Source organism: Lissotriton helveticus, chromosome 2_1 (assembly GCF_964261635.1).
Source record: "Lissotriton helveticus chromosome 2_1, aLisHel1.1, whole genome shotgun sequence".
NCBI classification, from domain to species: domain Eukaryota; kingdom Metazoa; phylum Chordata; class Amphibia; order Caudata; family Salamandridae; genus Lissotriton; species Lissotriton helveticus.
In genome coordinates, this window is record NC_136059.1 from 742,114,340 (window position 1) to 742,186,428 (window position 72,089).

Genomic DNA, 72,089 nt, shown 5'->3' on the forward strand with positions numbered 1-72,089 from the left:
CACTGCAGAGTGATCTTAATTTCATCCACATCTTTCTCGTTGTTTCTGGAAAAGGAATAATAAAGTGACACTATATTACATGATACCAGTTTTTACTATTGTACTATGCTTTATGTATGATAAAAGTTCTTTGACCTTGAGCACCATTTCTTATTGCCTTTTATGGGGAAGATGCACTAAATATCTTTATCTTTTATACACGGTGTGCAGGTAAAGATTAGACCAGGATGGTGTGAAATTAAATCAGAGGACAAGACGCAACAAACAAACCGATGTTCCACCCCATAAATATGGAAGAATGTCTTGGTCAAGTATTCACCTTTTCACTGGGCAAGTTGAATCATGATTTAGAGCCAAATTGAGAGCTTGTCAACCAGGGTATTCCATGGTAAATGTGGAGCAGCATAATTTTGGTTCCATCCTTTTTTTGATTGACCATACAATATATATGTACACATGGTCTTATGTATTTGTGTGATTTAATACCATTAACATAAAGTGGTGCACGTAAGCAGATACAGAAGTTGGATTTACTGTATAATCTAGACATTTATGAATGTGAATAGTAATGTTTTCCTTAGAGTGTTTCCAAATTTAAGTTCCGATGTATATATCTGCATTTGTGTGGTTTGAGTAGTATTGCTGATTCTTGTACAATCATATATTCATTCAAGTCGTACTCTGCATGTATATTATAACTGTACATGCATCCATAACCATGCATTTAAATGTGTATTGATTGTTTACTGTATTAGGTTGACCAAACAAAGGCCTTAAGCATGTGGATTTTAATGTTTCTCCTTCAACATGAAAGTTTGCTCGGGTTGCAATATTTTCTGCTTCTTTGAAAGTGTGTTCATATGGTCTCATAGTTAGAGAAAGGCACATTGTATATGAGAGATAGTGAGGCACAGGAGGAGTACTTTTGGCGAGGACGAGAGGCTATTGCGAGAACGCTTCTCGTATACCAGTACATAACTGTTAGACCTGGCATCCTTGGTGTGGTGTTCCCTGACTTGTTGCCTCTACCTCCAGTGTTTTTGATGCGATGCTGGATTTCGTTTTGCTGGCTTAGATGCTTTAGGTACTTAGCCATTGCTGATCAGTGTGAAAGTGCAAGTGCTCCCTGTGTAAATTATGAATATGATTGGTTCTCCCTGATTGGCATTTTCGATTAATAGTAGGTCCCTAGTAAAGTGCACTAAGTGTGCCAGGGTTGGTAAATCAAATGCTACTAGTGAACTTGCAGTACTGATTGTGCCACCCACATGAGTAGCCCTAAAAAGAGGTCTCAAGCCTGCCACCTCAGTGCCTGCGCGCAGTTTTCTAACTGCCATGTCGCCCTGACAAGTGTACCCACTTGCCAGGCCACACCCATCCCTTTCTGTGCACATAGGACACATCTATAGCAGGCCCAAGGTACCCCCCTGGGCATGGTGCAGTGGATGTGAAAGGTAGGACTTGTACTGATGTGTGTACCATGTGCTGATAATGAATACTGCCAATTTCGTTTTTCACAATTGAAAGGCGCGCCAAAGGCAAGCCCGCCTGCGCCCGTCCGCGCCAGGACCGCGCCCAGCGCCAGACCCCCTGGCCCTTACAGATGCCATCCCATCCACCAGACGTACGACGACGCCACCCTCAGCGCACTCAATACCAGACGCCTCCCCGGCTGCCACCAAGCCATCCCAGGACGCACCCACGGACCCTTCACCTGCCACTCCTGCAGGTTCGCCTGCATCCGGACCTGCAACCCACCCACACCCGCCAAGCCAAGCACCAACAGCAACCACCTGAAGTGCATCCTGCTCAACACCCGATCCGTCCACAGACACGCCGTGGAACTATGGAACCTGCTCGACACCACATCTCCGGACGTTGCCTTCCTCATGGAGACCTGGATGAACGCCTCCTCAGCACCCGACATCGCCATAGCCATCCCGGACGGATACAAGATCACCCGGAGAGACCGCGTCAACCAGACTGGAGGAGGCATCACCATCGTCCAGAAGAACACCATCCGCATCACGACCAACTTCGAAGACACCCACACAGCCGCCGAACATCTCCACTTCCAGATACACACCGACCCCAAGACAACACTCAGAGGAACCCTCATCTACAGACCCCCAGGACCCCGCACACAATTCAGCGAAGACATCGCAGACTTCATCAGCCCACACGCCCTCCCCTCCGCTGACTACATCTTCCTAGGGGACCTCAACTTCCACCTGGAGAACAACAACGACAATAACACCACCACCCTTCTGGACAACCTCGCCAACCTCGGACTCAAGCAACTGGTAAACACCCCCACCCACTACGCCGGACACACGCTTGACCCAATCTTCTCCTCCAGCAAGCACATCTCCTTCAGCCATTCCACCGGACTCCACTGGACAGACCACAGCTGCGTACACTTCAGCTTCAGAAAGACCACTACCCACCACATCCCGCAACAGGCCCCCGCAGGAACTGGAACAAGATCACCACCGACCAGCTCACCACATCACTGAATCAGAACCCTCCCGCCAGATCAACGAACCCCAACCAAGCAGCCCTCAACCTCGCACAGTGGATCACCAACTGCGCCGACGACCTCGCACCCCTGAAAACCCCTCCCAGGAGGCCCAGAAGCAAGAAAGCCCCGTGGTTCAACGAGGACCTCAAGAACTCCAAGAAGAACTGCCGTACACTCGAGAATGCCTGGCTAAAGAACCCGACCACAGACAACATGGCCGCCCTCAAGCACGCCACCCGCAAACACCACCAGCTGATCCACACCACCAAGAAGACAGCATTCAAGGAACGACTAGACAACAATGCACACAACAGCAAGGAGCTCTACAGCATCGTCAAAGAGCTTTCCAACCCCAGCGCCGGAAACAACGACATCACTCCCACACAAGACCTCTGCGACTCACTCGCCACGTTCTTCCACAGCAAGATCGCAGACATACACAACAGCTTCGGCGAACAGACCGCGCACCCCACCACAGAACCGACGCCCCCCACCACCACCCTTCGCGACTGGACCCCGGCCAGCACTGAAGACACCATCCGCACGATGAACACCATCCACTCCGGATCACCGACCGACCCATGCCCCCACCACATCTTCAACAAGGTCGCCTCCGTCATCGCGCCTCAACTCCGGGACATCATCAACTGCTCCTTCAACACCGCCACCTTCCCGGAGAGCTGGAAACACGCCGAATTCAGCGCCCTCCTGAAGAAACCATCAGCAGACCCCACCGACCTCAAGAACTACCGCCCCATCTCGCTCCTTCCGTTTACTGCCTAAGTCATCGAGAAGACCGTCAACAGACAGCTGGCCGCCTTCCTAGAGACGAACGGATCCCTCGACCACTCACAGTCCGGCTTCAGAGCCAATCACAGCACCGAGACTGCCCTCATCGCAGCCATCGATGACATCAGAACCCTACTCGACAACGGGGAAACAGCGGCCCTCATCCTCCTGGACCTCTCTGCAGCGTTCGATACTGTTTGCCACCGCACCCTAGCACAACGCCTCAGCAACGTCGGAATCCAAGAGAAGGCACTGGAGTGGATCACTCCGTTCCTCGCCGGAAGGACCCAGAGAGTCCGCCTCCCCCGTTCAGATCAGAGGCCACCGAAGTCATCTGCGGCATACCACAAGGATCATCACTCAGCCCCACCCTCTTCAACGTGTACATGAGCCCGCTCGCAGCCACCGCACGCCAACACAACCTCAACATCATCTCCTACGCCGACGAAACCCAGCTGATCCTCTCCCTCACCAACGACCCCGCCACCGCCAGAACCAACCTGCACGAAGGAATGAAAGAAGTAGCCGAGTGGATGAAGAACAGCCGTTTGAAACTGAACTCAGACAAGACGGAAGTCCTCATTCTTGGACCATCACCATCTGCCTGGGACAACTCCTGGTGGCCCCCGACTCTAGGCAGCGCACTCAAACCAACGGACCACGCACGCAACCTAGGCTTCATCCTGGACTCCTCCCTGTCGATGACCAGACAAGTCAACGCCGTCTCGTCTTCATGTTTCAACATCCTACGCATGCTCCGAAAGATCTTCCGTTGGATCCCCACCGAAACCAGGAAGATGGTCACCCAGGCACTTGTCACCAGCCGACTGGACTACGGAAACACCCTCTACACCGGAACCACATCCAAACTGCAGAAAAGACTCCAACGCCGTCAGCAAAAGAATCACGTTCCGCCTCCTCACCCACGCACACAAAGCCCTCCACGACCTAGGCCCCAGGTACCTCAACAACCGCCTGACCTTCTACACTCCCACCCGCCAACTTCGATCGACCAGCCATGCCCTCGCCGTCATACCACGCATCCGAAGAGCCACCATGGGAGGAAGATCCTTCTCCTACCTGGCAGCCAAGACCTGGAACTCCCTCCCCATCCACCTCCGTCTTACCCAAGACCAGAGTTCCTTCAGGAAGCAACTCAAGACCTGGCTGTTCGAGCAGTAGTGGACCCCCCCCCCCCCAAAGCGTCTTGAGACCCTCCGGGTGAGTAGCGCGCTATGCAAATTTCTTGATTGATTGATTGATTGAAAGGCTATCTTGCCCATAGCACAGAAAGGAGAATGCTGTGTAACATGTTTACCCGCATATCTTCCCATATGAGTGAGATAGAACATTGCAGTCTGGTATCCTTGAACTCAGAATATAATAACACATCTTTTCGTAAAGATGCTTTTTAAAATCTGTGTTTGAAAATATCACTTTTAGAAAGTGGCTATTTTCTTGCTCAACCTTTCTGTGTGCCTCTGCCTGTTTCTGGATTGACTGTCTGACTTGAGAGTTGCAGTAACTGGAGTGGCTCCAGGAGTCTGGGTGAGTCATCACTAGGATGAGTAGACCTATCTGCATTTGGAGTGGTGGGAGGATTAGCACCTGGGCCTGTATAGGGCTGTGCCTCCCTTTTGCACAATGCTGGCCCCACCTCCTGCGGCACGGCTGAAGACCCTAGTCCACATTCACAAAGGAAGGAGTTGTGCACTGGCAGAGTTCACCCAGAACTGGTTTGAATGGGATCCAGGACCCCTAACACATAGAGAAAAAAGGCTTTTGGGGTATAAAATTAAGAGCTGAAACCCCTGTAAAATTAGACTACTTCATGGTCAAGAGGAACCTCTGCCAAGGAAGATCAGCTGAAGAAACTGAGGAGGAGAACTGCCCTTGCTGTGTGTCTGGGGCTGGCCTACAGTTTGCTGTTGCTACTAAGGAGAGTGAAAAAGTAAACAACGTCCCTAATACCTAGTATTTGGAATATTCATAAGTGAGGGGCACACAATCACTTGTGAATATTCCAAATACTAGGTATTAGGGACGTTGTTTACTTTTTCACTTGACTTACCCTGTCCCTATTGTCATAATAGTAGGGTTCCTCCCTCTTTGTTTAATATATGCTACTAATGAGAGGACAAGGGACTTTGCTGTGTGCTGTGTCCCCCCAAGGGCCTGAGGAGAGCTGGCCTCCTTTTGCTGAAACACAGGGATGTAAATAGTTTCCAGAGAAACGTCATCAAGCCACTGTGTGCATGTGTCTGCACCCAGCCTATGGCAGTCGTGAAGTTATCCGTGCTTACAAGTGGTTCAAATCCCCAGTTTGCCCTGGGACGCTGTGTGCGTGTGCCTGCACCCAGCTGTGAGATTCTCCGTGCCCCGTCACCACCGATGGCTCGAGTCATCAGCGAGATCTCTATTGGAGGAAGAGAAAGTGGTGCAGTGATCGGTGGTTGCAGGACGTTGCCTGCCAACCAGGAGGCATCCACTAGGCAATTCTGCTGTGAAGGGAGCCCCCAGCGGGACGTCATCCCTGAGCCGGAGAAGCAAAGCTGTGTCCAAACCAAGGAGGGTTGTCCCGATCCTCCCTGGCCGCGTCATCAAGAGGAGAACCCCGTCCGAGGACTGCAACGAGGAAGTCGCCCTTGCAGGTAAGGCTCGGATCGATGATCGGAGCCTGCGAACGAGACCACTGCTGGTTGTATTGCTCTAGTTGGGGTGTGGGCCTGTAGGGAGCTGTCAAGCAGAAAGCCGCCAGCGACGCTTCCTTCCCGGGGGTTCACCACTTGTACTACTTGCCTGGGTGAGCTCCACAATACCAGCAGACTGTTCCGAGCAATCTTTTTGGTCCCAAGGGGACCTGGGGGCAAGTGTAAGCAAAAGTAAGAACTGCGATTAAGCAAAGTAATGAAGGATCATAAACATAAGAAAAAAAGTTATTGTGCAAAATTTGGCCCACCCAATAATCAGTATCTACACAAGATTGCAACCACATAATATAAGCTAAGCATAGACCTACTAATGGGACAAAGGTACTTGCCAGCTATACCTGTATACATGAGAAAGCCAGCAGTATAGTCCTGTAAGTAGAATGCTCACCATTGTAACATGGCGATAGGCAATCATGGGTTTGAATCCCGGCAAGAATGACTCGGGGGTATATTCGCAAGAACGTGTGCTAAGCTTCACGCAAAAATGCGAACGCACTTTTACACATCGCAGCCTATCGTGGGAAAATAACCCTGTGTCAACGTGGAATTCACAACAAGGCGGTAGCATGTGATAGTCTGCCGAAAACTGCGGCCAATGTCCGCGATACAACCACCACGATGGAGATAAAAACACAAACCACAACACAAAAAAAGTGCAAAGAGCCCATTTGCGATGACGTAAGGAGGGATAAGTCCCGCCAGGCCTGTGACACACACGGCAGGCGGGAATAAGCACAACAAAAGCCTTAAAAAAAGTTACAATCTAACAGCCAAGCACAAGGGAGCCAGCATACAACCCCACAAGCCCCAATGGCAACAAAGCATTGTACATGGCAGGCCATCTCGGACAAGGTGAATGCATCCTGAGAGCAGAGGTGGACAATGGAAGAAAACCAGAACATCCGGAATGATGTGAAAAGCACAAACAATCAGAAACATGCCAACAACAAGAAGGCAGCAATGCACACCGGAAGTGGGAGGGCAGCTCCACACCAGGAGCTGGATGACATGGTGTCGACCACATCAGTCTGGAGACGGTGGTAGGACCGGGGACTGGAAACTGAGCAAAACAGAGACAACAGCAACACGGAGAGGAACCAGCAGGGACCTGGGGGAGATGGGCCCAATGGCACATGCACACAATTAACCTCAGCACCACTGCAGACAGACCATGCAGAAGAGGGACACCACCAACCAAGAGCACAAGTCAAACAGCCAAGCAATAGCACACCACAGAACAAGCACAGAAGTGGAAACCACACTGCCTGAAGGGGTGAAGGGTGAGCAAAATAAGAGCTGAGGGGACATCTCACACACAATGCAGCACAAGCACATAGGAAGCAGAGCACCACAACCTCAAACACAATGTGGCACAAACACCAACATTTGCACAACCGAACACAGGACACAAATGCACCCGCCTGGTGCCAGTAAACGGCCACATGCATCTGGCGAAGCACGACACACGGATATGACAATGCACAAGTACAAACCCACAGTCCTGATGGGGTAACAATGCATGCATGGCAGCGAGCCAGAGAGTCAGTGACACACACATTGGAGACAAGTGAATGTGCGGAAACTTTATCACCAAGTGCATGTCAGTACCGCCAAGAGAAGTGCCACAATATGCAGACCAATGCAGCAGCATATCTGAATGAGGAATGTAGGACAGTGCGCATGTCCACCATGGGGGAGTCCATCCCCAACACAAGTTCATGCCAACCTGCATCGGTTGTCCGCGTATGGACCATGATTCCAGGCAAAAGCAGCCATCTCCACTGTCGTCTTGGGACATGTGACCCGATTCCCAACATGGAACCAGTTGTCGGGACATGTGCAATGGGTCACATTCAGTTGTGGCTGCGGGTACCTTGTCACTCATCCATGAATGTGACTGCCGCTGCGTAAGCCAACATCTCCAATGAGCGCTCGTCGTCCACCACATCCGACATGTTGTCGACGTATTCCATCAGCTGACCCTGACAGATGTGCTGAGCAATACCACTGGCCCCAATGTGCACCAAAGCTCAATCGGGTAGTGGCACAATGTGCTCACTGCACACAAGGCCTCATGCAATCTCCCAGGCCATGTCCAGCCTGCATGCCAAATATCCATGCATGCCACAAACGGGCCTTACAGTGACACTCCTGGTCATGGACCAACAGGGGGCTCACACACACGTTGTAATCTAGGTCAGCTACCATTACGTTGTAGAGGCAGACATCCATGAACCACTCGAATATGCACGAGCGACAATGCAATACAGGCTGAACGCATGTGACGCCCGCTAGGCGGAAGCTGAGACAGTAACTGATCCACAAGATGGCCAACGGGAGTGCCCCCAGTACATGCAGCAGACGTGCATGGTACAGGTCCACGTGACTGGATCCGGGCTTGTGTTCGGGATGGTCTGCCATGGCATCAATGGCTCAACTAGAAGCGGCACTAGCTTGCCCCATGCCAGTCCTGTGTATGAAATGGCACAGCGTGGTGCAATGAGCAGTGTCTGTGTGCAATGGGTGCAGGCCTGGGGTGGGGTGGGATTACGTGTGAAGGTGTTGTAAACGTATCTAGGACCCTATTTAAATATTCCCGATTCATGCCCTTTTGTGGTTATAACAAAACATATCCTTATAAAGGCATAAGAATCATATCCATATTTAGTCATAGCCAATGCAGTCCAAATACGGCAAGGCTACTCCCATAGACTCCTAGAAAGCACAACGCATTCTTTAAACAAACCAAGCCTCCAGCAGCCCGGGAAATCCCCCTGCTTTTGTTTTGAATTGAACAAGAACTCCTGGAGTCCAGAATGAACTGTAAGTTCTTAGTGACGTCTTATGTCCAACCTTACAAACTCGGCATCTTCCAGGTAGAAATATACGAACATTGCCTTAAGCAAAGACACGGTGGTTTGGAGCAGAGCGGCTATCTACTTGCCCGAAGCCCAGCTGATGCGAGTGCCGAAGGAAGCCGACCCTCCCATTGACGCACTGAGAAAGACGCTGTCTTTTCTCCTGCCGAGAAATCCAGCTCCAGTGTTTCCAGTCACCCTTGCGGGTTTCTGGGAGATCGAGTCCTGAGAACGAGATACAATACCTCCTTCATTCTATAACCAAGGTATGGAGCTGATTAGATCCTTAGAGAATTCTTGATTCAGATTCTTGGCAAAAACTAACTTAACTTAAACTGCAGCTCACTTACTCCTTCCCACGTACTAGGCTTAGGTTAGGTACACCGGGGTAGGCGTATCTTAGAAGCACCAGTTGAGTACGTTTAGTCAATGATTTTATGTATGTATATATTTTATCCATTTTTTCAGTATCATATGGCTCAGAAACCATATAAATGCTTTTACAGTATTATTTCATAATACTCCTTTTTCTGTACGCACTTTACTTTATGACAAGTATTGCAATTGTGGCAATTCACTTCTCTTGCACGAGAAAGAGGAATGCTCAATAAATAACAACTTTTATTGAAAACGCCCGTCTCTCTATTTCTCTGCACTCTGGTGAAACTAAGCATGCACGATTGACTGAGTGAAATAGCTGTCTATTGTTTTCAAACGACTCTGGAGATATACTCCTTATTCTGGAGGGATGCGGTTGTCAGAAGCTAATCCCTTCTTGTCTATTCAGGGAAGTTAACTCCTTCCTGTTTCCTCGAGAAAGTTTCTAGTGATCTCTCAGCTAGCTGGCATTCATAATTAAGTCTAACATATTCAATAGAGACCTAGTCGACCTCAGTCCTACGTCTAAACTATTGTTTATGTTATTCCAATGCGCAGAGCCTATTGGGAATATAGGAACTACACTACATGGCGCCCAGCGTTTGGTAAGGCGATAATCTAAATCAAGATACTAGAGTAACTCAGTCGTGCTTTTCACACAGACCCCTTTTTCCTGAAAAAACTCCAATAGACGTTTGGAGTGAGTAAAAGGTTAATATCCGCCAGAACTTAGTAGGATGAGAATCCTATGTATTAGTTTTTGGTTTAGTCAACGTTGAAGGATAAAGTGATCCAAAATATTGTGCACCTAATCTTGGTTTCCTTGATACTTGCTCTGCAAACAAAAACTTTCTGTCAGAAAAATGGGGGAAAGTGAGGATAAAAGAGGTAGAGCTAGAATAGCAGCTCAACTTTTAGCGGATGACACAAGTCTCCACAATGAAGACCCGAATGCTATAATCATTCCGGTAAATGTAAGAAGAACTATAACTCTTAAACTTATAGAAAATGGACTATCACCAAGAGGTGATACAGTCATATTTGTGGTAGAGGCCCATGAATATCGGCACACAGAGGTATTCTATTCATTGATACATTTTCCAGCAGCACACGCTGTGACACAAGATTTCCACTATTACAAAATAGGGGAATCTCCAGAGGAATACGCTCCTTTCGAGGACGTTGAAATTCCACTAACATACCAAGAGCACCTGCTCTGGTATAATGGCACCCTAAAACATCAAAATCACATCACCAAGCTCGGTCCACTAGGTAGACCAGGAGCTACATGACCGGTTCTAGCCAGCTATACACTACATCCTGACATTGAAAAAATGTCCAGCGAAGAACTTTTTGTTAAACTAAAAGAATTAACAAAAGCACACAGAGAATTAGTTCAATTAACACTTGACGGTATTACCTGCTGCCAAAAATTGAAAGAAACAGATATAGCAGAACAACCTTTTGAACTTTCTAGAATCATAGAAAAATCCTATGACGAATTAGGTAGAGATAGTTTGAGTGGGAAACAACTAAAACTCCAACTAACTGAAAATCCTGTAAAAACATTTATCAAAAATAATCTCAATACTTCAAAAAAGAAGTAGGAGGGTAATAAACAAACCACTTCCCGAGAAAAACAATTAAAGTCCAGAGGAAGGTCTCCTCACCGGAGAGATAGATCTCCAGAACGAGGAAGCAAGTCTCCCCACAGGGAGCACTCCGAAAAAAGATACAACCTTAGAGATAGGGATAAATTAAGAAAACCTGATAGATATCAATATATTGATACACGTCCCTCTCGATCTTTTCAGACTTCCTCACAGAAATCGGAAAGAAGAGGACGGTCAGAACACAAGGAAGAGCACGTCAAGTCCAAAAGACAAGGAACCTGCTCATCAAAGTAAAAAATTACAAATTCCAAAAAAGAAGGTAGCTACTAGTATTAAAATAAAACATGCAGAGGATTTTGAGGACACAACTGAAAAACGGAGAGTGGGCCCAGACAGTGCTAGACAGCGCAGCAGAAGTGACCATAGCTCGCAAGATCCTGATGAATCTTCTGGAGACAGTAGACACTAATGAATACATTCAAGTGGAAACTGCAGACACCAGAGTTAGCGTACCCCATAAATTATATGAAATAACATTACGTATAGAGGGGGACAAAACTAGGAAAATAAAGGGTCTCTTTTGGGATAACCTTTGAAAAGGCTATGATATCCTTCTAGCAGAGAAAGACTGGCCACCAGAGTTTGTCAGGGAGTGCCCACATGGCGAAGAAATGATAATGCCTGCCTTCTCAAATCACATTCCAATTCATAAGAAATACACATTTTCAAGAAAATGGGCAGTTGCCCAAGCCCCTGCATTATATAAAAATCATGTAGGATGGGATGAGGATTCTCCTCACCATAAAATTCTATTAAAAAATCAACCTACTGCACAGAGGCAGTATCCTGTTAAGCAAGAAGCTAAAAAACAAGTCAGGGAGATCCTAGATCAACTTGAATATCAGGGGGTGATTGAAACACGCACCTCACAAATGAACAATCCTTTGTTTCCTGTCTCCAAGCCAGACGATTCATATTGTCTAGTTTTGGACTACTGACACCTAAACTCATGCTGCAAAACATTTGCAGTACAAAACTCACACAGTGCAGCACTAATGAATAACATCGTGCGCAAAAAATATAAAACAACATTAGATATCTCAAATGGTTTCTTTTGTCAAAACATTGCACCTGAAAGCAGGTATTTGACCGCTTTCTCAACAATGGGAGCGCAAAAACAATTTTGCCGTCTCCCACAGGGATTCAAGAATAGCCCAGGATTATTCTCAGCTAGTGTAACAGAGTTACTACAAATGTATGATGATGAGGCATTATCCTATGTCGATAACATCTATCTTACAGACGACGACCTGGAGACACACTTGAAAAGAGTGAACACCATCATACTTGGGTTCGCATCTGAAGGGTATAAATTCAACTTTAAAAAGTCACAAATTGCCCATCTAACTGTCCTGTTTTTAGGATATGAATTATCAAGTGAAGGCAAAAGCCTAGCAGACAATTTCTTAGAGAAATGTGCAGTACTCCAAGCTCCAAAAACGCTGAAGAACTTACAATCAAATCTAGGTTTCCTGAATTTCGGAAGGACATACATTCTAAATTATGCAGAGAGGGTAAAACCTCTCAACGAATTAATAAAACCTGATTTCAAACCAATTAATTGGACCCGGAAACACACAGAAATTTTACGAACATTACAAACAGACATGTTAACTAACTACACACAAGCTGAAATGAAATTCAGTTCAACTGAAAAAATTCTGACTGTGGTCCAAACTGCTGTAGCAAAAGAAAGAGCCCTCGCACAAGGTAATTGTATAATGATCGTTACACCTGTACCTGCCCTAGAAGCGGTATCAAGAGCAAGCATTCCGAATGCTAAAGCTTTACATCCGAGATGGATACAATGGGTTAATTCTCTTGCTGCATCAGACGTAGTATACGAATTCGATCCTAACTTAAAAACACAGGAATTCCTCCAATACGAATATGAATGTCCTCTGCCGACCGAAATCCTGCCTCTCAAACATTACGGCTGTATAATATATACAGACGGTTCAGCACAACCCGCAGTTGGGGGTAAACAAGCATATAGTGCTGTGTGCGTGATCGTTAAAGGTCGGTGGCACGAAGGAAAATTTAGACCCTTGGTCACTAAAACTCAAACACTCGGAGACTGTACAGCTCAGCGAGCTGAACTACAGGCTTTCAAGATGGCGCTTGAAAATACCGATCGCGAATTCCCCACACTGATAGTGTGCGATTCGTATTATTGCGTCCAGTCTTACAACGAATACTTGCAGAACTGGGTTCAAAACGGTTTCAAAGATGCAAAAGGTGGCACAATCAAGCATAAAATGCTTTGGGAACAAGTAGTTCTTTTACAGAAAGAACTACAAAAGGCTCACGTGATAAATACACTGAGTCATCAACGTGATGGCGTTCACGTTGCAGGGAATTCATTGGCTGATGAGGCCGCGAAGGCAGCTGTGCAAATGGCTTCTGTAGCTGCCATCACCCGGTCAAAAACAAAAATAGACAGCGAAATAATGCAGGCTGTCAGTTCGTCAGTAAAAGACAGTGGTAAGACACTCCCGAAAGGCTTTCCAGTAAAGTACTCATACAAAACTGATGCAAATAATGTTCCTTTTGCTGTAATCCCTGGAGTGGGGGATAGAGCAATTCCAAACATGGATCACAGGTTAGGACTAATTTTAGCGGCACATGAAGGGCTAGCCTCTGCACATGCAGGAGTTTCTGCCACAGTATCGTTATTAAAACAGAGATATTGGTGGCCACGCATGAGGAAACAAACTAGAAACTATGTTCTAGAATGTGAAATATGCCAAAGAATGAAAGTATCAACAGTGAAACGACCTGCACAGATGCCCCTTCTAATCTCAGATAAACCATTAGCGTGTGTTTACCTGGACCACTGTGGTGCCTTACAAAGGGATGGCAACTATAAATATATCATGGTCACAGTGGATTCCTGTATGAGATTTATTTGGATGTGGCCCCAGCGCTCGGCTGACGCCAGAACTGTTATATAGGATTTGCGAGTCTTTATCGGCACATACGCAATTGGCATGCTACATTCTGACCAGGGTCCTGCGTTTAGCTCTCGGGCTTACAAGGAGGCCATGGCCAGCATGGGCATTGCATTGCGGTACTCTAGTCCATTCCATCCCGAGGGAAACACGGTAGTGGAAAGAAAAAACCGGGACATAAAGCAATCTATAACAGCGAGGGTATTAGGTTCGGGTGATGGGTGGGTCAAACATCTAACAAGTGTCCAACGTAGTCCTAATAATCTGCCAAGAAATTCTCTAGGAGGTATCACTCCATACGAACTTTTGTTTGGTACCAGAATGATCATTCATGACCTTGATCGTCACACTTCAGTGGTGGAACAAAAAACATTTGATATCAAAGATCGTTTGGCTGTTTTACAGGACTTAAATGAAACAAAAAGAAGTCTAAGTAACACAAAGCTAAAGCCAAAAGCCACTGAAAAAAAACCACCTGTCCCAGCAAGACCTGTCTGGATTCCAAAGATTGTGGATCTAGTCAGAGAGAAGATCGCGGTGAAGAAGGAATTTGGGCCTTCTTACAGAAGAGCAGTACCTGTCTTAGCTATCAGTGGAACAAGATCAGTAGTACTACCGCCGCTTGCTGGTAAAAAGGAGAACAGAGTTGTATCAATCGACCTGGTAAAACCACAATAATGTGGCCAATAATAAGTAGTAGGTCCAGTTAACTCCCAAGAAGTAGCAGAAGACCAAACCTTGCTACAATCCAAGAGGTTCAAACTGAGAGACTAAACACTTTTGATAAACCTGCAGTGAACAAAAAAGGACTATGCAACAAAGCCATGGAACTTGTGCCTCTTGAACCCCAAATTACAACAGTTTGTCAAGAAACACCTGTCTACAATGATGTAGCATCTGAACATACATATCCAAAGATAAATGGAAATCCAGAAGCAATTCCTACAATTGACAGAACTGCCTCTAGCTACTTCATCAATTTCGATGACTTTTCTGATGATCCAAGTGAACATGAAGAAACGCCAGCAACAAAAACTTTTAAACAAAAAATAACTGAACTATTTCATCAACTCAAAGAAACATATATGATTTCACCATGGATTGAATTATGGATTGTGTTAGGTGTACTTTTCCTCCTACTTTGGCTCATCATGATTTTATGTTTGGGTTGATTTATTGATGGAAAATATAGTACAATGGACACAGCAAGTCAGAACATCAACTTGGCCCTAAAGCCTCACAGATCTTCTCACATTGAAAAAAGAGAACTGTCAACAGTGAACATCACAGCCAATCCTATACCTGGGGGTGTAGCATGGGACAAAACGGATTACGAAATCTATGGCCCGATTGAGCTCTTGAAATATCCACACCAGTTCGAGGTTCCTTAAGTGACTTTGTGACACCAAATACTTTCTCTGATGATTTGGACTTTGAAAATATTAATAATATTAATAATATGATGTCAGATTTAGAAATGTCAGCAAAATTCACAGAACATGACTATATGCAGGGTTCATCGAACTATGAAGAAATGTACTGTTTTAACCACTTTGGTCATCACTATTTGCATAAATCTGCTAATCCTAGAAATGTTTTTACTTATAACCAATGGGAACATTGTCCCACACCGCCAAAAGGCAGTTCAAAAACATTTTATGAGAAATTCCCATACTTCACAGGGTTTAATAACACTGATCCAGAAACATTTTATTTCAAAATGGTAAATAAGACAGGAATGAAAAACATGTTGACAAATACTAAATTGATTTATTCCGAACAATTTTATGATGAAATGTCTACAATTGGTTTTGAATTTTGGAAAAACAACATTGAAACAAAAACCAGCTGGGGTACAAAAGACTGGCAGGTACAAGGTATAGAATCCTTATTTAGAGCCTGCATGATCCCAGAACAGATAATATTCCTGAATGACACCATTCAGCAAACAACATGTCTTGGCCTGGCCAAGATAAAAGACTTAAACAAACCATTTATTCCAAAACCCATACCTGATAGTAATAGCACTACAGATGTGGAGATAGATGTATCCCACATTTTACACCAAAACAGAACAAATCCTGATTGGAAAAAATGGTTGATCTGGCCCACAGACACTAATAACTGTCAAGATAGATTCCTGAATAAAAGACAGGGGTTCAAACAGAACAGGCCAGACCCAAGATATTCCCAGAGACAACATCCAGGGATAGTTACAACATACAGTGTAGGAAAGCTATGCCTCGAATGGCTACAGAGATCCACACCTCGCAAACAGCGTCAAAAACGTTTCATATACGCCGCTATAAACGCAGCTTACAACGAGGCTTGGAAAGTAATGCAAATTGAAACTGCTGAAAAAATACGAGAAATTGATCGTATTAATTTGGAAAAATCACTGTCTGTAGTGGACAATGGGTTAACGACTCTGTCCTCCAGAATTTATTCACTGGACAGCATTGTATCATCTGCTATTGATATAATAGAGCAGGACTTGCTAATGTTACAACATGGCCAGTCCCAATTACGTTCTATTGTACAGCTAGGCTGGACGTTCCAAAATCTGCGTCAGGACACGTGCCATGGCATCTAATCAACATAACGTAATTATTTTCTATCTTTAACCTTACAGATAAACAAATCAGTTTGGCACAAAAAGAAGCAGATTATATGATTCTGAGCATTGAAAAACTTGAGAGATTACCATTGACAATGTCAGAGAGACCTGTCATTGAATGGATATTACATGGTACAATCACAATTCTGATAACGACTTTTGAGTTTCAGTATTGCCAGAAGTATATACCAGCAGGCCTGTTTGAAAAGTTGGGTAAAGGATACATCAAGTCAACCTGGAAATTACCTTACACACATAGATGTTATAGTGAAGGGAAAAAAGAGGTATTTCTTAGTGGTAACAACTGTAAAAATACACTAAGCGGTACACTTCTGTGTCAAGGTATTAACTTGCATGGATCCTGCGAAGGTTCATCAAATAACCTTTCATGTCACCTGCATGGCACTCCTGCAACACAGATAGAGCATTTTTTGGACAACTTTCCAACGGCAGCTACGTTGTAATAAATGACCACAGCTGTTGTGGCATGGTGCCAGGATTAGCCTATCTCGTGAGTGTTACTTCCAGGGTCATTTGCTGTATGCAAGTATTGTATCCAAACAGCAAACCAGACATGGAGGCAGCAATATGGCCTTCTCTGAATATCTCTTCTTTTCGAATTGATTCTTTAAGCAGAATGAAGTCTATACTTTTACAGACAACTGTGCCTTTAACCTCGCCCAACGAGACGTATGGTCTGCAAGTTGCAAGGACAGCAGCAGAGATACATACCCTATTATCGACAAATTGCCCCGTGCATTTCGTAGAAATGTTAGGTCAAATTTTAAACATGTCTGATACCAGTGGCATTGCACATGTATTTAAGACCATTTTTTCGGGACTGTTAGAACCCTTTGAAACAGTTCTGGGCATCTTCCCAAATTTTGTGCATTCTGTATTTGGCGGACTGCTTTTTCTTTTGGGACTCGTTCCAGGAATTTTATTTTTGTTCCTTCTGCTCCGATATGGCAAGTCAAGCCAAAGACAAAACTCAGGCTACAATGGAAGAAACGATCGTGGCTCTACGATACCGAGAACGGATCACTAAAGTCCTCGGCTTTGCCCGGCTAAGAGATCTGAGTACTACCTGGTTTCTTTCGTTCAGACCAATCTGGCAAGATTGCATCTTACCTGTGCTTCGATGTCTGCTATGCGGAGAAGAGTGCGTGTTGGATGTCTGTCTTACACTACCATCAGCAGTACCTATGGATATCGATACTTTGCTTGGTTTGGTAACGGCTCATGCAACGTGTTGTCCCCAGCGGCTACCTATTCTGATGACGGCATTCGTTGAGACTTCACCATTACGATTAGGTGGCGGTGAAGTACGAGATGAAAGCAGCACCACACAGGTACAACCTTCTGTGAGCATTGCTGATCCAGACATCGATGATAGCAATGATTCTCACATATGCACTATTTCAGCTTTTTCAAACTTGGTTGAACTTTCACCTACTGTTGTAGACCAATTTTTCGCAAGCCTGTCTGATTTGATGTTCTCTCCTAACAACGAGAATAACTTTTAAAACAACGAGCACACAGCATTCCCTGAACTCTGAATTCAGCCTTTAGTTTTGATAAACAAGACTACTGAAAACAATTGGAACTATTTTTTTCCCCTGAAAGCGAAATTATTTTTCCATTCCCAAAAATATTTACCTTTTTTCTGGCACATGGCACTCTGCTTAAAGTAGAACTATTCTTAGAGAACAGAACTTCTATCTTTGGAAACTCTAGAGACAATATTTTGATTGTGCCTCTAGCACATGTACAGTATTGTATAAATATGTGATGAAATGGTCCCGACCTTCTTTTTTGTATTAAGAACCATTTCATAAATGTAATTTTCGCAATCCATTCAGCCAATATTTATGTATGCATTATCTGAATGATACCACTGCTTGAAAACCGTACATTACAAATACTCATTTTCGTGTATATACCATATACCATTTCAAATGCAATTTATGTATTTTGGGGTGGGTTGGAAAACACATGCATCGTTATATGTTTAGTATTGCTTAGTATTTTAGTAATGATTGACATAATACGTGGAGTGATTGTTGTAAACGTATCTAGGACCCTATTTAAATATTCCCGATTCATGCTCTTATGTGGTTATAACAAAACATATCGTTATAAAGGCATAAGAATCATATCCATATTTAGTCATAGCCAATGCAGTCCAAATACGGCAAGGCTACTCCCATAGACTCCTAGAAAGCACAACGCGTTCTTTAAACAAACCAAGCCTCTAGCAGCCCGGGAAACCCCCCTGCTTTTGTTTTGATTTGAACAAGAACTCCTGGAGTCCAGAATGAACTGTAAGTTCTTAGTGACGTCTTATGTCCAACCTTACGTCAAACTCGGCATCTTCCAGGTAGAAATTTACGAACGTTGCCTTAAGCAAAGACACGGTGGTTTGGAGCAGAGCGGCTATCTACTTGCCCGAAGCCCAGCTGATGCGAGTGCCGAAGGAAGCCGACCCTCCCATTGACGCACTGAGAGAGACGCTGTCTTTTCTCCTGCCGAGAAATCCAGCTCCAGTGTTTCCAGTCACCCTTGCGGGTTTCTGGGAGATCGAGTCCTGAGAACGAGATACAATACCTCCTTCATTCTATAACCAAGGTATGGAGCTGATTAGATCCTTAGAGAATTCTTGATTCAGATTCTTGGCAAAAACTAACTTAACTTAAACTGCAGCTCACTTACTCCTTCCCACATAATAGGCTTAGGTTAGGTACACCGGGGTAGGCGTATCTTAGAAGCATCAGTTGAGTACGTTTAGTCAATGATTTTATGTATGTATATATTTTATCCATTTTAAGTATCATATGGCTCAGAAACCATATACATGCTTTTACAGTATTATTTCATAATATTCCTTTTACTGTACGCACTTTACTTTATGACAAGTATTGCAATTGTGGCAATTCACTTCTCTTGCACGAGAAAGAGAAATGCTCAATAAATAACAACTATTATTGAAAACGCCCGTCTCTCTATTTCTCTGCACTCTGGTGAACCTAAGCATGCACGATTGACTGAGTGAAATAGCTGTCTATTGTTTTCACACGACTCTGGAGATATACTCCTTATTCTGGAGGGAGAAAATTTGTCATGTTTATGCGGCTGTCAGAAGCTAATCCCTTCTTGTCTATTCAGGGAAGTTAACTCCTTCCTGTTTACTCGAGAAAGTTTCTAGTGACCTCTGAGCTAGCTGGCATTCATAATTAAGTCTAACATATTCAATAGAGACCTAGTTGACCTCAGTCCTACGTCTAAACTATCGTTTATGTTAATCCAATGCGCAGAGCCTATTGGGAATATAGGAACTACACTACAAAGGTCATTTCACACATGCAAACTGCGACCAAGGACTACTTTGTGTGGGATGTGTACACGTTGGTCTCACTTCGGGCAGTGCATAGTGTGGGAGTCGCAAAAAAATGGCATTGTATTTGTCAGGGAGTGCTAGCCACATGTCAGTTCCTGCTCGCAGCTGCAGACGTGCTACCGCCTGATAGTTCACACAAAGGACCTTTCAACTGTACAGTTACTTCACCATCTGCATGTATACTGGAGATGCACAGGGCCTGGCGTGGCTGTGGTGGTATGTCTAAGACCCTGGGAACACCGTGATGCTGGCCTTTGAAAGTGTGGGGCCACATGAGTATAGGCCAATGGACCAGACAGGAAGGACACAGGTGTACAGCCCATGGCTGGCTGGGATCGCACTGCAACTGAGCCCAGGCAAATGACTCATGCTTCTGCAGGGATGATACACCAGACACTTGGCATGCATGTGCCAATACTCGTGTGATTTAATGCACCTACATGTCCATGTATTTGCAGACCCACCCTCCTGGTGCATGCTACATTGCAACATTGACTACTGTGGCCCTCGTGGTGACTACATCCCAACACAGAGACACACTTACCGCACTTCCTGCCCAAGGCCAGGTCCGAGCTACTCCCTGCCGATTCTGCACACCGCTGCTTGTGCATGCAGGGGGGTGTGTGCAAAGCTACATGTCCAGGGTCACTGCCAACGCTGATGTGACATGGTAACGTCTGCTGAAGACAGTACACTTTGATGGTGCAGGGCCAGTGCCCATCATGCTGACACAATGACCACACGGACACACTTGCTCAGATGGTGTGAATGACTACTTGCATGCCACATTTATTAGCAGGCACACATACTGAGTGACACGTTTGTTGAATGTGTGTGTCATGTGTGCACACCAGCAGGCAAGGGGTGCATGGTGGAGTCGAAAATTGACAACAGTGTACATCGCAAAGGACACAACCATTTAACCATAAAGGCCCCATGACTTCTGCCGCACTGAGTTAGAGGCCACGGATGCACAGCGGCCTGCATGGGCCAATCGCCACGGGACGCTGACTTGCAGGCCACTGTGGCAGGGTCATGAGTGCAGAACAGGTTCTCGTAGATGTAAAAGGAGCTTGCAACGTTGTGTCTTGGTGGACAGCGGAAGGTGTACCCCCTGGGCAAGATGCAGAGTCCAGGACCATGCTGTAACAGTCACAATGGTGGAGACGTATGGAATAGACACATGTCGGACACCAAGTCAAGTCCAGCTTGTGGAATATACAGGAAACCACCAGGCCATGAACTCAGACGCCACCAAGGTACAACAAAAAGTGCCCATGACTGATTGTGGACAGAGTTACTGGCACCAGTGCTGTTGGGGATGCCGGCTGAAATGAGGCATGTCCAATGGTGTGGACTCCTCCATGTGTGACCTACTAGACCTCAGTGTAGTCCTGAGGCAGCGGTCAGCGCAGGGCCACAGACACATGCCGTTGATGACCCCAAGACCACCATCACAGAGGTCATCCAATATATCTGAAGAAGGGTCCTGGACGTGACCAGCACAGAGTCAGTAGCCCCAGATTCACTGCGGCTGGAACAGGCACACCGCCACGGGACGGTGACTTGCGGTGAACAGGGCTGATGGCACCAAGTCAGTCGTTGTAAGTGTTCGAACACCTCCGTGCAGCTGATCCGGCTTTCGTCCTGACTGAGCCGCATCTTCCTCTTACACCTCTCCATGCATTCACTGGTGGGGACTCTGCCATTCATGAGTCGCGACTAGTGCTGGATGTGGGACCAACTGATCCACAGGGTAGGCCTGGGCCCTCATCCACATGTGGCCGGCTGGTGTTGAACAGGGTTAGTGGCACCTCGTGTGGCGGGCTGGCATTGCACAGGGTTAGTGGCACCTTGTGTGGCCGGCTGACATTGCACAGGGTTAGTGACACCTTGTGTGGCCGCCTGGCGTTGCACAGGGTTAGTAGCACCTTGTGTGGCCGGCTAGCAATGAACAGGTTTAGTGGCACCTCGTTTCGCCGGCTGGCATTGCACAGGGTTAGTGGCACCTCGTGTGGATGGCTGCCATTGCACAGGGTTAGTGGCTCCTCGTGTGGCTGGCTGGCGTTTAACAGGGTCAGTGACACCATGTATGACCGGCTTGCCATATGGAATTATGCCTCACTGATGGAAGGGGATCTGCTGCTGTGGCCGCTGCCACTGATTTGGGGTCACTGCCATTCAGGACTCAGGTGTAGGCAGGTGAGTGGACCCTCCTTGGTGCGCTGGGGCAGGCATGGAGGGTCTGGGGACCGGTGGCCCGGGGTGCAGCAGGTGCTCAGGGCTGCAGGTCCTGCCGCACTCCACGCAGGACTCGTGGCGGGCTGAGAGGCACTGCCCTGGCTGACGCGTGGTCCATTCCGAATGAGAACCAAGTCCAGGGCGATGGGCTTTTTGTTCACACCACTACACAAGCCTGGCGTACACAGGTCCAACCCACTACGCACGCGCATTCAGGATGGGACGTAACATGCGACAGTTCCACGTTCTGCCCCACAGGCTGTAGGGACATGGTAGTGTCCACTGGCCACTACACTCCATACACCAGCAGTTGATCTGTACATGGCCATTTCCGTGGTTTGTACTCTGTGGTCTGTCCGGCACCTCCACGCCACACCTTGCATTGGGTAGGTTCACATTCCTCTTTCACTCGCCACTATCGCACATACCTGCTCCATGCCACTCCTCACATCCTGCTATTGTGTGTCTGTGGTGCCATGCCATGGCTGGGTTTGGGCATGGCAAGGCCTGATTCACTATGGAGTAGTGTTGTCATGTCCGGTCAGTTGGCATGTTGTGTGTCATGTTAGATGTAGTTGTGCTGCGTGCCAATTGGCAGTGTTGTGAGTTGCATGACTGTGGGCGGCAGATGTGTTTCAGGTGGGCCCGCTGTCTTTTGTACGCTGCCTCTGTGGTGTACTGGGGGGGGCGGGATGGTTCCTGGGGGTGGTAGCGGGCCTGGGGTGGTTGCGGTGGTTGTTGTGGCCCTCATGGGTATGCGTGTTGTATGATCATTGTCTCCATGGCATCTGTGGGTCTTCCGTTTTGGCTCTTGGCTGGGCTCCCTTTCACGCTTCAGGTAGTCGTCCTTCTTAACACCAGCAATAAACAGGTGTTAATTCTCTGCTGCTACCGTGGCTTATCGCTTGTTTTTGTTTAGCATTGCGGATCTTGCATTTTATTGTGGAAGTGGTGTTGTGGATTTTTTGCGTGTTTTTGCACGGGAACGCCTACTCTGCATCTCATTAACGTTAGTTGGTGGTGTCCACCGTTGAGATACATTTTGGGGCAGTTATCGCGGGAATCCGGGCGATGTCTGCAGTTTGCACCAGCTTGTGAATAGGGTGTTAATTTTATCTCCACATTTGTTGCGTTAGGGTGGGGATAAATCGGAGTTGAGTCCTTGTGAATATCCCCCTCAGTCCTATATTCTTTTGAGTTCAGTAAAATAAGTACCATTAATCTTTGTGGTAACACTTACTATTTACAGCCAGCAGGAACATCATACTACATAATAAACAAGTGTTTATTATTATAACATGGAACTGTAGAAGTCTAAATAAAAATCAGAAAGAGACTCAGGGGCAAATGCATCAATGTTGGCTTTTGCGATTATTAAGGAATCGCAATTAAGGAATCGCAAAAGCCTATGCATTTAGGAATCGCTATAAAATTAGCGATTCCAAACATGCCTTCTCATTCATTCTTATGTGCCTACAGGCCCATAGGAATCAATGGGAGAGTGCATATGCAATTTGAGAGTACCAATATGTACTCGCAAATTGCGCATGCAATTTCAAGGGTGCAAGGAGGTCAAAAGGACACCCTGTCGCACCGATGATATTGATTTGTGCACACATGTTGTGTGGGCATGTGTGTGGGTAACCTACAACTTTGGTGCAATTTTCAAAGTTTTTGCAAATTACCATCAAATTCAAATAGATGGCAGTGTGCACCCCCTATTAGCAAAATCGCTATTCGCGATTTCTTCATGCATTGTATTTAAGGAATCGTAATTTGCAATTCCTTAAATGCAATCCCAATTTAAGAAATCACAATAAAATGCGATTTCTTCAATTGCGAGAGCCTTTCAGTTTCATGCATCGCAGAGGCCCTTTTTGCGGGCGCAGATGGACAATTTTTGCGAATCGCTTGCAAAGCAGGTTGATGCATGTGGTTGTATGTGTCCAATAATTTCATAAGCACAGCAGAATATTTCAATAAATATGGACCAATATATCACATGTCCATTGTCAGACAGTACATACAACAGAATCATTATGCACAGAGCCAATCAGAAGAAGTTAATAGCGTGTGATACCTGCATGATAGATTGTGACACTGGGGTATTTCCAAGTCTATGCAAACAGTAAGCCAATCATATATAGTATGCTGACAGGAGAGAACTTCCCTAAATTTGCTGAGCTAGCATGCAATGAATCACAAGTGGTGTTCTTGAGCAAGCATTGTATTATATTTCAGTAGATTCTGTTTTGTTTTCAACAGGGTAAATTCGTTCTCAAAAGGTCAAATATATGCTGTGGACATATTACAGGCCTTGTCATCATTGTCATCCTTGAGTATCACAGAAGGGAGCAAGACAAAATGGAATGTATGCAAGACAGAAAAATACACTTCTACACAAGTTCAGTAATTAGGATTGTGAGGGTTAGTGAAATTGTGCTAACTCTAACCACATTGTTAAGCTCTGTGCTGGCTTATGCCTTTTGTAGGGATATAACATCTTCCTATCATTTGTGACACAGAGAGAAAAGAGCATGATATTCAAGTACTATGTGAGATGTCTCCACTTGCTGACATAGTTACCCCAGAATATCGTTCAAGACCAAGCGGTACACTCCATTTGTCATAAGTGACACTCAAATGCTAGTTGTTGGCAAAACTAGTAATTGTAGAGCATAGAAACATACGTATGCCAAAAGCTGGCTCCACACATCCAGGATCCATAAAGAACTTACATAAATCTGTATGTCCTATGACACTGTAATACTGCACAACTTAAAACATATCAAAACAATCTTGTAAACTTATTGGTAGTCAAAGAGAACTGTAGCAGAGTTATTAAAACACTCGAAACGTAAATTCAAGATTCTAGTTGTCTGAACAATTTTGCTGAGAGTTTGCATGTGTGCTCAGCTCTGTAGACATAGTGTAATGGCTCAGCAAAAGTGAGCTAGGGCATATAAATGGAGGAGGGAGATAGGCTATTGTTTGTACAAAGGAGATGCATCATTAATTAGTATTTGGGACAATCATAGATAGCATATGCATCAGCCACAATATACATTATTTAGTCCTTTACTGATATATGTGTTACATATTTGTCTCTAAGTGATATAAGAGGAGCCAAGGAAGAAGTATATATCCAAAAATTCCCTTTTCTGTGGTATTCACCAAGCAGTCACGTCTTTGTAGTCTGATATCCGCAGGTGTGCTGTAAGTGTTAACAATCTTCTGTATCCTTTAACAGCACAGATGACTTCTACATTGATGAAGTGCCAGTTGCGCTAACTGGGATGCAGGTGTGCCCAGGATGAATAGTGTCACAGGTGTGTAGTCAAGTGCACCAAGAACACCTGGGCAAGGTACTACAATGCCTCTCTTGTTTGTACCGTGACGTTGTGATGTAATAGTTCATTGGAGATTTGACACCATATGTCCTGGTAAATACATCTGAACTTGTTTCCATGTTAGATAACTGAAGGTGTGCCTCGGCGTGAGAGCAGGCATCCAAATATTTGATTATATTCAGGATACCATCTAATGGGAGGAAATACCTCTTCTACGCTTTCTTCGGTCATTAGGCAAAATGGTCTGCACCTGTGATTATTTGGTCACTCAGGTGACCTGCATCAGGTCAGGGTTTAATCTGTTTCTATCAGTAATGTTGTTGAACAGATTGATTCGGTTCATCTAGATTTCATTCAGGTCTGTCAAAGTATATGGTATTGTACACAGTTTGCACACCCAGCAACAGCTCCTTTATATACAGTACTGAAAACACCTTCTTCTACAGATCACCACATATTACCCTCGAGCAGCATCAATGAATAAACTGCAGCCAACAAAAAAAGGCCCATACACCTACCAGAACATGAATGCATGGTGATCAGGAGAGCAAAAATCAGTTATGACCACCTAAGTAAGAGTGAAGAAAGGCACTAATGCTGTGAAGTTGAAGATGCAAGATGGATTTGCTAACTTCATGGACACTTTAGATCTGTCGGTGAATTTAAGCAAGTCCTTCGTGATGCTGGCAGGCACGAATCCCTGCAGGAAGTTTTCATATAAAATTGGGACCCACACGTTAGAAAAGGTGCAGTCTTTTTCCTATCTCGGGCTGTTATTTGACGGGGCTTTGAAATTTAAATCTTTGGTAGAGGAGCAGTGTACAAAACTCATTACTTCAAATGGTGCTATAACAAACTTTGCCCGAAGGTTGGGTCGCTGGTCCCCAGAACAGGTTATGAACCTTTATGGCTCTATAAGTAGTATGAAAGCCATGTACGGTGCAGAGGTGTGGGGTTTAGTGGATGCCAAACAGTTACAGCTGGAGGAAGATAAATACCTACGAAGGATCTTAAAAATCCCTCAGAGTACCCCAGCAATAATTGCACATAGAGAATTAGGTAGACCATTTATTGAGGATCAGGTTAAGCTGAGACCAATCATGGAATGGTTAAGAATCTGGGAGAATTCGTAGGCAGACCTAAGCAGTCAAATAATGAGAGACTGTATGAATAGGGATAAAAGTCTACAGATTGCGTGGCTAAAATATATTAAGGTCACCCTAGAGGATATAGATGAGAAGGATCTTTTTAGTAACCCCAGTGCAATCTCAAACCTTGACAAGCTGAAGATTAAAAAAATGCTGCTTGAACAGTCTGCCACACGTAGAGCAGGAGTGGAACTTTCCAAACGCTCAGTAAGTGCCCACTGTCTCATTAAGAACAGTGAGGGCATGGAACCCTATTTGTATCTGATGCACAACTCCCAGGATCGGTTTTTAATGTCTCGTTTTAGGCTCAATTTATTACCAAACATACTGGCTGACCCACCAGGTTTTACCTCAACAATTGAGCAGAAGGGTGCCTGCGGCTGCGACAATCGGTCTCTGCAGGACACCCTTCATTTTGTACTTTTGTGTCCCTTTTATAGTATGCCCAGACGAACATTTCTGGCAGACATCGTAAAACAGGCGAAGTTTTGTCATGGTAAAGTTGCCCTGCTTTTTTTACAAAGAGCAAATGACATGCGCACAGTATGCTGTATTATGAATTTTATTAAGGTCTCAGTAAGGCTAAGAAACACTAGAGGACTGAGTTAAGTAATGCTTAAAATAAAATTTGTTTTTATTTTTATTTGTATTGGCGATGTTTAGATGGAGTTCAGATATTGTATTTAATTGCATTTTCAATTGTATATATGTGCTTTTATGATGTTTTTTAATAATCGAATAAAGATTTACTGAACTGCAGCCAACAAACAAGGCCCATACACCTACCAGAACATGAATGCATGGCGATCAGGAGAGCAAGAATCAGTTTTGACCACCTAAGTAAGAGTGAAAAAAGGCAATAATGCTGTGAAGTTGAAGATGCAAGCCAACACACACAGGCTCTAGTGGATAGTGATTGCACACAATCATACAGGTAGGGGGTAGTCATCCTGGGGATTGTTTTATTGACCTGGGATAAATGTTCTGCTAACAATGCCTAATCCATCCAATAACCGAGTTTCTAAGACTCTATTGCATCTGATCCAATTCTTTTGAGAGTCATTCCATCAGCTAGGGACGTACAGTACCGGCCTCCTGAGTATGGGCATCACGGTAATGTATTTACAGACAGTGTTAGAAATGGGGGTCTCTAGTTGGCAAGGGCTTACACCTTTGTCCAAGAAGGGACCCATCTTCGTAGTCAGGATAAAGGAGTTACACTCCTAAAATAACCCCTGCTCATCCCCTTGGTAGCTAGGCCCAAGCAGTCAGGCTTATCTTAGAGGCAGTGTGTAAAGTATTTGCACATAACCAACAGCAATAACCAAAGCAATGCAATGTTAGAACTACAAAAGGACACCACACCAGTTTAGAAAAATACCCAATATTTGTATATATTTAAGACAAGACCAAATACAATAATAATCCACAATTCAGTACTTATAAATCCGCAAGATGTCTTTAAATTGCAAAAATACGATGAAAACAGTTTGTACGAGTTGGTAGCTCGATCCGAGCCTACCGCGATGCTGAAAACAACAGAGTCTCACTGTTCCAGCTGACCGCGTTGGTAGGGGCCAGCAACAGCGTGAACAGACTTGTTAACAGTACCTTTCTTAGGACAGCTCACACGGAGGTGCGAGTCGGTATTGGCATCTGTCGCGGTTGCGATGCAAAGTGGAAGCGGTGCAAGGCGCAGTGTCCTCCTGATGCGGTGCGAGCAGCAGCACGGTGATGATTGTCCAGATGGCATCGGTGAGACCAAGGCTGGCGGTGCAGGGCAAGATTGTGCTCAATGCGGTGCTGACAAGTTGCGGTGCAGGTGACAGAGCCAGTCGTGGCATCCGTTGCTATTACGTTGCAAAGAGGAAGCGGTGCAGGGAGCGATGTCTTCTTGATGGGGTGCAGGCAGCAGCTCTGTGATGATCGTGCAGACGGCATTGGTGGGACCAAGGCTTGCTGTGCAGGGGCAAGACGTTGCTTGATGCGGTGCCAGCAGTTTGTGATGCAAGCGACAGAGCTGGTTGGTGGGAATTGGCGCTGGACGAGCTGGACAGCTGTGCGTGACGAGGCGGTCACGGGCATCGAGCCAGCTGCGTCCGTGTCGGTGAGACCAGGCCAGCGAAGTGAAGCGAGGCGGTGCAGGCTGCACTGTCTTCTCGATGCGGTGCAGGCAGCGGCTCAGTGACAATCATGCAGACGGCGTCGGTGAGACCAAGACTTGTAGTGCAGGGCGAGCCGGTGTTGCCTGTGGTGCCTTCAGGACACAAGGCCAGCAACGGAGTAGGTGAAAGAGTCGTTGCGGGTCCCTCTTCTCTGTGGCAACTGAAACAGCGGTTCCAGGAGTGGTACCCATAAGTTGGTGAAGTCTTTACAGTCCCTGAGACTTCTTAAAAGGAGGCCAGCTCGGTTTCAGGCCCTTGGAGATACTAAGCACAAGAAGAGAAAGTTCAGTCCAGTCCTTTCACTGCCCAAGGCAGAAGCAGCAACTGCAGGCCAACCCGACAAAGCAACAACACAGCAAAGGGGCAGTACTCCTCCTGTCAGCTCTTCCAGCTCTTCTTCTTGGCAGATTCCTTGATTCCAGTGAGTTCTCTGAAGTATTTTCAATCCCTGAGGCTTCCAACAGGAGGCAAGAACTGTTTCAAGCCCTTGGAGAAACCTTTAACAGCAGGATGATGAAAGCACAGTCCAGGCCTTTCCATACCCAAGACAGAAGCAACCACTACAGGCCAACCCCTCAATACGCAGCACAAGGGCAGTTCTCCTCCTCCAGCTTCCCTGGTCCTTCTTCTTGGCAGGTTCCTTTGTTCAGGAGTAATCTAATGTTCTGGGGTCTGGGTCTCAATATTTATACCACAATAGCCTTTGTCCTCTGAAGGCAGAGGGTCCTGTACCTAGTTCAAATTAGTTCTGGGTGCATTCTGCCAGTGTGCACCTTCTTCCTTTGTCAGTGTAGGCCAGTGTCATCAGAAGCACCACAGGAGGTGGAGCCAGCATTGTGGAAGGCAGGAACAGCCCTATTCAGACCCAGGTGCGACTCTTCCCACCCATCTATGTACAGATAGGTCTATTCAGCCCTGTGCTGGCTCACCTTGTCTCCTGGAGTCTCCCCCAGCCCCTGTCACTACCCAAACCAGAAAGACAATACACAAGCAAGCTAGCAGGGGCAGGCTGGATGGTTAGGTAAGAAAATATCTACTTTCTAAAAGTGGTATTTTTTAAACACAGAATGTTAAAACCATCTTCACTAAAATATGTATTTTATCATTCTGAGTTTAGGCTTACTAAATTAACATTTCTACCATGTTTCCTGGGTCAGTTAGGATTATAAGATGTTATAATCAAACTGCCCACTCTGGCCTATGGGGAACAGATAGCCTTGCAAAAGTGAAAAATGAAGTAGGCTGTAATTCACTATAAGGACATACCACACACACCAGGGCATGCCCTACTTTGCACATACAATGCACTTTGCCCATGGGGTACCTTGGGCCTATCTTAGGGGTGACTCACATGTAGAAAAGGGAATGTTTAGGGACTTGCAAGTGTGTGCACTTGTCAAGTCGACATGGCAGCTCCACACTGCACACAGGCTCTGCAATGGTAGGCCAGAGTTACACTTTACGGCCTGTTGGCGTGGGTGGCACAATTTCTGAATCAGCAGCCCACCAACAGCATTTGATTTATAGGCCCTGGCACTCGCAGTGCACTTTGCTAGGGGTTGACACATAAATCAAATAAGCCTTTCATGGAAACACCAATCCATAACACATTTTACACATACAGCATATGCACTTTAGCACTGATCAGCAGTGGTAAAGTGCCCAGAGTCCTAAAACCAACACAAACAGGTCAGGGAAAAATAGGAGGTAAAAGCAAAAGGTTTGGGGATAACCCTGCAAAAAGGGCCATTTCCAACAGACTGCAATACAGGAAGATATTAAAAAACAATAACAATAGATGTCTTTAGAGATTATTTTTATATTCAACGTGTTTTTGAAAACCTAAGGGGTCAATGCTCCCAATAATGGAATAAAGCTGTGTGATTTCAATATTTATTAGAACATGCGTATTTTCTTAAAAACCTGTTTAGTGCGCATGTGCATATTTTATCATGTATAAATCTGTAAGACTCCTATTCTGCTCTTTTGGTTACATAGCTAGTCATTCTCAACATCGGCACCCAGCTACACAGCCTCTTAAAGAACATGGGCAGATTCTGCTACAGTACAGCAAGGACTTCAAAACTGGCACAGCATCTGCAAAGTTTAATTGGAGACAGGTGTTAAAATGACAGCTTAATGAAAGTGCTGTGTAAATACTGACCTGATGGAAAACACCAGCATCCCCTATTCTTAAATAAAAGAACGTGTAGAGGTGGCTTCAGCGCGTGACCTACAGACTCCTGTTTCACAGATCCGACATTTTAAACACTACCAATCAGATATATGTGTGATGCCTCATACAAGATACCGGATTAGTCCCAATAGGTTTGTTGTTTACAGTCATAATACACTGGGGGGCAAGTTTATCCATATTTCACTCAGTACAGCAAGCCACCTTCCTGCACTACGTGAAAGGGAAAGCGCAGGAATGTGCCGTATTTAACATGATTTTTGCCTAGTCCCAAACTAGGCACCCTTTATGTTGAGGTGCAAGGCTGCCTACATTGCAGGCAGGATTGCTTTCACCTTCCTGCACAAAAGCAATCCTCTGAGCCATGTTCCTCTTTCTCTGTGTGCTACAGAGTGCAGCACACATAGAAAGAGGAAAAACAATGAGGAGAAATAAAGATAATTCTCAACATTACGCCTCACCTGGGTAGGCGTAGAATTTTCACGTCCTCCCAGGTCTACCCGTAGTGATACATTGGGGAATGCACCAAAATTCATGGGTGGATCCCTGGAATGATTTGTTCTGCGTTGCATTACTCTAGATTTACCAAGCAATGCAGGTCCACTTAAGGTGGCATTGAGTGCTTAGATAAATGTGACTTGGCGGAAGGGCAACGCAAATCAATGATACATCTGCCTCTAAGTAAAAAGAACTGTAAATTAACATAATGTTAAATTAAGAGATTCTTTGGCATTTGTATTTGTAGTAGTTGATATACGTATAGTTCTTCAATTGAATTCAATAGTTATAAAAAGAAGGACCACAAACTGGCTGGTAATGTTCTGGAAAGCAAAGCATTACCATATAGCACCACAGAATGACATAACGGCATGAATTCAGGTGAAAGGGTGATTATAAACTGGACTGGAAGGTGCACTGACCTCAGTCCAAACTGAACCTTGTGTGCTGAATAAATAATGTGTTGAAGTTTCCGTTCACCTAGGGTTGCGAGTAGGCCCAATGTGATACTACACTACACTTCTGTGTGCTGTGGGCTGTCTATCTTACAGCTAAAGTTGTAAGTGACTAAATTGTCTGGTGGGTGGCAGTGGCCTGCCTTGAGTAGTAAATAGCATCTTAACTTACCTGTCAAACCGTCAAATAATACCACTGGAATGGCTGAGCCTGGGAAGTCAACTGCTACCATTCAGCTGCCTCTGTTACCATAGGTGACCATGCCAGAGAGACAGATCACATTGCCCGCTGGTGCAGGATTTGATCCGCAAAAGGCAGCAGTGCCTTCTAGCTAAGCCATACCACATGTACCTGGGCCGGCTTTAGCGCTGGTCACTCCCGGTGTAAAAAAGTTTGTTGGCGCCCCCCAATTGCTATCTCCACCACGGATTCCCTCACTACCACCCTATAAAAATGCCCCTCAAGTGTCCATAACCACTATGCCTCAGATGCATTTAAATATTTTTAATCTGCCACTCATAGCAGTGTGGGGTGTGAGAGCACTTTGCATCACACACACATTACATAGAGACAATCAATCATACGTCTGTAAAACCTCACCTGTACACGTAATTAATATGTATGTGCATTTTAAATCACAGTATCTTTTTATCACAATTTAAGTTAATTGTGCGTTTGACCTGTCTATGCCTCATGTGTAAATAACAGTTTCTAAGCAAACTTCTCTTGTGGTAGCACAAGAAGTGATCAAAATACTGCAAGAAATATATCATGATTTATTCACACAGGGGATGTGTTTTTACCAAATTGTGGCATGACAATATGAAATTAGGCTGGATGCCATTACAATCTAACCTCCGATTTTCTTTCCCAAACATTTCTTCAACAGATTATCTGATACAAACACCATTTGGTGCTGTATGTATATATTTTATTGCCTTGCGGTAGGTCTAGAAACATGTTGACCATTGGAAATGAGGTACATTGTTCACTTTAAGTTCCCTAATCTTTCCCCATATTTTAATCAGAACGGAAAAGGCACAAATAAAAAATCATTTTCCTACTAGGCAGGTATTTTTATTTTCCTCTCTCCCCCACTACTACCTTTTACTTCATCTATCACATAGTCTTGCCAACCAAAGTGTTGCCACGCAACATGCAGGTTGCAGCATGCCCTGTTCTACAGCGGAACAAGAAGAACTCAATGATGAAGCATTGCACCAATGGGAAACCCTTGACAGAAGGACTCCATTTTGATTATAGTACATTACCTGGAGGACGAGCCACTTTGTTTTTCCCTTTCTTCTATCGCCCTTGTTTTTTTCTGAAAGACTTTACATCACACACACACATTACACAGAGACACTCAATCATACCTGTGTAAATTAGTGTATAGGAAATGTTACATAAAGCAGGGGACTACAAGGTGTAGGAGTCACATGCCATCCATACTGGTGGGCAGTATAGTTTAAGAGTGCTTTGTCTGTAGAAAAACAAACTCAGAATTTAAAACATTACACCATGGTTGGGGGTTCTCTTTACTAATAAAAACTGATTTCTACCCATATGAACTTTTTTTGCAACATTAGAATAATGAAAGACTGGGGAAAAAATCACAACGCTCTAATCTATACTGGCAGTTTGCATGCAGCTCTTTGATGCCAGTTAACGCTCACTATTCTATGTTAGGATTTTAACTTATAAACTGCAAGTAACAAAAATATATCTCCATCAAAAGCAGTAACCCACTGACCTATTGGCATTATCTACACCTTGTGAGCTGAATGGTCCATGTGCTTTGTAACAGGCACATTAAACCTTTACGCTACCTTACAATGAGCCAAAGCTTCCACTAGAGAGAACGTCAATCTCTTTTCAGGCAGAAAATTAATCACCAGAGTTATGTTGACATTTTTATTGTTGCCTGAAAACTGCTGGAGTCACGGAATGGAACAGCATGTGCTTTTAACACCTGAATATACTTGCAAACATGGCACCCCAACCTGAAGTCAGCACCCAGTATGGTGGCACTGGTCACACTGCCCTAGAGCCCTCCCTGTACTTACCTGCCAAGATGGACATCTCAGGTGTAGCAGGAGACCAAGCAGGAGTGTATAAGAGGGTCACAACATGCTGGACATTGCAAGGCTCTGCACGCATCCCTTTTATGTGCAGGTACAAGAATCTGCTCTACTGTCAATGTAGCACAGACAGAACGGTCGAATCTCTGTAAAGAAATTAGAGAAGCAAAATACATTTAACCAAAACCCTCTTTCACAAACGTATAAGCAAGGTAACATACAACTAAAACTACAGTGGGTATAACATGTGGCTAAACACTAAGGTAGAAATGGTATATATATCCCCATATGCCTAGACAACCAAGAGTGCCAAGAACATAAGATTGACCTTGCAGGTGACAATCAAGTGATGGCACTAACATGCATGTAATTCCATCTCTATCAGCCTCATCATTTACAACTAACTTCTGCATATACTCCTATAACCCACTGGTCACCGTAACCGACAGTGAGCACACATAGGAAGGCCACATTTTCAGCCCAGGACGTCAGTCCTGAACAAAAGCAAAATAACTGGTGCTAGGGCCCCTCCCGAAAAGAGGAGATACATCACAGAGGGCCCCTTGGGCATACACCAAATGAGTGGAGCAGCAGGCAACCCACATCACCAATCAGTCAACTCGCTGACTCAGCAAAGACAGCAACAAGGTAGCACCTATGGCTAGCAGAGCTAAAAAATTACTTCAAATCAACAACAGAGACTGACTGTGCATGAAAAAGATCCTGCTGCTGCACTATCCAGGCAAAGGGATTCAGATTTTATGAAATCCTGACCAGCACAGGCAGTGAAGATGATTACAACATAGCGTTGGCTAGATTGGAGGACACTTCAATCCACAAATGACCTGTACGCATGAGCGACTCAAGCTGCAACAAGAAAACAACATGAGAGTAAAACAAACAGCAGGTTCAATAAGTCTAAGCATGAACATGTCTGCACCTGCATAGAGGAAAAATCATCCAAATAAGTGAGGGTCAACTGGTTCAAGAATGCAGATCCTTGATTAATTCTGTACAAACTGGGGGTGTTGTTCGAAAACGTCCTGACACAAAATCACACAAACTATTCAGTGTGAGAACATGGAATCAGCTCTAGCCAGACTGTCCATCGAAAAAGAGCTGGCCTGTGACCCAACCATCAAGTCGAGCTCATGGATGCCATCAGAAATAAAAGAGGGTTAGAATCAAAAAGTGTACGTATTTCTGCAGTGACACAAAACACCGTAAATGTGGCTAATATGGTGTGCAGCTTCACGCTGAGCCATAATGCCCCACACTGTGAAACACATATCCGAGCAGTTGTAGAGTGAATCACTTTGAAAAAATCTATTGTGGGGGAAAATGGGTCGTGGCACCAGAAGGAGCACTACCAGAGAAAGGACACTCCATGCTGTCATTCCATTCTACATGGATGACATAGAGGACATTGCAGACATCTTTCTCACTTCACAGATCAGCCTGAGGAAGCAACAAAGACCAACATACCATCTATGAATACGGGGACACATTGTGAAAGCCCTCATTGACAGGAGCATACTTGAATGTAATGTTCACCAAACAATTCCAGCAACACTGCCAGTACCCACAGCTTGTGAAAACAAAGACATGCATCTATGCATACGGACACAGCAAGATGATAGATGGAGTGCTGAAACCTTCCAACCACTCACCCCAGTCACAGATCTGGGTTTTAATCCATCGTTTTTTGCTCATTAGTCCACCCCAGTTTGGACCCAAACATATGCAAATCAGTCTTGACCCTGTTCTTTATGGGAACAGTGCAGCCCGAACAGCCAGGCTAAGTCCTCCCTGGGCCAGAAACAAGCATCCTAGGACTGGTTTAAGGGTTTCACCCCTCATCAGCCAGGCTAGCTTGAATCCAGTGGCACAGCGAGTAAAGGACCCACGTCTGTGCATACCCTTGCCACTTAGGGCGAACATAGGAAACACAACAAGACGATGGATGAAGTGCTGAAACTTCTCAACCATTCACCCCCAGTCTTTAGGTCTGGGTTTAATCCATTGTTCTTTTGCTCACTATGCCACCCTAGTTTGGACCCAGACATATGCAAATCAGTGGAATGATGGATTAAACCCAGATCTGTGATTGGAGGTGAGTGGTTGAAAAGTTTCAGCACCCCGTCCATCATCTTGCTGTGCTTGCTATGTTTGCCCTAAGTGGTCATGGGTATGCCCAAACGTGGTTCCCTTGATTGCTGTGCCACTAGATTCAAGCTGTCTTGCTGATGAGGGGTTAATACCCCTAAACTGTTCCCAGGATGTCTGTCTCCGGTGCAGGGAGGGCCTGGCCTGGCAGTTCGGGCTGGACCATTCCTACGAGGACCAGAGTCAAGACTGATTTGCAGATGGCTGGGATCAAACTGGGATGGCATAGTGAGTGTTATAAATGGGGGTTCTGGTTGGCTAGGGTATGCACCTAAGCCAGGTAGAATCCACCACTCTAGTCAGGGCAAGGTAGTTGCACACCCCTTGGTAGCTTGACAAAGCAGTCAGGCTTATCCCAGAGGCAATGTGTAAAGCGTTTGCGCAAAACACTCACACAGTTGCAACACACTAGGCACACCACAAAAGAAACTCTACACAAGGTTATAAAAAAAGCCCTTGTATTATCTATGAAAACACATTATTTCACAATCACATATATTACTGAGCCACTAGGCACTTGTCATGACTTCACTGGGATCAGGTAAAGCACTTGGCAAATCGGGCACGGTCATAAACATCACAGTTAGGATTATTTGAAGCATGAAAACCCTAGACATAACCAACATCAGCAGTGCTCTAAAGTACCCACTTACAGAGTGCACACATTACAAAAATAGCATAGAAGCTGGGTGCCTAGACACCATCACTGAACATAATCAGCAGTGCTAATTATAGGTAACAAGGACCCCCTGAATATATGAATACAATAATTCCTAGGTCAGGGAAACACAATTTAAGAAATATAACAACCTGGCAATTCTATACTTAAAGCTCTTGGGAAAGTGACAACAAAGAAAAGATTACCAAATATATACAAATGATCATCAATGACATGAATTTTATTAACGAATAAGAGAACTAAAAACCATTAAAAAAGTTGATTCTCAGATAATTTTAACAAATTTCACAAGTTAATTGAACCAACATTACATGAAATCACAATACAATTAAACAATCACAATTCAAATAGAAAAAAATGTTATAAAAAAAGGAGAAAAAGATAGAAGTGGCAAAAAGATTTTCTCGACGCGCGTTTCGGCAACCAGCGCCTTCTTCTGGAGTAATGATTCAGAAAAGGGGGTGGTGATGAACAGAGTGTCTGAATTAAGCAGACCACTCTTACCCAGTCCAAAGATCAGGGCTTGATCCATCACCGTTTTTTAGCTCACTGCACCATCCCAGCTCAGAACCTGGCTACATGCAAATTAGTCTGTTCCTGTCCCAGTGCATGATGGGAACAGGGCAAACCAAACTACCAAGCCAATTCTTATACTGGGAAGGAAACAAGCTTCCGGGGACCGGTTTATGGCATTTCAGCCGTCGTCGGCCCGGCTTGCTTGAATCCTGATGGTGCAATGAGCAAGGTACTCACATCTGAGTATACCCTTCCACGCTTATGGTGGACAAAATGATTCAGAAAAGGGGGTGGTGATGAACAGAGTGTCTGAATTAAGCAGACCACTCTTACCCAGTCCAAAGATCAGGGCTTGATCCATCACCGTTTTTTAGCTCACTGCACCATCCCAGCTCAGAACCTGGCTACATGCAAATTAGTCTGTTCCTGTCCCAGTGCATGATGGGAACAGGGCAAACCAAACTGCCAAGCTAATTCTTATACTGGGAAGGAAACAAGCTTCCGGGGACCGGTTTCTGGCATTTCAGCCGTCGTCGGCCCGGCTTGCTTGAATCCTAATGGTGCAATGAGCAAGGGACTCACATCTGAGTATACCCTTCCACGCTTATGGTGGACAAAATGATTCAGAATAGGGGGTGGTGATGAACAGAGTGTCTGAATTAAGCAGACCATTCTTAACCAGTCCAAAGATCAGGGCTTGATCCATCACCGTTTTTTAGCTCACTGCAGCATCCCAGCTCAGAACCTGGCTACATGCAAATTAGTCTGTTCCTGTCCCAGTGCATGATGGGAACAGGGCAAACCAAACTACCAAGCCAATTCTTATACTGGGAAGGAAACAAGCTTCCGGGGACCGGTTTCTGGCATTTCAGCTGTCGTCGGCCCGGCGTGCTTGAATCCTGATGGTGCAATGAGCAAGGGACTCACATCTGAGTATACCCTTCCACGCTTATGGTGGACAAAATGATTCAGAAAAGGGGGTGGTAATGAACAGAGTGTCTGAATTAAGCAGACCACTCTTCCCCAGTCCAAAGATCAGGGCTTGATCCATCACCGTTTTTTAGCTCACTGCACCATCCCAGCTCAGAACCTGGCTACATGCAAATTAGTCTGTTCCTGTCCCAGTGCATGATGGGAACAGGGCAAACCAAACTACCAAGCCAATTCTTATACTGGGAAGGAAACAAGCTTCCGGGGACCGGTTTCTGGCATTTCAGCCGTCGGCGGCCCGGTTTGCTTGTATCCTGATGGTGCAATGAGCAAGGGACTCACATCTGAGTATACCCTTCCACGCTTATGGTGGACAAAATGATTCAGAAAAGGGGGTGGTGATGAACAGAGTGTCTGAATTAAGCAGACCACTCTTACCCAGTCCAAAGATCAGGGCTTGATCCATCACCGTTTTTTAGCTCACTGCACCATCCCAGCTCAGAACCTGGCTACATGCAAATTAGTCTGTTCCTGTCCCAGTGCATGATGGGAACACGGCAAACCAAACTACCAAGCCAAATCTTATACTGGGAAGGAAACAAGCTTCCGGGGACCGGTTTCTGGCATTTCAGCCGTCGTCGGTCGGCTTGCTTGAATCCTGATGGTGCAATGAGCAAGGGACTCACATCTGAGTATACCCTTCCACGCTTATGGTGGACAAAATGATTCAGAAAAGGGGGTGGTGCTGAACAGAGAGTCTGAATTAAGCAGACCACTCTTACCCAGTCCAAAGATCAGGGCTTGATCCATCACCGTAATGCCAGAAACCGGTCCCCGGAAGCTTGTTTCCTTTTCAGTGAAGAATTGGCTTGGTAGTTTGGTCTGCCCTGTTCCCATGATGCACTGGGCCAGGGACAGACTAATTTGCATATAGCCAGGTTCTGAACTAGGATGGTGCAGTGAGCCAAAAAACGGTGATGGATCAAGCCCTGATCTGTTGACTGGGTAGGAGTGTTCTGATTAACTCAGATACTCTGTCCATCACCACCCCCTTTTTGTAATTATTTTGGCCACCATGAGTGTGGAAGGGTATGCTCAGACATGAGTCCCTTGCTCATTGCACCATCAGGATTCAAGTAAGCCGGGCCGAAGACGGCTGTAATGCCAGAAACCGGTCCCCGGAAGCTTGTTTCCTTTTCAGTGAAGAATTGGCATGGTAGTTTGGTCTGCCCTGTTCCCATGATGCACTGGGCCAGGGACAGACTAATTTGCATATAGCCAGGTTCTGAACTGGGATGGTGCAGTGAGCTAAAAAACGGTGATGGATCAAGCCCTGATCTGTTGACTGGGTAGGAGTGTTCTGATTAACTCAGATACTCTGTCCATCACCACCCCCTTTTTGTAATTATTTTGACCACCATGAGTGTGGAAGGGTATGCTCAGACATGAGTCCCTTGCTCATTGCACCATCAGGATTCAAGCAAGCCGTGCCGAAGACGGCTGTAATGCCAGAAACCGGTCCCCGGAAGCTTGTTTCCTTTTCAGTGAAGAATTGGCTTGGTAGTTTGGTCTGCCCTGTTCCCATGATGCACTGGGCCAGGGACAGACTAATTTGCATATAGCCAGGTACTGAACTGGGATGGTGCAGTGAGCTAAAAAACGGTGATGGATCAAGCCCTGATGTGTTGACTGGGTAGGAGTGTTCTGATTAACTCAGATACTCTGTCCATCACCACCCCCTTTTTGTAATTATTTTGGCCACCATGAGTGTGGAAGGGTATGCTCAGACATGAGTCTCTTGCTCATTGCACCATCAGGATTCAAGCAAGCCGGGCCGAAGACGGCTGTAATGCCAGAAACCGGTCCCCGGAAGCTTGTTTCCTTTTCAGTGAAGAATTGGCTTGGTAGTTTGGTCTGCCCTGTTCCCATGATGCACTGGGCCAGGGACAGACTAATTTGCATATAGCCAGGTTCTGAACTGGGATGGGTCAGTGAGCTAAAAAACGGTGATGGATCAAGCCCTGATCTGTTGACTGGGTAGGAGTGTTCTGATTAACTCAGATACTCTGTCCATCACCACCCCCTTTTTGTAATTATTTTGGCCACCATGAGTGTGGAAGGGTATGCTCAGACATGAGTCCCTTGCTCATTGCACCATCAGGATTCAAGCAAGCCGGGCCGAAGACGGCTGTAATGCCAGAAACCAGTTCCCGGAAGCTTGTTTCCTTTTCAGTGAAGAATTGGCTTGGTAGTTTGGTCTGCCCTGTTCCCATGATGCACTGGGCCAGGGACAGACTAATTTGCATATAGCCAGGTTCTGAACTGGGATGGTGCAGTGAGCTAAAAAACGGTGATGGATCAAGCCCTGATCTGTTGACTGGGTAGGAGTGTTCTGATTAACTCAGATACTCTGTCCATCACCACCCCCTTTTTGTAATTATTTTGGCCACCATGAGTGTGGAAGGGTATGCTCAGACATGAGTCCCTTGCTCATTGCACCATCAGGATTCAAGCAAGCCGGGCCGAAGACGGCTGTAATGCCAGAAACCGGTCCCCGGAAGCTTGTTTCCTTTTCAGTGAAGAATTGGCTTGGTAGTTTGGTCTGCCCTGTTCCCATGATGCACTGGGCCAGGGACAGACTAATTTGCATATAGCCAGGTTCTGAACTGGGATGGTGCAGTGAGCTAAAAAACGGTGATGGATCAAGCCCTGATCTGTTGACTGGGTAGGAGTGTTCTGATTAACTCAGATACTCTGTCCATCACCACCCCCTTTTTGTAATTATTTTGGCCACCATGAGTGTGGAAGGGTATGCTCAGACATGAGTCCCTTGCTCATTGCACCATCAGGATTCAAGCAAGCCGGGCCGAAGACGGCTGTAATGCCAGAAACCGGTCCCCGGAAGCTTGTTTCCTTTTCAGTGAAGAATTGGCTTGGTAGTTTGGTCTGCCCTGTTCCCATGATGCACTGGGCCAGGGACAGACTAATTTGCATATAGCCAGGTTCTGAACTGGGATGGTGCAGTGAGCTAAAAAACAGTGATGGATCAAGCCCTGATCTGTTGACTGGGTAGGAGTGTTCTGATTAACTCAGATACTCTGTCCATCACCACCCCCTTTTTGTAATTATTTTGGCCACCATGAGTGTGGAAGGGTATGCTCAGACATGAGTCCCTTGCTCATTGCACCATCAGGATTCAAGCAAGCCGGGCCGAAGACGGCTGTAATGCCAGAAACCGGTCCCCGGAAGCTTGTTTCCTTTTCAGTGAAGAATTGGCTTGGTAGTTTGGTCTGCCCTGTTCCCATGATGCACTGGGCCAGGGACAGACTAATTTGCATATAGCCAGGTTCTGAACTGGGATGGTGCAGTGAGCTAAAAAACGGTGATGGATCAAGCCCTGATCTGTTGACTGGGTAGGAGTGTTCTGATTAACTCAGATACTCTGTCCATCACCACCCCCTTTTTGTAATTCTTCTGGAGTAGCCACAGGTTATCTAATAACAAAGAATTATTAAAAACAACATAAGTGACCTGTTTTTAAAATTTACAGTCCATATTAACATTTTTGACATTTCCTAACCATTTATCATATGAAAAATTCTTTGACTGAGATCGATTAGATTATAATAAACATCTCCTCGTGTCACTTAAGTACCATGTAGCATATAATTCCTACAGACAAACGTATTATGGTATTCAACCTACTTATTTCCATTGCTCATACATAATCAGGAGTGCACCATAGTACAACACTTGCTGAGGGCACATATAATGAACAAGAACATCACCTCACAGTATGATCTTGAATCCGGAACACATGAGAACTGGTGATAGGTAACACCCCTAATCACCAAGGCACAGACCCACATGCATATTACCCCTCCCTCCTCTGGTGACAGGGCACATCACTTCTTTGCCTAAATCAGGGAAGGCAGTACTTTTGCAATGATCCTAATCAGGGACCTCCGTGGAGGTCCCACCTGAGCTTTTTGAAATACCACAATGCCCCCGAAGATGAGAGACCTCACTCAGTCCCCTTCCATCTTAGAAATGGCCCCCTGGCAGTGCCCACAACAAATCCGGCAGTCCAATAACGTTGGGCCCAAGAAGTGAGAGGCATCTTCCCACAACACAGCGAACCGCTGCCAAGAACACCGGAGGGGGGCAAAGCCCAAAACTCCAGGCCGACTGGGCCAGCCGTGCCCGTACTCTTTCAGGCTCCCCACCCACAGGCGGCAAAGTATAGCATCAACCAGCAACCCACGGAAATTCGGTGCAGCTGCCTTCTAAGGCTGCAAATGGGAAACGGTGCTTCCGCACTGGCTTGTGGTAGTGACAAACAGCCATTTTGGTTTCTCACTACTGTGAGGCTGCCCTCCCATAGGAATGCATTGGGGATTCCCTGATAAGTGTTTCACTGGTAATTCCTGATATGAGAGGAGCAGCGTGGTCAATTTTGATATGTTTGGAATAGTAATAATAAATGCAACACAATGGTGTGCACAGATTTATTATAACTGTTTTAGGGATGCCACTTTTAGAAATGGGCATTTCTGTGTGCTATGTGTCTGCCTGTCTGATGTAGATTGCATGTCTGGCATTGGAGTGACAGGGGCTAGTGAAGTGTGTATGGCTCCAGGAGAGGCAGGGTGAGTCAGTGTTAGGCTGAATAGGCCATTTGCATTGGAGTAGTGGGAGGAGTAGTACCCGGACCCTGAATAGACCTGTGCTACCCATGTGAATACTGGCTCCGCCCCCCTGTGGTTTTTCTGATGGCAGAGCCCCATCTTACAAAGGAGGGTGAGAGTACTGTACACAAAGTGCTCCAAACTGCCCAGGACCAGTTAGGGCGGATTCCCCCCAAGCCCTGTGCCAGGGCAGAAAAGAGAATACTTGTATAAGTATTGGGGCTGCGACCCCATGAAAGTTGAGATGTTCCTGTGCTTACTGGGGCCTGAAGGTGCTGCTGGGCTCCAGGAGGAACGGCCACGAGGGACTGCCTCCCTCCTGGAGGGCACTGTATGCTGGCCTGCTTGGATCCAGCTGTGCCCCTTGGACGTTGAGGACTTTAGCACCTCATGCGAGCTATCTTTTCATCACCAGAAAGAGATGAGCGTGTGTGCTCTGCAGCGCTGGGCTACCAGAGTGTCCGGAGGGAATCCCAGCATGGGGATTCCAGTGCACAGTGTGGGGAGCAGGTCCCCACCCCGAATTGGCTTTTTATTGGGCAGGAGCCCACCCCGCAATTGCAACCGTATTGGAGATGATATTATTGGTGGGAGCCCAGCCCGCATTATGGTGTGCTTTTGCGGGAGCGCACCCCGCATTGCTGCTGATTTAACCTGCGGGAGCTCACCCCGCATTTGAGCTCCTTTGGTGGGAGCCCACCCCGCATTGGGTTTTGTTTACAGGAGTGTGCCCACCCCGCACTTCTGTCCCGAATAGGAAGCGCTGTGGCCCGACCCGGAAGCCAGACAGTGGTTCCTGGTTAGCGGCATGGTCTGCAGGGAGGAAGGAGGACGCCGGAAGCCTGCCCGGGCCTGCGGTGAGGAAGGCGGGCCCCTGTGTGCTGGTGGGAGCCCCGCGTCTAGTAGAAGCCAGACGGGTGCCTACCCCGCACTGCCGACCAGCAAAGGAGAGCCCCAAGAAGAAAAGAGCCTGACCGGAGCCTCAAGAGCTCCCAGGGCCAAGTCTCCCCAGCCTGAAGGGGTGGAGACCGCGATTAAAGACCGGAGGAGCATCCAAAGCACCCCAGTGAGTAGGGCTGATACACATGCATGTCCGTGCCTTCCCCCCTGCCAGAGGAGGCACCAGAAGAGCCCCAGTAAGTGTGGCTCCCCGAGGCACACTGCTGGTGCCTGGAGCCGGGTGGGAGATTGCGAGGCACTAGTAGTGCCAGAGTCTGTTCTTGCTCACAGCTGCACCACAGTTGCAGGCAGCTGCAACGGTTGGACAAGTGATTGTAGGAGTCCCAGAGTGGAGCTCCCAAGCGGCACAATGGTGCCAGTGCCATTTATCTTTAGGGCCATATTGTTTAGAGTCCCAGTGAGACCTAGGAGGCACAGTTGTGCCAGGCCGCATTTCCCCAGCTGCACCGCAGGAGTGCGGGCAGCTGCACCACGGGGTGCTGTGTGTTTTTCTTTATTACGAAAGGGGTGAGTTGCACCCCTCTCCCCAGTGCATTTACGCACCTTTCTTCGCTGCATTGGCAGCTATGCCCTGACTTTATGGACAAAGGGTTTGGGGCCCCCTATAGAAGGCCAATTGGCCAGGGGTTCAGTTGGAGGTTGGTAGGGCGCAAGGCCCTAATGTGATGTATGTGATGCCTTTGACAAATGTGATTTATACCTACTGTTATTGCCTCAAGGTGATACCTATTGCGTAATGTGTTTCTGCTTATGAGGTTATTACATAATGTATTTATGCTTATGAGTTTATTGCATAATGTGTTTATGCTGGTGAGGCCTAATGCGCAATGTATTTATGCTAATGAGGTTTGGTTCTAATGTGTGTAGGCCTAATGTCATGCTATGATATTTTAGGATGGTGTCTAATGCTAATGTGATAATGCTGAGGTCCTTATGGTACCAGTAGTTACTGGTTGTGTTTTATATTTACTACCTGCTTTCTAAAAAGTTCTGACAGTGGCCCGATTGGCCCTGTCTTGTGTATAATCCCCTGTAAATATTGCTTCCTGCAGGTTGGCAAAGTGTAAATGTGTGATTATGTTCCTAATGTGTTTTTGATAAAACAAAGGGTATTTTTGATATAACCTTGTGTGGAGTTTATTTTGTAGTGTGCCTAGTGTGTTGCTGCTGTGGTTGTGTGTTGCGCAAATGCTTTACACATTGCCTCTGGGATAAGCCTGACTGCTCGTGCCAAACTACCAATGGGATGAGCAGGGGTTATATTCAGTGTGTAACTCCCTTGCCCTGACTAGAGTGGTGGTTTCTGCCTGACTTAGGAGCAAGCCCTAGCCAACCAGATATCCAATTTCTAACAGCAGTAAACTCTGCACGCAGGCCCTGCAGTGGCAGAGGCCTGAGATAGGTTTAAAAGGTTACTTTGTTGGGTGGCACAAGCAGTGCTGCAAGCCCATTGGTAGCATTTAATTTACTGGCCCTGTGTTATATGAGATACCACTGTACAAGGGACTGACAGATAAATTAAATATGCCAAGCAGGTGTAGACCAATCTTGCCAGTTTTACAACAGAGAGCACATGCACTTTAACACTGAACAGCAGTAATAATGTACCCAGAGCCATAAAGCCACCAACAACAGTTCAGAAGAAAAACAGGAGGAAGGCACACATTTCTGGGATGACCCTGCAAAAAGGGCCAAGTCCAACAGTGAGCAAAAGAACAATGGATTAAACCTAGATCTGTGACTGGGGTGAGTGATTGAAAAGTTTCATCTTGTTGTGTTTGCTATGTTTGCATTAAGTGGTCAAGGGCGTGCCCAGACATTGGTCCCTTGATTGCTGTGGCACTGGATACACGCTAGCTTGGCTGATGAGGGGAAAATACCCCAAACCTGTTCAAGGATGCTTGCTTCTGGTCCAGGGATGACCTGGCCTGGCAGGTTCAGACTGGACCAATCTCATAAGAATCAGGGTCAAGGCTGATTTGCATATGGCTGGGCCCAAACTGGGGTGGCATAGTGAGCAAAAGAACAATGGATTAAACCCAGATCTGTGACTCCGGTGAGTGGTTTATAAGTTTCAGTACTCCATCCTACATCTTGTTGTGTTTACTCTATGTATAATGAAGCAATGAACTTATCCCATGGATGAGCAGGTTCACAATGAGAGTATCTTAGGAGGAGGCTCAAGCAAACTTTTCATCACCAAGGCCTGCTCGGGCTCACTGGTTATCTACCAGATAGCAATATTTGCACTATGAATGTACACAACAGACATTGATGATATACTAAAGAAGTTTGGTCACATCTTCAAGGTATTAGGCTACCTCACACACATTGAGAAGTTAATTTGTCCTATGGCTCCGAGGCACAAAAGAGTTCCATTGCACTTAAGGACCTTGGTAGAGCAAAAACTATGCAAACTGGAAGAGCTCGATGTAATTGAAAAGTTCACTGTACCACCACTGTGGGTATCCTATATGGTTGTGTCAATGGAGCTGAAACAAGCAGGGGCTTTTGTATCAACATGAGACTGCCCTACAAGTATAAAGCAAGGAAATTAAACATAACCTGAACAATGGATGATATTTTTCAATTCTACACTTCCTAAACTGAGCACAGTAGTTTTCTAAGCTGGAGATGAATGCGAGAAATTCTCAACCCCAACTGGAAAAGCAAATTTTTACATAGTAACTTTCTTCACCCATGTGGGCTTGCACAGGTACAAATGCTTGAATTTATCATCTACTCAACTATGAGGGAATTCCGAAATGTAATCCGGGCAGCACCAACAGGATTGGTGGGGTTCCTCAGTGCTAGTGACAATGTTCTGATCCTTGCCTAGTCAATCCCAGAAATCTAACAGAGGGCGTAGGCCACTTCTCAGAGGATCTCTGACTGTGACTTCATTCTACTGAAACAGAAATGTGTCTTTATTAAATACAACATCAGTATTTATGGGTATTTTATATCCTATCAAGGTGTCAGCATCATCTTCTGGAAGGCCATAGACAGCCTCCTCAGGATGGCCACATAATGTAGGAGGATCATCCCCATCAGAACTGCTCAGACACTTGATCAGTACCAAGTACCCAAGGCTAATGACAATTGGAAACAGAGCACCAGGACCAAAAAGCCTTCTCAAAGATTAAAAGAGGCCTTCTTAGTGACACAGTTATAAAATATTTAAACACAGACCTTGTTGTAATTGCAAGCCAAGTAGATCCAGAGGCAATTCTGTTTCAGTAGCAGCAGAGAGACATCTGGGGGTTATGGCATTCACAACACAAGACATCTCCAGGCCAGACATGTAATGTTTAAAAATGTATGGGGTTGCCCTGGCCACCAATTTGGGGATTAACGAGGGGGGATTATGATGGAGGATGATGAAGAAATGAAAATAAAAAGTTCCGAACCTATAAGTTTTAGGGACTTCGAGAATTAACCTGTTCCTCTTCCAAAGGAGGTCTCTTCCAAACTACCTTTATCTACATGAAAGAATGCCCAAACCTACAGATTCAGCATTCTTACCCTAACTAACAGATAACCTTTATTTTACCCACATTAATCATTGCACTATTTAAGGATAAAGACTGAGACAAGGGCAGGCTAGAGGACAAAAAAACGAAACCTGGGGCTATGGAGAACATCAGCTACATTGACCAATTTTCAAAATGAGATGCATTGTACTTTACATATTGTTTTCACTTTTAAACAGCCTACTGCTTCATGGGACATTGCCACATTTACCACAGTTGAACTTTGACATTTGCATGTCTGCACATAACCTACCTTCAACATCACCAGTGTAAAAAGAGAGCCTTGCTAAGGGCTCTGGCAAGTTTAGTTGCAGGTCCAGGCATATCCAGTTGCAGAAGGTCAGCTGGGTGGTTGCAGGGTGGTCTCTGGAGCTTGTTGGATCCTGTACCTCAAAACAGGAGGTGAGTCAACTGACCCTTGGAGTCAGTCAGGTTAGACTAGGATGAAAGGAGCAGGTCCAGTTTTCCTGCATGCAGAGAAGGCCTCAAGTAGCAGGGCAGTCCTTTTTCTGTAGTGTCCACAGGTTCAGGAATGTACTGGTGTTAGAAAGTCACCCTTTTATGCCCGTTCTCCTGAATTTTTTTGGGTGCTGAATGGAACTGGTGGTAGCTAACGCTGACTGTGTCCTGCCCCCGGCTAGTCAAGGCCAGTGCTATGTTAAACACAAACACATACACTGAGGTACACTTATAATTTGCGTGACCGACCCTATAAGTCTCTTGTATCTAATAGGGCATGGCAGTTGAGAGGCCAGCAGCCTTTGTTGCATTTGCATTCATGGACTGCTGAGTGCCTGATGTTATTTTAAAAGCAACCCTGTGTTGCAGCACCTCATTAAAAAGGGAAATTCTCTGTAAATTCTACTTTGGTGGTATGGGAACTTTAAAAGAGATAATCTATTTTATATGTACATTACGGATACCCACAGGGTCTCCCCTAGGTGTCCCAGGGACGGAGGGCCATGTAACTATAAGCGGGGTCCCTAGAAAATATGTTTTATAAATACTAGCGGAAGCTGACCATTTTATTTTTCTCCAGTGTAGGAAATTCACTACAAAGTCAACTTTGGTCCTGTGGGCACTGTGAAGTAATAACCAAAATCAATTTTAGATATTAGGAACCCCCGGTACCCCCTGGTGAGGACAGTTGGCCTCATAGGCAAACATGGCAATGTGTTATGGATGCATAACTATAGCAAGTAGAATGTGAAAAAATATAATTCAAAGACTGAAAAGAATGGTATTGATAAATCCTGCAACATGGTAATGTTGAGTTTGTCATAACTTATACAGAAAATAAGTTATAAGACTTTCTTTTCTGTAAACCAAAATCCTGCCTATAGCACCCTTCCCTGATTGGTCATCCAGAGGTGATTAGCCCAGCCTCCTTGACTAGGTATTAAGTAGCCTGGTCTGGCAGAGGCTATCTGATGGGGATTGCTCTGTGGGGCACAGGAATGCCAGGGCAGGGGGGTGGGCCCTAAAGCGTCAGCTTCAAAGGAAGAACAGGTCAAGCAAGCCTGTCATCCAGGGCCACCCCCACTCCCTGCCAGATGGGATTCTTAAGGAAGGAATTAACAGAAGAGAGTATGAGGTGTTCTTTAGCTCACCATGCACTCCAAATCAAGTCTTTCGCCGTTAGAACTCACTCACTCAATATTGCCGCCACCTCAGTCCTGTTTCTATATCTTTTACACCGGCTTTCGAAGCCACTCACTCACTTCCTGGGTTCCGGGAGGAGAAACGCCGAAGCAGACACCGCTCGGGACGCGGAACACATTAACTACGGGTAAGTAATGCGCTACTAACCGGATAATCGAGCCACATAGGCGCTGAATGCGCAATGAAAAGCTGACCTGCTCACCAGCACTAACGTTCGGTTACAATAATTTCTTATAGATGCCTCACAACACCGGGTACACGTGAGTGCCAACAACGCATATTATTTTATGTATTTTTTCATCGCATTTAGGCACGTAACATCACAAACGAGCACCTAGTTAAGTTATGAGCTTGCCATCACTGTCTGTGTTAACACAATGAGCACCATGAAATACACGTTTTTTGACCCCAACTACACCCCCAACGAAATCGGTCACTCACCTCACCAGCCCTACCTGCATGTTACGCCAATTGCACCCAGAACACGAACACCCGTTGAGCTATATCTTTCTATGTTGTTCACAGGAGCTCCCTGACGAAGGGTACATCACCCGAAATGCATTGGAGCCATTTCTAAAATGTGTAATACGCTAAACAAGAACAATTAACTCACATCATGAAAATCATGAAACTAATGATGAAATGTGAATAAAATTTGGAAACAACCAGCATTGTGGAAGCTTGTTTTCTCGAGCACCGAAGGTGTGCACAAGACACAGGGATGTCACCAAATTGTGTGGTGGCACATTAACCAAGTGTATTATAGACGTGTGCCGGACGGACACGCCACCTATATGTAGCACCCAACCATCTAAAAAAACGAACAAAAAAATGGAAAACACCAAAAAACTCAACGCAACTTGCTGTGCGCCCCCCTACCCCATCTTTTAGTCAGTTCTACATTCCGCCCATTGGAGGACAGCACGCCTAACCAAAAGACATGCAATACGAAGAGATCGCCAGATCCACGGAAGCCAGAGCTGACACTCTGGCTTTTGACGAAGACGAAACAGCTCGCATATATGCTCTGATCAACGAAGATATAGTTACAAATACCTCCAGTCGCACGAAGGAACAATGTATCCAACAGTTAATATATTTATCCAAACGGGAGATTAATCAAAAGCTGCATGCCAGCACTCTACTTAAATATCATCGCTCAATGTGGATTCCCAGAGGGTCACGGATAGCACTCAAACCGTCACTTTGCAAGAATTCAAAAACCTTCCAAGAAAAATGGAACGCTATTTTGAACAAGTGTAGCCTGGACTTGATCCTATTGATTGTACAAGAGCTATTGACCATACTTGTAGAACTCAACAAGGAAATCAAAGAAGTAGAATCTGAGCTATCGAACATGGCAACCCCAGAGGAGTTGACAAGAATTTTGGAAGATGCGAAAGTACAGATTGAGAAACACACTAGGGAAATTAATGACCGGAAAATTAGGAAATTCAGGAGAGACACGCAAGACTACAAATTGGGGGAGGTATACACGTGGGCAGACGTGTATGCCCAACGAAGACGTAACAAACCATTCAACCCTCAAACAGACACATCCTCCTCAGAAAGCGACACATCAAATCGACCACCGAGAAGAGACAAAACCAATGAACAACCCCAGACTCATGAAACCACACAGGCTACCAACAAAGACGTCAACACAGCTAAATCATCCACTGCGGTTCCTTTTTTAGAGGAAGGACACGACAACCAAGACGACCCAGGAGGGGCCATAGAAAAAGTCAACGAAAAACAGACCTCACAATCCAACACACGGAGCATGAAAAAGAACAAGAAGAGAAACAACTAGTGATTAACATATCTGACACTATTATGAATCCTCAAGAGATAAGATTACTATCCAAAGGAACATCCTTTATACCTACAGCAAAGACCAACCATCTAGAACTCCAAATCAGCACGTATAAATTCATACGGAAATTAGGCTGAGACATTTCTTTGATCATGTACCCCCCCCATCACCAAAAAACCGGACCAACTGATGGGACTCAGACCGACAAGCACATTTGAAGCTCCCATAAGCCACGAGAGCATAGACCTATCGAAACGCTGGTAAAGCAAGACATATCAAAACTTAAATTTAATAAGTCATCACGTAGAAATATGACACAGAAGGATTTCGACACCCTACAAAAAAATCGCTAAAAACACACGCATCAAATGTGTAAAGGCAGACAAGGGAGGCGCACTGGTAGTGATGAATTCCAGTATGTACAATCAAAAAATGGATGAACACATCCAGGATGAACAAACGTGCATGAGATTCGCCAGCAACCCAACAAACCAATTCAAGGAGAGACTGGTTCAGATTGTCAATAAAGCACATGAGATGTCTATCATTGATGATAGAACCAGGAAATACTTGATAGTACCGTTTCCGAAAAGTCCCACGATCAACTTGATCCCCAAGATTCATAAAAACCTAATGGACCCTCCATGTAGACCCATCGTTTCAACGAGAGGTTCTCTCCACGAACCAGTGGGAAAACTGATAGACCGATATCTGCAACTGATCGTGAAGAACATGAAAAGTTATATCCAGGACACCACAGACTTTTTAATCAAACTTTCTCAAGTGGAATTCAACCCCAGTCAACAATTGATCTTATGTACAGCGGACGTACGATCCCTCTATACCTCATTTCCCCACCAAGGAGGAATAGAAGCCATTGAGAAAGCCATCCTTGAGAGTGACATAGAAACAGGTATGCAGCTATTCCTGATGGAACTAATGATTTTCACGCTCTATCACAGCTACTTTCGACAAGAAGACAACTGGTACCTCCAACTGTCCGGGACCGCGATGGGCAATTGTGCCGCACCGACCTATGCTAATATCTACATGAAACTCTTCGAAGAGGAACACATCTACGACAATTCAGTCTGGATGGACAACATAATAATGTATGCCAGATACATTGACGGTGTTTTTATTATCTGGAAAAACTCGGAAGAAACCTTAACACAGTCACTAACAACACTAAACTCCGCAAATGAAAGGATACAATTCACGTGGGAGATCAACCACAAAACAATAACCCTCCTTGATGTAAGAATCACCATCACAGAAACTGGTATCGAAACGGATCTGTTCCGAAAATCCACAGACAGAAACAACACACTCTTATATACTAGTTTCCACCAAGGATCACTGAAACAGCACCTACCTATATCACAAATGCTGCGGGTAAAAAGAATTATCTCTAACCCGTCACAGGTTGAAACAGGTTTGAACGAAATGGGCAGATGGTTTCAAGAGAGAGGCTACCCAGAATGGACAATACAAAAGACCAAAGAAAGAGCTCGAATAACTACCAGAGAAAAAGTGCTAACAAAAACTCCCAAAAAATAGGAAGACCGAATGGTCCTTGTATCCAAATTCTCCACCCTCAGTGTGGCATACAAAAAAATCATCTTAAGACACTGGCCGATTCTAAACGCAGAAAAAGATTTTGGCACCACTTTCTCAAATCCTCCCATTTTTGCATACACCCGCAATGCGAACATTAAAGAAATTTTGAACAAAAACAAACCCACCGAAAGCAACCATAAAGGCACTCAACCTTGTATGAATTGCGGCAATTGTAATTGCATCATTAAGGTCTCTTCCATAAATCATCCCATGAAAGGGCACGAGATCAAACTGAGAGTTACCGCAACTTGTGACACACAAAACGTCATATACCTGATCAAATGCCCATGTGGCATGATATATATTGGAAAAACCGAAAGAAAAAGAAAAACTCGCATCAACGAGCATAAGTCCAACATAAGGACACGGAATCCAAGATCCAATGTGGCAGTACATTTCACAGAATCCAGACACAATGTCTCACAACTAAAATTCTTGATACTCGAAGTTGTAAAAAAAGTTGAAGGCAGAGACAACAACAAAAAACTCTTAAGGAGAGAAATGACATGGCTTTTTAGATTACAGTCCATGAAGCCCATGGGACTGAATGACCGCTTGGAATTTTCATGCTACTTATAAAGCATCCATGTTTGGTGCCGTATGTCGCCTACTGACTTTCCTGAAGTGCAACTGTTCACTCATCCAGCTTATGAATTTTTTCTCATTTTTCTTATCTTTTTCTCATTAATTTTGATTTTTCCTCCTATTTTGTTTCATTTAACTTTGTGTTAGCATATTTCTAGTTAATGTGGATCTCCCACTTCTTTAGCTCACCATGCACTCAAATCACGTCTTTCGCCATTAGAACTCACTCACTCAATATGGCCGCCACCTCAGTCCTGTTTCTATATCTTTTACACCGGCTTTCGAAGCCACTCACTCACTTCTTGGGTTCCGGGAGGAGAAACGCCGAAGCAGACACCGCTCGGGACGCGGAACACATTAACTACGAGTAAGTAATGCGATACTAACCGGATAATCGAGCCACATAGGCGCTGAATGCGCAATGAAAAGCTGTGTAGTGTAGTTCCTATCATCCCAATAGGCTCTGCGCATTGGAATAATACCTACAGCAGTAAAGGCCTAGACCAGACGTTAACTAGGTCTACTACTGTCGATACTAGACTTAAAGTTTTGGGTTTGCCAGCTTAGCTCAGAGTTCACTAGAAACTTTCTCGAATGTTCAAGGAGGAATTAACTTCCCTGATTAGACAAGAAGGGATTTAGTTTCTGACAACCATAGAACATGACAACTTTGCTCTCCCCTAATCAAGAGTATATCTCGAGAGTCGTGTGAACAAAAGGCAAATTATTTTACTCAGTCAGTACGTGCATTCTTAGTCTCATCAGATTGTAGAGAAAAGGAAGAGACGGGCGTGTTCAATAAAAAGGTGTTATTTATTGATCAGTCTCTTTTCTCATACAAGAGAAATGGATCGATATTATTGCAATACTTATAGTTAAGTAAAGTGCATACATTAAAAGCAATAGTATAAAATAATACTGTAAAAACATTGATATGGTTTCTAAGCCATAAGATGTTTTAAAATGAATAAAATATATTACATACACATATACATTTGACTAAACGTACTCAACTGGTGTTTCTAAATACGCCTACCCCGTGTACCTGACCTAAGCCTAATACGTGGGCGGGAATAGAAAGTTACAGTTTAAGTTAAGTTTGTTTTTGCCAAGTGAAATAACTAAAGAATTCTCTGTGAGGGGTTATTCAGTTCTGTACCTGGAAGTTAGGATGAATGAGGAATGGTATCTCTCTCTCTGGTCTCGATATTCCAGGCTGCCTGCGAGGGCTGCCCAGAAACGCCGGTGCTGGATTCTCGGCAGGAGAAAGCAGCGCGTCTCTCAGCGCGTCAGGAAGGCGGGGCTGCTGCCAGCGGGTACTGCTCTGCTCTTGGCTTCGGCAAGTATGGCTGCTCCGTCTCGTCACCACACGTGTGTTTGCATAGGGCAAGATCGGTAATATTTATACCTTTAAGGTGCCGAGATTGACGTAAGGATGGACATAGATACGTCAATAAGGATGTCATACGACTTGCTCGTTAGCACATTCTTTTACTGAAGTTCTCGGTGAAATCAAAACAATGGCCGCAGGGTTTTGCCCAGGTTGTCATAGGTTTGATTTGTTATGAGAACTCCGTATGCCTTATCAGGGGCTGGAGGAATATCGCTTGTCTAATTAGATCGCAAGCGTTATGACCTAATCAGATAACACGTTCCTGTGCCGTAGTGTGACTGCGTCAGATAACGGTATCTGCATCATGGGGGTTTTCTGCCTCATGGGCTGACTGCTAGTTAACTTGTTGGTTTGTTTAACTAGAATAGGGTCAGGAATAGGGGGATCGATTCAGAACCTATTGGAATACATCACACCCACTCCACGCTAACTATGTACATATTTACTAATCTATGCATAGTATAACATAGTACAACATACTATAGAGTATAGTGTATACCTTACCACCCCAAAATACATAAATGCATTTTGAAATTTTTCAAATATACGGAAAAATTGCAGACATATGTATTGTATGCACTCAAGCTGTAGAAAAATGCCAAAGTAATCGCATTTGTATACATTATTGCTTATTTGGTATATGAGAATTTACACATGAAATGGCTTCTTAATACAGAAAAAAAGTTCGAGACCATTCCATCACAGAATAAAATAGTTGTAAACGTATCAGCGGGCAGCTAATGTCTATAAGCTATCTAAAATTTTGAAACCTTAGTTCTCTAAGAATAGTTCTTACTTTAAGCAGAAGATAGTGTCCCGAAAAATATGCAAAAATATTTGGGGCTGCTGAAAAATTGCTGTCCGTGAACTGGAGGGAAAATTGTTCATGTGACTTTATTTTTAAAGTTGAAGGCCGAATTCAGGGAACGCCGTGTGCGAGCTTGCTCAAAAGTCTCTATTTCTGTTCTGGAGAGAACATCATATCATTCAGGCTTTCGAAAAAACTGTCAACAGCTTCCTGGGAAAGTTCCACTAACTCGGAAATAGGTGTAATCATGCATTCTTGTGCATGATTGTCTCCATTGACATTCTGATTTGTATTACTGACAGAAGGTCGTACCTGTTCGATGCTGCTTTCATCTTGAACTTCACTACCCATCAATCGTAGTGGTGAAGCTTCCACGAATGCCGTCATCAGGATTGGTAGCCTTTGATGGCAGCACAAAGCATGAACCTTGATCGGGCTCAACAATGTTTCTGCATCCATTGGCGCATCCGATTGTAGCGTCAGACAGGTGTCTAACACGCATTCTTCTCCGCATAGCAGACACCTCAATACAGGTAAAACACATCTTTGCCACATTGGTCGAAATGATAGAAACCAAGTCATGTTCAGGTCTCTAAGCCGGGAGAGTCCCAGGATTTTTGATATCCGGTCCCGGTATCCAATGGCTAGGATTGTTTCTTCTCTTGTCGCCAGAGTTTTGTCTGTGACATGGGTTGCCATAACAAATAATAAGGACTAAGAATAGAATTCCTGCAATTAGTCCCAGGATCAGGGGAAGTCCGCCAAAAATCGAATGGATGAAATCTTGAAAAATACCCAGTATGGCTTTGAATGGTGTTAATGCCATCGAAAATACTGTCTTAAATACCTTTGAGACCCCATTGGTATCAGAAATATTTAAGATTTCATTCAGGATTTCCGCGAAATGTACGGGGGAATTAGTTGATAATAATGTATGTATCTCTGCAGTCGTCCTTGCGACTTGTAGGTCATACGTTTCTTTTGATGACGAAAGCCTGGTAGGCGTCTGAAGAAGCACTGTTTTCATTCTGCTTAAAGTATCTATTCGAATAGAAGTCATTTTCAAATCGGGCCATGCCCTTGCCTCCTTGTCTGGGAAGGAGGTCGGGAACAACGAGCGTCCACAGCACTTGACCTTCGCAGTCGTAGTTACTAGATAAGGAGTCCCGGGCATAAGACTACAACATCTGAGGTCTACAATAAGAATGTAACTCCCATTATAGAGTCTTTGAAAGAATGGTTCTATTTCTGTTGCAGGTGCGCCTTGTTGGTGACATGAAAGGTTGTATGAATTCCCTTCACAGGCTCCATGCAAACTAATTCCGTTACACAGAAGTGTGCCACTTAGTGACATCGCAGAATTGTTGCCACTAAGAAACACTTTCTGTCCTTTATTACTGACACATGCATGTGAATAGGGCAGGTTCCATGTTGTTTTAAGGTACCCCTTTCCCAATTTCTCGTACATGCCAGCCTGTATATATTTTTGGCAGTATTGAAACCTAAAGGTTGAGATTGGAATATTTATTATCCCATGTATTATTCATTCACTGACAGGTCGTTCTGACATTGTCACTGGTAATCTTTCGAGTTTTTCAATGCTCAAGATTGTATAATCAGCACCCTTTTGTGCCATACTGATTTGTCTATCAGTAAGGTTAAAGATTTGGAATAGTGACGTTGTGTTGATTAAACGCCAAGGCACATAGCCTGAACGCAGATTTTGTAACGTCCAGCCAAGCTGTACAATAGAACGCAATTGAGACTGACCGTGTTGTAATAACAGTAAGTCCTGTGATAATATGTCAATTGCTGAAGACACAATGCTGTCCAAAGAAAAAATTCTGGAGGACAGAGTCATTAACCCATTGTCCACTACAGAAAGTGATTTTTCCAAATTAATACGGTCAATTTCCCGTATTCTCTCTGCTGTTTCAATTTGAGTAACCTTCCAGGCCTCATTGTATGCTGCATATACAGAGGCTGCTATGAAACGCTTTTGACGCTGTTTGCGTGGTCCCAAAGTGAAATCACGCAAGTCAGCACCATCAGTAAGTAAAGTTAGGTGTTGCTTAATTTCTGCCAGTGTGGAAGTTTGTAGCCACTGAAGGCATAATTTGCCCACACTGTAGGTTGTTATTATCCCTGGGTGATGTCTTTGAGGATATCTAGGGTCTGGCCTGGTCATTTTGAACCCCTGTGTTTTGTTCAGGAATCTGTCTTGACAGTTATTAGTATCTGTGGGCCAGATCAACCACTGTTTCCAATCAGGATGTGTTCTGTTTTGGTTTAATATTTGGTTTACGTCTATCTCTTCATCTGTAGAAGTGTTGCTAAACATTGTTGGCTTTGGAATAGACGGTTTATTTAAATCTTTGATTTTGGCTAGGCCAAGACAGGTGGTTTGTTGAACAGTGTCATTTAAAAATATCATTTGTTCTGGGATCATGCAGGCTCTAAACAAAGCTTCTATACCCTGTACTTGCCATTCTTTTGTACCCCAAACACTTTTCAATTCAACATTTTTGTCCCAATAATCAAAACCAAAAGTATTCATTTTTTCAAAGAATGAGTCTGAATATAACAATTTTGTGTTGGTTATCATGGTCTTGGTCCCTGTTTTGTTTGACAATTTAAAATAAAATGTTTCAGCATTACTTGTGTTAAAACCTGAAAAATATGAATATTTGTCGTAAACGGTTCTTGAGCTCCCTTTTGGAGGTGTTGCACAATGTTCCCATTGATTATAATGTAAAAAATTTCTAGGTTGTGCAGATCTATGTAAAAAATGGTTACCATAGTGGTTATAACAGTACATACTATCATAATTTGTAGAACCCTGCAAATAATCATGTTTGGTAAATTTAGCAGACATTACTAAGTCAGACATCATATTATTAATGCTTTCGAAGTCCCAATCAACAGCAAATGAGTTTGGTTTTACAAAGTCACTCAAGGAGATCTTAATTTGGTGTGGATATTTCAGGATCTCGACCGGACCATAAATTTCATAGTCAGTGTTGTCCCATGCTACCCCACCAGGTATCGGATTGGCTGTGAAGTTGGCTGAGGAAAGTTCTCTTTTCTCGACGTGTGAAGATGTGTGTGGTTTGAGGATCAAGTTGATTTTCTGACTTGCTGTGTCCATTTTTGCATATTTTCCCTCAATGAAGCGTCCCAAAGTAAGTACCATGATGAGCCAAAGTATGAGGATAAATGCACCAAAACCCACCCAAAATTCAATCCATGGAGAAATCAGATATGTTTCTTTCAGTTGTTTCAAAAGTTCCTTAGCTTTATCTTTAAAGGTTTTTGATGATGGCTGTGTCTTTGATTCGCTGAAGCCCTCAGAGGAATCATCGAAGTTTATGAAGTAGCCGGATGCAGTTCTGTCAATTGTTCCAATTGCTTCAGGATTTCTGTTTCTTGCATTTTCACTTGTTACTTCATTATAGATTGGTGTGTCTCTGCTAAATGTTTTTATTTGGGTTTTCAGAGGTCTTAGTTCTATTGCATTGTTGCATAGTCCATGTTGTTCTTCTGTAGGCGTTTCGAATGTGATGAGCCTCTTTGTTAGGACCTCTGTACTGGTAGCAAACCTTGGTGTTCTGCTACTTATTGGGAGTCCACTTGGCCTACTGTTTATTATCGGCCACATGTTGTGGTTTTACCAGGTCGATGGATACAACTCGGTTCTCCTTTTTACCAGCAAGTGGCGGTAGTACAACTGATCTTGTCCCGTTGACAGACAAGACAGGAACTGCTTTTCTGTAAGAAGGCCCAAATTCCTTCTTTACCGCGATCTTTTCCCTGACTAGATCCCCGACTTTTGGAATCCAGACAGGTCTTGCTGGGACAGGTGGTGGTTCTTCAGTGGTTGTTGGCTGTTGTTTCAACTTTATGTTGCTCAGGTCTTTTCTTGTTTTGTTTAAGTCCTGCAAAATAGCCAAACGGTCTTTGATATCAAAGCTTTTTTCTTTCACCACTGAAGTCTGACTATCAATGTCAGAGATCATCATCCTAGTTCCAAATAATAATTCGTACGCACTGAATCCCTTCAGAGAATTTCTTGGCAAGTTATTGAGACTACGTTGGACACTTATTAGATGTTTGACCCACCCAGCTCCCGAACCTAATATCCTTTCCGCTATAGATTGCTTTATGCCTTGGTTTTTTCTTTACACCATCCCGTACCCTCAGGAAGGAAGTGAGAAGATTCCCGCTGGGCTATGCTCATTTGGTCATGTTTCCCCTCAGGCTTGAGGGCTAGAGTGGAGACAATGGTCAAACGTAGCATGCTCTTAGCGTATATGCCATTTAGACTCGCAAATCTTTGTATAACAGTCCGGACGTCAGCCGAGTGCTGGTGATCTACATTATAAGTGGAACTAGCCTGTATATGTTAATCGCAACCCTTCCTTTTTACTCCTGATTTTTTCTGGAGTAGAACGACGAGGTATTAAACTGTTTCTTTCCCCACTGCGATCTCTGTTGCAGTTTGGGCAGTTTTTTACAAACATGGTGTGACGCAGGCTCATGCCTGGCCACCAGTACCGTGATTGTAATTCTTCCAGAGAATTTTTTAGTTTGAGGTGTCTGAGACCCTCGCCCATATGTGCGTCTGCGATTAACAAGTTTCTCCTGTCCATGTTTGGAATCACTCTATCCCCCACTCCAGGGATTCGAGCAAAAGGGACGGAGTTTGCATCGATTATGTATGTATAATTGAGTGGATAGTTGATCGGTAACGCTGAGCAGTCGCCTTTTGATGACGTTTTCACCGCCAGCACTGTTTCACCGTCAATGTATTTTAATGTACGCTTTTTTCGAACTACGGGAGCCGATTTAGTGGCTGCCGCTGCGGCTGTTTCAGCCAATGAATTCCCTGCAACGTGAACGCCATCACGCTGGTGACTCAGTGAATGTGTCACGTGAGTCTTTGGTAGTTCTTTTTGTAAAAGAGCTATTTGTTCCCAGAGCAGTTTTTGCTTTATTGGTGCATCTGTGTCATCTTTGTAACCGTTTTGAATCCATGTCTGCAAATCGCTGTTATATGATTTGACGCAGTAATATGAATCTGACCCTATAAGTGTCGGGAATTCGCGATCCGCATTATCTAGCGCCATTTTCAATGCTAGTATTTCTGTTTGTTGTTCAGAATTAGTTTCTACTGAGTGTGTTTTTGTTAATAGAGGTTTTAGTTTACCTCCGCGCCACACTTCTTTTGTAATCCCACATGTGGGGTTGTATGCCTGTTCTCCCCAAACGGAGGTTTGAGCATGTCCGTCTGTATAGATTACACAGGCGTAATGTCGTAAAGGCAGAATGTCGATTGGCAGAGGATATGTTTCTTCATATTCTAGATTTTTTAATTCTTCTAGTTCTGGATCAAAGCAGTAGTATACTTTGTCCGTTGTGATTGAATTCACCCATTGTATCCATTCTGGATTTAATGTTGTTGTTGGTAAATTACACGGTGTTGTTAGTGCCTCGAAGGCTGATTCTGCTGTTCTGACTGTGATATGTCTACCGTCAGCTTGATCTTTTTCTCTAGCTATTGCGGTTTGAACTGCATGAACAATTTTTTCTTTGTTGCTGAATTTCTGTTCAGCTTCTGTGTACAAGTGTGATTTGAATGCAATTGGTACCTTTTCTCCCTCATTAGAGGTCAGGTATGTGAATCCGCATCTCCCTGGGATGACTCGAATCACAAGATTGCGTGTGTTATCACGTGTTCCTAATTTTGTTTTAATTAGCATGTCTGTTTGTAGGGATCTCAAAATTTCTGTGTGTATTTGAGTCCAATTGGATCTTTTAAAATCTGGTTTTATCAGATCATAAAGGGGTTTGACCCTTTCTGCGTAATTTGCAATGTATGTTCTTCCAAAATTTAGGAAGCCTAGAATCGACTGTAGGTTTTTTAGTGTTCTAGGTGCTTGGAGTACGGCACATTTCTCTAGGAAATTGTCGGCCAGGCTTTTTCCTTCACTTGATAATTCATATCCTAAGAACAGGACTTTCAGATGAGCAATTCTGGATTTTTTAAAGTTGAATTTGTAACCCTCTGCTGTGAACCCAAGTATTATGGTGTTCACTCTTTTCAAGTGAGTCTCCAAGTCATCATCTGTTAAGTAAATGTCATCGACATAAGATAATGCTTCATCATCATATAGTTGTAGTAATTCTGTTACTCTCGCTGAGAATACCCCCGGGCTGTTCTTGTACCCCTGGGCTAACCGACAGAATTGTTTTTGAGTGCCATTTATTGAGAATGCAGTTAAATATCTGCTCTCTGGTGCTATATTTTGACAAAAGAATCCATTAGAGATGTCTAAGGTTGTTTTGTATTTTTTGCACACTATGTTATTCATTAGTGCAGCACTATGTGAGTTTTGCACTGCAAAAGTTTTGCAACATGTGTTAAGGTGTCGGTAATCCAAAACTAGACGATATGAATTGTCTGGTTTGGAGACCGGAAACAAAGGGTTGTTCATTTGTGAGGTGCAAGTTTCAATCACCCCCTGGTATTCTAGCTGATCTAGTATTTCATTTACCTATTTTTTAGCTTCTTGCTTAATTGGGTACTGCCTTTGTGCAGTAGGTTGTGATTTTAACTGGATTTTGTGAGGAGGAGAGTCCTCATCCCATCCCACGTGATTTTTATATAAAGCTGGAGCTAGAGCCACTGCCCACTTTCTAGCAAGTGTGTATTTTTTATGAATTGGAATTTGATTTGAGAAGGCAGGCATAATTACTTCTTCGCCATGAGGGCACTCCCTTACAAACTCTGGTGGCCAGTCTTTGTCAGCTAGAAGGATATCATAGCCCTTGGAGAGATTATCCCAAAATAGTCCCCTTATTTTTCTAGTCTTATCCCCCTCTATACGCAATGTTATTTCGTATATTTTGTGAGGTTTGCTAACTCTGGTGTCCGCAGTTTCCACTTGAAGATATTCATTCGTGTCCACTGTCTCCAGATGATTCATAAGGACTTTGCGAGCTATGCTCACTTCTGCTGCGCTATCTAGCATTGTCTGCGCCCACTCCCCGTTTTTCAGTTGTGTCCTCAGTATTCTCGGCATTGTTAACTACCTTGATACTGGCTACCTTCTTTTTTGGAAATTGTAATTTCTTTTTTAGTTGAGCAGGTTCCTTGTCTTTGGACTTGGTGTGCTCTTCTCTTTGTTCTGATCGTCCTCTTCTTTCCGATTTCTGCGAGGGACGTGTATCAATGTCTTGATATCTATCAGGCTTTTTAATATTATCCCTATTTCTAAGGTTATATCTTTTCCCAGAGGGGTCACTCTGAGGTGACCTGTGTCTTTGGTTCGGAGATTTTTCTCTTCGCCTAGGAGACCTTCCTCGGGACTGGAATTTCTTTTCTTTAGGATTGGATTGTTTGTTTCCATCCCAGTTCTTTTTTGGTGATGTAGAATTATTATTAAAAAATATTTTTTCAGGACTTTCAATTAGTTGCGGTTTTACTGGTATTCCACCTAAACTATCTCTACCTAGTTCCTCATAGGATTTTTCTATGATTCTGGCAATTTCAGCTGGTTGGTCTGCTATATCTGTCTCTTTTAACCTTTGGCGGATCGCCACGTTTGCTGCTTCACCTTTTATGTTGGCTAATAATATAGCCGAGACCTGCTTGAAGTCTTTCAGTAATTTCATACCAAGAGTTAAAGCGGGTTCAGGTCCATATTCATCTTGAATTTGTTTTAGCACATCTGGTATTACCGAAATGGATGGAACACCGTGCGTTTTTGTGTAGATGGAAGCAAAGACTGTACCCCAAGTGTCACAGTCCTCAATGTGTGGTGCGATTCCCATTGGAAGGCAGATAGTCAGAATCCTGTGCTTTTCTAGCGGGGTGGTGTCAGGAAACACCGCCTCTATTTGGGTGATTTTTTGCGCTAGCCAGAATGGTATTTGTTCCCGTTTAGCCGGTACTTTACCTAGGCAGGACTGGATGTTCTGTGGTGTAATTTTATTTGTGTTCCCCTGGTGAGGGGTCAGCTGTGGGAGTTTAATCGCTGGCTGAATTGTTGAAGTCCGCATCACCTACTGGACTAATTGTCTATGTATTTTTATTAATTGTTTTAGCTGTGTTAACAGCTCTGCTGCTGGCATCTCATTGATGTCTGGATGTGGTGTGTATCCGGCTAGGACCGGCCACGTTGCTCCTGGTCTACCTAAAGGACCGAGCCTGGTGATGTGATTATTATGTTTTAGGGCGCCATCAAATAAGAGCAAATGCTCTTGAAATTTGAGTGGTACTTCCACCTCCTCGAAAGGAGTGTACTCATTAGGAGGTTCCTCTATTTTGTAATAGTGGAAGTACTTTGTTACAGCATTTGCTGCTGGAAAATGTATCCATGAATAGTATACCTCTGTCTGCCGACATTCGTGTGCCTCAATTACGAATATGACTGTGCCACCTCTAGGTGTCAGTCCATTTTCTATAAGTTTTAGAGTTATAGATCTCCTTTTGATGACCGGGATGAGTATTATATCCTGGTCTGCTGCCTGCATGGTAGCATCAGCTGCTGCGAGTTCAGTTGCTAATCTAACTGCCTCTCTTTCATCCTCATTCTCTGACATTTTACTGACAGGATGGTTATTTCTTTTGTTTGCAGATCAGGTTTCTTATGGAAACAAAGGTTAGATGCACAATATTTTGGAACTGTTTATCCTTCAACGTTGACTATACCAAGAACCATACATAGGAGTTCCCTCCTGCGAGGTCTGGCGGATATAACCTTTCACCCACTCCAGACGTCTTTGGAGTATTATGGGAAAAGGGGTCTGAGTGAGAAAGCACAACTGAGTTACTCTAAATGTCTTACGTTAGTTTTATCGCCCTTTCCAAACGCGTTGGGCGCCATGTAGTGTAGTTCCTATCATCCCAATAGGCTCTGCGCATTGGAATAATACCTACAGCAGTAAAGGCCTAGACCAGACGTTAACTAGGTCTACTACTGTCGATACTAGACTTAAAGTTTTGGGTTTGCCAGCTTAGCTCAGAGTTCACTAGAAACTTTCTCGAATGTTCAAGGAGGAATTAACTTCCCTGATTAGACAAGAAGGGATTTAGTTTCTGACAACCATAGAACATGACAACTTTGCTCTCCCCTAATCAAAAGTATATCTCGAGAGTCGTGTGAACAAAAGGCAAATTATTTTACTCAGTCAGTACGTGCATTCTTAGTCTCATCAGATTGTAGAGAAAAGGAAGAGACGGGCGTGTTCAATAAAAAGGTGTTATTTATTGATCAGTCTCTTTTCTCATACAAGAGAAATGGATCGATATTATTGCAATACTTATAGTTAAGTAAAGTGCATACATTAAAAGCAATAGTATAAAATAATACTGTAAAAACATTGATATGGTTTCTAAGCCATAAGATGTTTTAAAATGAATAAAATATATTACATACACATATACATTTGACTAAACGTACTCAACTGGTGTTTCTAAATACGCCTACCCCGTGTACCTGACCTAAGCCTAATACGTGGGCGGGAATAGAAAGTTACAGTTTAAGTTAAGTTTGTTTTTGCCAAGTGAAATAACTAAAGAATTCTCTGTGAGGGGTTATTCAGTTCTGTACCTGGAAGTTAGGATGAATGAGGAATGGTATCTCTCTCTCTGGTCTCGATATTCCAGGCTGCCTGCGAGGGCTGCCCAGAAACGCCGGTGCTGGATTCTCGGCAGGAGAAAGCAGCGCGTCTCTCAGCGCGTCAGGAAGGCGGGGCTGCTGCCAGCGGGTACTGCTCTGCTCTTGGCTTCGGCAAGTATGGCTGCACCGTCTCGTCACCACGCGTGTGTTTGCATAGGGCAAGATCGGTAATATTTATACCTTTAAGGTGCCGAGATTGACGTAAGGATGGACATAGATACGTCAATAAGGATGTCATACGACTTGCTCGTTAGCACATTCTTTTACTGAAGTTCTCGGTGAAATCAAAACAATGGCCGCAGGGTTTTGCCCAGGTTGTCATAGGTTTGATTTGTTATGAGAACTCCGTATGCCTTATCAGGGGATGGAGGAATATCGCTTGTCTAATTAGATCGCAAGCGTTATGACCTAATCAGATAACACGTTCCTGTGCCGTAGTGTGACTGCGTCAGATAACGGTATCTGCATCATGGGGGTTTTCTGCCTCATGGGCTGACTGCTAGTTAACTTGTTGGTTTGTTTAACTAGAATAGGGTCAGGAATAGGGGGATCGATTCAGAACCTATAGGAATACATCACAGCTGACCTGCTCACCAGCACTAACGTTTGGTTACAATAATTTCTTATAGATGCCTCACAACACCGGGTACACGTGACTGCCAACAACGCATATTATTTTATGTATTTTTTCATCGCATTTAGGCACGTAACATCACAAACGAGCACCTAGTTAAGTTATGAGCTTGCCATCACTTTCTGTGTTAACACAATGAGCACCATGAAATACACGTTTTTTGACCACAACTACACCCCCAACGAAATCGGTCACTCACCTCACCAGCCCTACCTGCATGTTACACCAATTGCACCCAGAACACGAACACCCGTTGAGCTATATCTTTCTATGTTATTCACATGAGCTCCCTGACGAAGGCTACATCACCCGAAATGCATTGAAGCCATTTCTAAAATGTGTAATATGCTAAACAAGAACAATTAACTCACATCATGAAAATCATGAAACTAATGATGAAATGTGAATAAAATTTGGAAACGACCAGCATTGTGGAAGCTTGTTTTCTCGAGCACTGAAGGTGGGCACAAGACACAGGGATGTCACCAAATTGTGTGGTGGCATATTAACCAAGTGTATTATAGACGTGTGCCGGACGGACACGCCACCTGTATGTAGCACCCAACCATCTAAAAAAACGAACAAAAAAACGGAAAACACCAAAAAACTCAACGCAACCTGCTGTGCGCCCCTCTACCCCATCTTTTAGTCAGTTCATAGAAATAAGCCATACTTTGAGTCTGGTTTAGTTAGCGCTTGTGTAGTGTAGTTCCTATATCCCTGATAGGCTCTGCTCATTGGAATAATATACGCTATAGTTTTGACATAAGACTGAGGTCAGTATGTCTCTATCGAGTACATTAAACTTAATTACTTGTGTGTGCCAGCTGATTCAGAGGACACTAGAATCTTCTTGAATAAACAAGAAGGGATTCGTTTCTGACAACTGCAAAAACATGACAACTTTGTTTCCCTTAGAATCGGAACAGTCTCAGAATTGTGGAAACAATAGATAACAGTTTCACTCAGTCAATCGTGCCTGCTTTGTTTCTACAGAGTTTACACAGAAATATGTAGACGGGCGTTTCAATAAAAAGGGTTTATTGAACAGTCTTATTTCTCATGCAAGAGATATGAACTGCTACAATTGTAAGAGAGAATGTGAAGTATAATACGTACAGCGTTAGCTGTAATATTAGATAATACTGCAATAGCATGGTTTGTAGCTATGACATATACTCATAAAAATACTTACATAAATAACACAGGCTAGAATGTGAATACTCATCTGATGCTTCTAGCTAGTTCTACCCCCAGTGTACCTAACCTAAGTGTAGTACGAGGTAAGAAGTAGGTGCCGTTTCTAAAGTTTTGCTAGCTATAGTTCTAGTTTTGCCAGAGTTGCCAAGAGTCCCTCTAGGTTCTACTACGCTCCACACCTTAGAATGGGAGGGGTTGGAATCTCTTTCCGGGTCTCGATCTCTAACTCCCCACAAAGGGAGTCAGAAACACTGGAGCTGGATTCTCTGCGAGGAGGATGATAGCGTCTGATCAGTGCGTCAGGTGGGGACTTGACTTCCTTCTGAACTTGCCGTGGCGAGCCGCGTCGTGCAAGTAGGCAGCCGAACTGTGGTTTGTCTTGATGGTGTTTCGGAATGCCAGTATTGAGGTAAAAGTCGGGCAGAAGAACGTCATGAATGAACCCCTAAGGAATAGATGTTCATGCATAATAAATGAGTACTTGGAAAAATCAATAATCCAAGCAAGGGGAAGTCCTAAAGGCTTAAGAGTCTGGTTTTCGAAGAACTCGTTGTGACATTGATCGACTGATGTAGGTGGCCATGTCTGTAATTGGTTAGCATGGATAATGCCTAAATAAGGGAAGGATTACTATGCATAAATATGGGCAATGTGAATTGTGTCCATATAAGGGCATGAATTGGGAAACCTATATACGGTATCTAAATCGACACACAACTCCCACTCCACTCTCTTATGAACAACATTACTAAATTCTAAACATGCTAAACATATCTAAAATATAGCTACACATGATTTGCTAAAAACATGTCTTCAACATATTTATTTTAAAAATGTATTTAAAACTGTTGCGATGCATAAAATGCAATGGTGCTGTACATATTAAAGCAATGGTTCATTCTAAGCATAAGTTTGCCATTGATTGCTAAGTGCATGAACATATATATAAATATATATATACATATACATTATGAAAATGCTGGTAAATACAGAAGAAAAAATGCCAAAACCATTTCATGTCAAGTTACATAAAACAATTGATATTGACAAGGTGACATATTGTCTCTGAAAGTGTTTCAAAGAATTATGTTCTCTATGAATAGTTCTACTATAAGCAGATTACCTTGCCAAAAAGGAAAAATACAAATTTGGAAAAAAAAAAATCATATGGAAAAGTTCCAAGTTTAGTCTTCGTTTGGAAAAATGAAGGTCGAATTCAGAGTCTCTCCGGAACACTGTGTGCCTGAATAAAAAGTCAGTGTTATCGCTAGGAGAAAACATGAAATCTTCCAATCCTGTAATCAAAAAGTTGTCTACCGTTATAGGTGAAAGTTGGATTACCTTGTTTAGAAGAGTTTGTACCGCTAAGAAACACTTCACCCCCCCCACTTCAACAATTTTACCATGTATGATCCACTCAGTAGCTGGTTTTTCTGCCATAATAAATGGTAATTTTTTCAGTTTTCCATTGCTCAGCACCGTGTAGTCTGCTCCCCTTTGTGCCAGTTTGATATGTTTATCAGTGAGATTGAATTCTGAAAACAGTGACGTAGTGTTGATTAAATGCCAAGGCACATAGCCTGCTTGCAGGTTTTGTAGCGTCCAGCCTAATAGCATGATAGAATGTAGTTGAGACTGACCATGTTGCAGTATGACCAAGTCTTGTTCCATAATGTCTATGGCAGAGGATACAATACTGTTCAATGAATATATCCTGGATGACAGAGTTGTTAACCCATTATCTACTACAGCAAGAGATTTCTCTAAATTAATACGATCAATTTCTCGTATTATTTCTCCAGTTTCTGCTTGGCTAACCTTCCATATTTCATTATAAGCAGGGTAGATACCGGCATATAGGAAACGTTTTTGAGGAGGTTTTCTTTGACCAAGCAAGAATTCCCTAAGGTCTACGCCTTCTTTAAGTAAAGATAAGTGTTGTTTCACATCCTCAAGTGTAGCTTTCTGTAGCCAATCAAGGCAAAGTTTTGCTACACTGTATGTTGTTATTACCCCAGGATGCTGTCTTTGAACATATTGTGGATCTGGCCTATTGATAGTGAAACCTTGTGTTTTGTTCAGGAATCGATCTTGACAGTTGCTTATGTCTGTGGGCCAGAGCAACCATGTGTTCCAATCAGGATCTGATCTGTTAAGATGCAAAATAGTATGTACATCGACCTCCCCTTGTGTAGTGCTATTACTTGCAGGTGCAGGTATGGACGGAGTGTTCATGTCTTTGATCTTGGCTAACCCAAGGCAAGAAGTTTGTTGGACAGTGTCATTCAAAAACATAATTTGCTCAGGGATGATACAGGCTCTAAACAAAGCTTCTATTCCCTGCACTTGCCAATCTTTTGTACCCCAGACAGATTTTGTCTCAATGTTGTCTTTCCAAAAGTCAAAACCCTGTCTAGACAGTTGGGCATAAAGGCTGCAGAAAAAATCTGTTTTGTATTGGTTAACATGTTTTTCGTTCCTGTCTTATTTACATTTTTAAACGAAAACATTTCTGGATTTGACAAGTTGAACTCTGAAAAATGTGGAAATTTCTTTGCAAACGGTTTTGAGGAGTAGGACAAAGTTCCCATTGGTTATACATAAATACATTTCTAGGTGATGCTGTTTTATGCAAGAAGTGATGACCATAGTGGTTATAACAATACATTTCTTCATAGTCTGATAAAGCCTCTAAATATTCGTGATTTGTGAATACTGCAGACATTCTAGATCAGACATCATGTTATTAACAGTCTCGAAGTCCCAATCATCAGAAAAGGTACTAGAGGTAATAAAGTCTCTTAATGACATTTTAAATAAGTGTGCAATCTTCTAGAGCTCCGACGGGCCTAAAATGTCATTTTCAGTTTTGTCCCAAACTATACCATCTGGTATAGGAACAGCTGTGATGTTCACTGCTGACAAGTCTATTGCTTCACGATGGGATGATTTGTGTGGCTGGAGAAGTAAGTTCACTCTTTTACTTGCTGTGTCCATTTGAATATATCTTCCATTTATCAGCATACCCAGAGTTATTACCAGAGCTAACCAACGTAGAAAGAAGAATATTCCCAAAACAATCCAGAGTTCAATCCATGGTGAAACCAGATAAGTCTTTTTCAGTGGATAAAAAAAGTCTGTTGCTTGTTCTTTGTGCTGGCGTAGTTTCAGGTTCGCTGGGATCCTCAGAAAATGTAACAAAGTTAATGAAATAGCCAAAGGCAGTTCTGTCAATGGTTGGACTTGCATCAGGATTCATTAAAATTGCTTGAACCGGTTGATCACTTGTTACTTCGTTGTAGACAGTTGTATCAGAATGAACTGTTATTTGGGTTTCAAGAGGGACGAGTTCCATAGCTTTATTGCATAGTCCTTCTTTTCTCACTGTAGAATCTTCAAAGGTGATGAGCCTCTCAGTTTGAACCTCTTGGATTATAGCTAGAGGAGTGTGTCTGCTACATTGTCCGAGTACACTTGGCCTACAGCTTAGTATCGGCCACATAGTCCCCTTTTTACCAGAAAGTGGCAGCAAAAGTACTCTTCTTGATCCGTGGATTTCTAGGACAGGTACTGGTTGTCTGTAAGAAGGCCCAAATTCCTTCTTGTCTTCGATCTTTTCTCTGACTAGATCACCAAGCTTTGGGATCCAAACAGGCCTTTCTAGGATGGTTGTTTTTTCCTCAGTGGTGGTTTGCTTCAGTAACACGTTGCTTTGTTTTGATCTTAGTTCATTTAAGTCCTGTAAAACAGCCAAACAATCTTTGATATCAAAAGTTTTATTTTCAACCACTATGCCTCTCATTTAAAGGTCCGGTACCAACATTCTAGTCCCAAATAGGACCTCATATGGAGTGACACCCCTAGAGACCTTCTTGGCAAATTGTTTAATGAGCGTTGGACCCCATAAAGATGTTTGACCCACCCATCACCCGAAACCTAATACCCTAGATGTATAGACTGCTTTATGTCCTGTTTTTTTCTTTCCACAACAGAATTTCCCTCAGGATGGAATGGAGATGAATGCCGCAATGCTACGCCCAAACTGGCCCTGGCCTCTTTGTAAGCTCGAGAGCTAATCGCAGGACCCTGGTCAGAGTGTAGTGTGCTAATTGCGTATGTGCCGCTAAAGATTCCCAAATCTTTTATATTAGTTTGAGTGTCAGCCGAGTGCTGAGGCCTCATCCATAGCAACCTTGAGCATGAATCCGCTGTGACTATGATATATTTATAGTTACCATCCCTTTGTAAGAGACCAGAGTGGTCCAGGTAAACACACGCTAATGGTTTATCTGAAATTAACAGAGGCATCTACGCAGGAAGTTTCACAGTAGAGACTTTCATCTTCTGGCATATTTCACAGTCCAAAACATCATTTCTGGTCTGTTTCCTAATACCTGGCCACCAGTATCTCTGTTTTAATAACGATACTGTGGCGGAAACAGAAATTTCCCTTGCACATACGACCTTTAAGGATCCTGCACGCTGCACTGTAAGCTTGCTTACCCCCGTAGCAGGTTGTGCTGATCTGTCAGTATAAATTATAACTTCGTACTGGTCAAGAGGGAGAATTTCAGTAGGCTGAGGACATTCGTGTTCTTATTGTAGAAGTGCTTGTGTTTTCAAATAAGGATCAAAAACATATACAATATCTGTTGCAGCAAGTGAATTAACCCATTGTATCCATCTTGGATGTAAAGCTTTTGCATTCGAATGCTAGCTTTTGTAACTGCCTCTAAGGCTGGTACAAGGGTTGCAACCATAATGCTTTTCCCCTGTGCTAGGGCTCTTGCTTTTGCTACAGCGGTTTGAACTGCTGTCAAAAAAAGTTCTGTCGATGTAAATGTCATTTCTGCAAATGTGCTTTGTATGCATTTGGTACTTTTTCACCTTCGTTAAAAGTTAAGTAGGTGAATCCTCATTGACCCGGAATGATTTGGATCACTAAGTTGCATACGTTTACACGTGTTTGTAAGTGTTTTGCAACAAACATATCTCCTTGAAGTGAACGCAGGATATCTGTGTGTACCTGTGTCCAATGTGTAATTTTAAAATCAGGTTTTATTAATTCGTAGAGAGGTTTAACCCTTTCTGCGTAGTTTAGAATGTAAGCTCTTCCAAAATTTAGGAAACCTAAAATTGACTATAAGTTTTTCATTGTTTTTGGAGGTTGGTGCAGCACACACTTTTC